The following is a 61175-nucleotide window of genomic DNA, read 5'->3' as shown; positions in this document are numbered from 1 at the left end:
CCACCACCTTGGATAAAGCCAATAACCATCTATCAAAGGTAGTAATAGCTTAGTGGTCCACGTGGTAATTTAAGTCTGAGGCAAACCAAACCGCAGAGGTCCAGGGGCAGAGAAAAAGGATGTGTTTAGTAGTCTCTGGCGAAAACTTGTAAATGGTACAGAGAGGGTCAGTCCTAGCCCAGCGACGGTAGAGGCCCTCCATAGTGGGAAGACAATTATTGGCTGTTATCCAGAAGAAAATTTTAATTTTTGGGATAATCTTCATACCCCATATTAGCTTTCAAAAGACTGGATCCACAGAAATGTAATGGCTAGCACTCGGAGTAGCAAACAAATGGTTGTTCAAAGAGAAAGCATGGCAAAAAGTATAACAGGATTTAATTGAGTAGTCTCCATTAAGAGACCAAGGCCAATTAAGGCGATCCAGATGTGAAAGATCCCCAAGGAAGGTAGCTTCCATAGGAGAAGATTCTGGCTGCGATCAACAGTCGAAATGATATCCCTAGCCTTTTTAGCCACAAAATCTGGTACATGAATAAACGAGTAAAGAATACCATTGGAAGTGGAATAAGCCATTTATCTTGCCAAATACAAACAATTTTTCCATCACTAATTTGCCATTTAGCCCCATTCATAATGAGGGCCTGGCCCTACAAGAGACTACTCCAAGCCCAGGATGCACACCCACCCTTGGAAGCATTAAGAGAGCCTCTCGAAGGGAAGTAGCGGCCACGAAGAACTCTAGCCCAGGAAGCAATTAGTTTAGAAATAAGGCACCAGAATATCTTTGCTAACAAGGCAGTATTATAGTTAATAAGACTCTTGAAGCGAAGCCAAGCCCGCCCACACTTTTAGAAGCATAAACCGCCGGCCAATTTCGCCAGTGAATCTTACGTTTGTTCTCCTTTTGGCCCCAACAAAATCGAGCCTGAAGGCCATCAATGTCATGGCAGAAAGTAGTCGGAAATAAAACAATGGGTAAGTAGGGATAGCTATCGCAACTGCCTTTATTAAGATTTCACACCCTGCTATAGATAAAGAAACGATTTCCAACTTTGCATTTTTTGAGAAATCCGATCTTTCACAAAAGATAGAGCTTCTCTTTTAGAACGACCCCATATCGTAAGAAAACCAAGGTATTTACCTGACCCGGAGGTCTAGGGTACTGAAAATAGTGCAAGCTTTCTGTGATGATATTTTGGGGAGAGTTGGCTGAGAACAAAATAGAAGATTTATGCAGATTGTTAGTTTGGCCAGATGCCACACAATAAATATCCAATAACTTTATGAGGGCCATACAATTATCCCTATCAACCTAAATAAAGAAAAGAGAGTCATCAACAAAGAACAGATGGGAAATCATCGGGCATGATGGAGCCAGAAGAATACCAGAGAGAACATCCACCTCACAATAGTCACTAATCAAAGAAGAGAAGGCCTCCATTATGAAAAGGAACATGAAGAGAGATAGCGAGTCTTCTTGGCAAAGGTCCTTGGAATGGATAAATTTTTCCCCACTTTTACCTTTGAAAGTGATGGAAAAGGAGAATTTTGACACACGTCATAACCATCGAGACCCATGTTGTAAGAAAAACCCAACTAGAGGAGGACAAGTTCGAGAAAATCCCACTCAACATGATCATAAGCCTTGTTTATATCAACCTTAAAACCCAACTCAAAGTTGCGTTTTTATTTTTTGTGCTTCAAGTAATGAAAAGCTTCATGTGCAATGAAAATATTATCTTGGATCTAATGCCCTGGAACAAATGCACTTTGATAGTGGGAAATAAGACCCAGGAGATGAGTTTTCAATCTACTAGCCATCAGTTTCGAAAAGATCTTGTATGCAAAGTTGCATAAACTGATAGAACATAATTGGGCGATAGACTCAGGCGCCCTAATTTTTGTAATGAGAACGATGTTCATAGGGTTCATATCAGGATGGGGGTACCTAAGAGAGGAGAACTCTGAGATAGCCCCAGAAATAATTTTGTTGACAATCTCCCAACAAGAGTGGTAAAAATTCCCATGAAAACCATCAGGCCCCATAGCTTTTAGACCCCTCATTTGGAGCACTGCACACTTGATGTCCTCTAGAGTAAAGGGTTTTAGGAGATCATCATTAATCTGTTCAGATACCACATGTTTCAAACCCGACAAAGCAACCCGAAGATCTCTTGTTTGAGAAGTAAAAAAAAAAAAAAAAGACCTGAAATAGTCATCAATGTTGCTTCGAATTAGACCTTTATCTTCTAACCATACATCATTCTCAATTTTCAACTTTAGAATACGATTTCTTTGTCCCCTAAGAATCGTAGATTGATAGGAAAATGTCGTATTTTTGTTTCCCTCCTGAAGCCAATTAATACGAGATCTTTGAAGCCAATAAAGTTCCTCATTTCTCCAAACCTCAACCAACCTTTAAGAATTAGACAAGTGCACTTCACGCTTAGTAGTAGAATTAGGTTGAGATTCATGTTCTTTGATGATTTTGAGCAGATTGTTGATTATCTTTCTATTGTTAGAGAATTTCTTACTGCAAGATGACAACAAATTAGAACAGTGAAGTAAATTGTTAGACAAAGCATACCATATGAATTATTTATATCATCATTCCAAGCTTTTATGACAACTTTAAGAAACATAGGATCCCTGAGCCAAAAAGCTTCAAATGAAAAAGGCCTGGGGCCAAGAATAATAGGAGGAGAAGAGTGAATAATTAAGTGGCGATGGTTAGAGTCGATCAATGGACTATGAGAGATCATCGTATGAGGCCAGCATTTCGTCCGATGTAAGTGAGCAACAGCTCTATCTAGACATTCCTCAAATTTTCCCCAATTCTCCCAGTCACATTCTCAGGTATAGATTGGGCCGCAGTACCCAAGGTCAATGAGAGCTCTTTGGTGCATAAAGTCCTTTAAGAATCTCGTACGATTATGATCCTAATCTCTTCCTCCCTTCTTTTCATGCGGCCACAAGAGCTTATTAAAGTCACCAACACACAACCACGGGAGGCCGAGGTCATAGAGGTAAGAGGCAACATTCCCCTAAAATGAGCCTTTTTGGTGACAATAGGGAGGACCATAAAACCAAGAGATATGTATGGAAGAGGACCTAGATTGCTCCTGGACACAAGTGTCAATAACAAAACTATTTGCAGATAAAATTTGGATAGAAGTACCATATTTCAACCACAAACATAACCCACTAGACCTGCCAACTGCAGGAATAGAAAATGCATTGCAAAGACCCAGGGAACGGTTGACCTTATGAACTACATCAGTCTTACATTTAGTTCATATAAAAAAAAAAACGAACAAAGGCTTATTTAATCTTACTTGCTCACGAAAAGCATCCACTGTCAAGTCTTGCCCAATCCATTGACAGTTCCAAGCAAGGTAAATTACTTATCCCTCGTGGCTGGATTAGGCTAGCCATGCCCTGGAGAATTATGGGGTTCTCCACACCCTTGATAGTACCACTATCGACCTCATCCGGTGAGTAGGGAGAGGCGGTGCTATCCATGTCATTTGAATCTTCAACAGAGATAATTGGTTTGGTTATCACCATGTAGGAGAAACCTAATTTGTCGTGATAGGAGTAGGACAGGCCACAAGTGCGAGTATAGGTTGTCATGGTCCCACATCAGTTTCACAATTGGGAACTTCCCGCTTCTGAGCACTCCAAATAGGCAGAGAATCCAAGGGAGGTTTCCTCAAGTTTCCCAACAGAAGGTTTTGAGTGATACTAGACATGGTGAGACTGATGTGCATGATTAGTAGCCCCATGTAGTGACTGAGATTGAGGGGTATTGCTGACGGAGAGTCTCATTAAGCTTGAAATGGTGGAAATGGCTCCAAATGAGTATGATGGGAGAGAAAATGATCTCCATCCTGAAAACACGTGATTAGATTAGAGGCGTTAACGGTATAAGGGGAAAAAGCAGTTGACTTCGAAGGTGATAGGAAAGTCAAAGTTGATTGGGAAGATTTCGTAAGCCAGCTGGCAGCAGAAGCGTCTGTAGATGTTGGAATTTTTTTTCTGGAAAAGGTCAAAGGTGGACAAGTTGAGAGATAGGTTGGAGTTGGTTTCCACATAAGTAGCCATACATAACATTGGTAGAGTAGGGGACACTTGTGGCTCCGTAAGAGACAGGCTAAGGGATAAAGATAGTCATCCCTAAAAAACTCTCTGTGCGTTCTAGTAAAGATGATAGTGGCCGAGGCATTTCTCACTGGCGGTTTTGGTAGAGCGGTTCCAAGAACCCAGGGAAGACCTTGAGTATCTGGGGGAAGGAGAGTTCCACCTATTTCCTCATCAACTAGAACTATGGTTAGAATAGGAAGCTGGAGTGATTCGGGGCAGATAGACTTGTTCCCCAATCATGGCAGTAGAGTAAGGATAGTCATTGCACACATTTGACATTTCATGGTCATAGTTTTTGTCAGAGTGACCGAGTCTTGCACATCTAAAACAGAAATTGGAGAGGCATTCATATTTGAACATCACCTTGGATCTTTCTTCATCTAGGTGCTGCAGCCAAAATCCGTTAAATAATGGTTTCTTAGCATCAACGGTAAGACAAACATAGATAAAGTCACAAACATCCTCTGGGCAAGCTAGAGGGTCATCAACATCTATGACTTCACCAAATGGGTTCCCAAACGTACATGCATTTTGAGAAGAAAAGTCTACTAGAGGCACCCCATGCATTTGAACGTAGTAGTAAATCCAATGAGCTAGGATTTTCTCAAAAGTGAGATACAGTGGTCACTTATGAATAGCAAGACAGTCCCCCGCAATGTTCCATGGACCATCATCGAGAACATGATCGGCTGCAGATTCTGTTGGTGCAGTGATAATGGAGTGTCCGTGCGAGCTAAAACTTTGAAGTCGCTGTAGATGTCTCAAAAACTTTGGATTAAACCCATGGTAATACTTGAAGAGGGTGGGCACTCAGCAATCAGGAAACCCGCCAAGAAGGTACCAGTGTTGGTGATGAAGTGTTCAAGTTTTCTATCTAGATTAACTAGAAATTTGTTGGTATGGGTAGTATTTTCCTCCATGTTTGCAACTTGGGGTTGAGAGATTAAGTAGGTATGGGATGTAGGGTTTAAAAAGGAAAGGTTTCGATGGGAACATAATGGGAATGACAGAAAAAAAGAAAGGAGTAAAGGAATATTCCTTAACATAGGTAGCAAGCCACCAACTAGGGCTGCAAATTGGATATTGTAGGGAGCATTGACATGAGAGGGATTAAATTCTCCAAAAGAAGGTCTACGTGTTTGAGATTTGTGGTTTTGGGAACAAGAAGGTCAAACCCCCAAAATGAGATAAATCACCCACGGGAATCTATCTTGATCATACCATCAAGAACTGTGAAATAGAGAACAGATTAAGAAAGTAAAATAGTAGATTTTAGAAGATTTGAACTGGTATAAGGAGGGTGCAACGACAAGAAGGAAATAAAAGCAGTGGGTGGAAGGAATTAATGGTGAGAGGTTTTAATATATGTGATGAGTGAGATATTGAAGGGAAGGCTAAAATATCTTTTACAACCAGTGGTTGGTGGTAAACATGGTGTTGTTAGGATCAAAGGGCAAAGAACAAAGTGAGAACTAGATGGAACTGGTGGGAACCCTAAGTAAACAGGGATGAGCTCTTAGGGATGAGATGGGAAGGATAATATATAGTAATTAGCCATGCTCTCGTCTTAAAATTTGGTCTTAGAATTTGCGTTAATTTGGAAGTGGGCTTTGAATAATTGGTCTTATCTATCATCAATTTTTTTTTTTATTTGCTTTGGTTGGAGTTGGGTCTCGAGGTAGTGAAGAAAAGAGAGAAAGATATAGAAGGTTTAGAGCCGTAATTTTTACCGATGGTGGGAAGATAAAGGTTGCAGACGACGGTGTGAGGTGGCTCTCGGGATTACGTGGTCTCTTGGTTTTTCTTCTTAGCTACTCATATTTTTGCTTCCTATGCTTACATGGGGGTCGAATATAAGATTTAAATTTGATGACATAATAGATGAAAATTGCCACTGTTTGCATTTCCAAGGCATGAATGGTTACTGAACATTTGTGTTTTTCTTGTTTTGTTTAAGATGTAGGGCCCAACTAGAATTCAATGAGGGGTTGAAATGCTATGTGACTAGGGAATTTTGACGGAATGGCTTTTTGGGTGAGTCTCGTTAACACATCCCTAAAAATTACTCAAATGGTTTCAAATGTGAAAAGTCTATATTTTCCCAAAATCCTTACTCTACAAAAGATGAAGAACAACATCAAGGATGTGCAAATGAAATGAAATTTCATGTAATAATTGAAAATCATGTTTATGCACACTGACGCAGGTTTGATCCTATCGATTTTCTTCTTTTTGACAACTAACTATTTAACTATTAATGATATCGCTATACTATACTATATATATATATATATGTATAAATCATCAACAACGTGAACAATGCCTCTATTTGTGTGATTTCTGGATTCCTTTATGCTCGCTCTCTTAGACGTTTCCCTTCTTGTAGCACACATATTATGGCCAAAATTCTCAGTTCTCATTGCACAAAACATATGGCCACATTGAATTCTGCATCGTTATTCAGTGACGCGCTTGCCTGATTATGGCCATTCTATTATGAAAATCCTTCATTTTAAAACCAACTTGATGGTAACCCCCTACTTTATCAACCATATAATCAGATACATGGCATCTTCTAAAACATGCTTTGTGCATTTTCATTGCCTGTGCTAGATTTGCATATGAAATTTTCAATGTGATATTGGATATGCCACATAAGAGGGAATAGCTGACTCATGACTATGGTATGATTTGAACTGCATCACAATATAGCAACCCTTTTTTTGCAGTAGCTTACTACAAAACACCCAAGGCAGTTCTCTCTTGTCCATTTTTGGGTGTATGTTGTCCGTTTTCATGTTTGAACCACTTTTTCTTCCTTACTATCTACTTCAAACATAGCCATTATCTTGTTGACATTTTACCCTTTTTTTCTATGTATGCCTTGTCTATTCTACCACTGAAGTCCATGTTCTTGGCATACTTCTTGTAAAATTCCTTAACATCTTCTATCAAGCCACACTCCTTACTTTCTACATCCTGTTCCCTTAACTCAGGACAACCTTTGCCCTTAAATAAGTAGGGGCTGATAAAACTTCACGTTGTTGTTATGTGTGGAACCATTAGTTCCGGATGTAATTGATTCAATAAGCAACATTGCATATGTTTGAACAATGTTCAGCATAATTTCATCTATTGATTCACCTTCCACGTAATTCATTCATGTATAATGTTTGAATAATACAATCATGTACAGTACGAAATAAAATGCATTTAAACTACACACGTTCAGTTCGTTTGTAGTACAATACAATTGTTTGAAACCCTCATTTTCAGTGACAAATGTCCATTACATTGTACAAGTCATTCTCACTTGAAAATTAACATTTCCAGAAACAAATTTAGATCTTAAAATTTATTCGCTTTACTATACCAAAATTAGTTTACCTCAAGTGTAATAGTTATAGTGTCATAAGATGGTGACACTTGTCATCATCAGTTAGTTAAGTTTGTTAAAAGAGCAAAGTTAGTTAGAAGGTATTGTAGTAATTGTTGATGTAAGAAGAGTCTCGATAAAACTATGCGTGTAATATTCATTTACTACAATGTGAAATATACAAGCTTTACATTTCTAAAATCTTTCTCTCTCTCTTCTTCCCGCCTTTTATCTTTTTCTTCCTTAGTTCATTTGCTCTTTTCAATTGCATAGTTATCATGGTATCCTCGCCAGCCATGCCTTGAGGCAATGTCTGATCCTGTGTCTTCAGTTGAATATAAACGATTGTTTGTGTTTGCTCTTTTAAGTTGAAGTTGTGATTGGTGATTGTTTGGTGATCTTGCAGAAGTTGGTGATGTGAAATTCTTAATGTTGTTGATGTTTCTAGGACTTCATTGATAGTGTTGGTTTCGTATCTTCATGTGATATCGTTTTTCTCGTAGTGTTTTCAATTCTTAAAGAAGTATAAGTTTTTTGATTGGTGAATTCCGTGATTGAGATTACTTTGTGATTGGATCCGGAAATTTGGAGTTTTCTTTTTTTATATTTTGAGCAGATTTTATGTGTCGATCATGAAATCTGTGAGTTCTTGATTTGGGAATAGTTTTTGTCAAGAAAGTTTCATTCTTTCTTGATTCGGAAGAAAATGTCATTCTTTCATCTAAGTTGCTGATATTTCTTGATTGCAATTCTTGATAGTTCTATATTAGTCATGACTACTCTAGTTGTGAAAATTAAGAGTCTTCTAGGTATGCTTACCATTAAGCTATGTGATGATAACTTTGCCAAATGGGCATTTCAATTTAAAGCTGTTTTGAAGGGATATAAATTGTTTGAGCACTTTGATGGTACAAATTTGTGTCCACCAAAGTTTGTAATTCATACTGAAACTAGGGTTACTAAGGAAGTTACTGTTGCTTATGTAGAATGGGAATCTACTGATATGGCTTTGCTAAGTTTGCTTCTAGCAACATTGTCTGATGAAGAAATGGAGTATGTAATTAGTTATAGAACTGCTAGTGAAGTTTGGTCTAATCTTGTTGAGAGATATACTTGATGCGTGATTTATACGCACACAAATTAAACCCTCTTTTTGACAATTGTAGTAATGATATAAGTAGGGATCGTTCTGGACCGGGGATTAGGAGGGATTGTTAATCACTTGGAAACTGACTCAAAAACGTAAAATAAAGTTTAAAACACTAAACTAGACTCAAAGAATGCAAAATTAAAGTTTAAAACACTAAGACAAACCAAAAACTCAAAATGCTTTAAAAACACAAACTAAATTGAATTCTAACTAAAATGAACATTAAAGCAAAAGGGGGATTGAGGTTTTACGAAAATTGATATAACGAAACAAGTTAATAAACTAGACAGAATGTAAATATGAAATTTATGGATGAATGCTAGCTAAGGGTTCTTTCTCTACACATGATATTTATGCATATGAAACAATTTCCAGTTATTCCTTCATTGAATTATGAACGACAATGCCCCAAATTAACCGTGACATCACTAGTTAACCCTCAGATTTTCCTTATATTATTGGATTGGATGGCATCATTCGACAACCCAAAACATTCTCAAAAGTTCCCTACATGTCATCATAATAGAGATACAATCGAAGATCATTAAGAATAATGAAAACCATAAGCATTGACAAAGCATTTGCAACTATGACATCATGTTACTCATGCTAAGAATTAAACTTAACGCGATCGTGACAAGCGACCTTCACTACTTTCAAGTATAAGTTAGTAACGATTATGTGAAACCTTCTTAAACTTTAGCCACATATTCATGCATGCTAATTAAGTGTCGACCCTCAATCAACAAACACAAATAAGTTAATCATCAAATAGTTAAGCCAATTGCATTCACGAATCAAGAGTTCATAACCGGAATTCATCAATTCATATCACATAAATAATCATGGTATTGAAATCACCCCTAGCCAAAAAGGGGTTTAGTTCCTCATAACTTTGAAATCAAAGAAACACCTAAACATTCCAACAACTCAAACTTGAATTGTATGAACGTTTAGGCACTCTTCTCTTCCATTCCTCATACGTACAAAACAAAGAGAATTAAATTTAAACTTTGAAATCAAAGAAACACCTAAACATTCCAACAACTCACACTTGAATTGTATGAACGTTTAGGCCCTCTTATCTTCCTCGTTGTTGTAGCACAAGGTCTAAGGTGAGGTTTGGGGGATTATGGAAATGGATGAGGAGTGGTGTTTGGATTATAAGGGAATGGATGGGAAGCTCACGGCTAGGGAAGGGAGAATGTGTTTGTAATGTGTTGTGTATGAAAATGAGATGTCCATGAATGAATGAATGCAAGGGTATTTATAGGAGTAGTGGAGGGAACATATGGCTATGTCATTTGTAGGTGAAGTAGGTGGATGTTGTAGGTGAAGTAGGTGGATGTTGTAGGTGAAGTGGATGTTGTAGGTGAAGTAGGTGGATGTTGTAGGTGAAGTAGGTGGATGATATGTTAAGTGATAAGTGATAAGTGATATGATATGTGGTTATGATATGATAAGTGGTTAAGTGGTGATGATAAGTGATAAGTGATTAAGTGATATGATATGTGGTGATGATAAGTGATAAGTGCATGTGGGTTAACTAATGAAGGAAATGCATGTGCAATGACAATGTGTTAGAATGGATGTGTGTTATGCATGGCATGATTGGGATTAGGAAAGGTTTAAATGTCCTAAAACTAAAGAGAACAAGGTTCCAACACTTTGGCTCCAATTAGGTCTTCAATTTCGTCCAACACTTTGGCTTCAAGCATAAGCTATCCGTCCTTAGCCCAAAAGTGCTCCAAAAGTCTCCAAAATGCATCTTTTTGCTCCTTTAGCCCTTTGGACCTACAAACACACGAAAATAGCTTAAAGTACTAAAATAACTAAAGAAACATAACGTAAATGTACGAGAACAAGCCATTTAAGTCGCATAAATATGCTCCTATCAAATACCCCCACACTTAGCTTTTGCTAGTCCTCGAGCAAAACAGAAAAACAAAACAAAAAGAACAAAACACAACCTACACCTTCCAACAATCGTATCAGGGACTTCCAATGCACATGACAAGTTAAAAATCATTATTCTCACAGATTTGAGCCATCTTTACACTTAAGTACATTCTTAATCATAGTCACCACATACTAGTTCACAATTAAGCAATTAAAACACATTTCAAATGTAGTAACATGCCTTAGAGAATTCCCTCAATTTCTTACTAGATGTACTCGTTTTTCACACAGATTTTCTGACTACACTCCCTACACTAGTTATATGTGAGAAGATTGATGTAAATATGAATTCTAACACTCACATATGTTATATCAAAGAAAGCATTTTCTGGAATGTATATGAATATGATCTCATGAAAGGAATGCTACTAATTAGATGCGAGAACCAGGGACACCATATGCTTACATCAATTCCAAACTCCACATTATTGAAAACATAATGATCAAGAATGAAGCATAAGGGTTGTAACGGGTTAAGGGTGATTGGCTAACAATGAAAGGTAAGGATAACAAACGTTCTTTAGGCAATAACAAGCAAAGTAATGAAATTTGACACTTAGAATCACTCGTGATTGCAGAAACTCACTTAGACACACAAGGGGAAAATTCACACAACTCTTAGGGCCATATTCAACGTTTTGGACCCTTTCTTCAACTACCACAAACATGTGAGCTTATTTTCACTTATTTCATACTCTTTTTCTTTCTTTTCACAAATTTTTCTTTTCTTTTTCTTTTTCCACGAAATATTTTTTTTCTTTTTATTCTCACTCATGCCTTATTTCTTTTTTTTTTTTTTTTTTTTTTTTTGGCATATCAACACACACACACAAATTCCCCCACACTTGTTGTTTTGCAAAATCGAAAGGATTCCCTCTAAATCATGCTTACTATGCTTCAAGAACAAGGGTATGGGTGGTCCTAATCTAGGCTAGGTAGGGATGATATGGATAAACAAATAACAAAGGCTAACAATGGCTCAATGGGGATTATGACCTACAATATATAGTGCATGGGTTGGCTATTTGGTTGATGGCTTCACTACACACTTCATCTTGATATATATTATGCAATCATGCTTTGAATGGAATGGATGCAAGTTCTAGCATTTGGAACTAAGTGATGAAACGCCTTCTAATTAGCAACCAAGCAAGAATAATGAGATCATGCAACGACTTTAGAAAACAAGAAATCACAGAAAATAACTCTCCAAAGAAGGTAATGGCTCGAGTCTCACAGGGTTGTAGCGTTTGTTTGAGTTCCTTCCTTCAAGCATGTTACAAAAACGAATTTTTCTTTTATGATTGCATGTGAAGTCATATATTATAACCATAACCAAGCATATACCAAGAGTAAATCAAACTTTTCTCTATGTTAATAACTCTTTTTAACAGTCATGCAATTTACAAACCAAATCCTTATCATTGTGTTGGAAGGTACCCTAAGACACAAACACACAAAAACGATTTTTAGGCTTTTCAAAACATATTTTTCAAATTTTTATGTGATTTTCGGAGTTATAAAAACAAAACATACTAAAACAACTTAAAACAACTTAAAAACACCTTAAAACAGCAAAGAACAACATTTGAAGTAATGGGTGATAAAATCCCACGAATTTGCATTAACAACATTAGTTACCCCCCCACACTTAAATCAAACATTGTCCTCAATGTTCTAAGCATAGATTCACACAAAACATAAGTAAACACACAAAAAGAACTTAAACATACTAAACATGGCAGAATGTAATTAACAAAAAGAAGAGTTTAGAGACGCAAATCTGGTTATGGAGTGTAAATTCCATCTTCTCCTTGGTAATTGCATTGAGGCTTTGATCTTTGTGATTCCACAGGCTTACTCTTGAACTGCGCTGCTCCCATCGTTGATTTTCCTTTGTGCTACTCTTGAACTGGGCAGCAGGCTTCTTTTGGTCTCCCCCGAAGGTCTGAGCTTACTCCTTTGGTCTGTTTCTTTGTTCAATCTTTCCAATTCGTATTGAAAAGGGTTGGAGGATAACTCAGCCTACGTTTGTCTCCACATGCTTCAATGTATCATTTTCACTTGCCTTGCTTGCTCCCCTTGCAGAAGTGGTCCCTTCTCCGGAAGTGTGTCAACCGTTGAAGATGACTACTCGAGAGCAACTCTAGGTAAGCAATCAGGAATGGATTCCAGGCAGTCGGTTCCAGAACAGAAGACTGACTCCAAGTGCCTCTGATTGCCTTTGTTTACTTTGCCATGCGAGTAATAACAAAGACAAAGAAAAGGACAGGGAAAGAGCATGATATGAGATACTTTTGCTTTAGACCTTGATGATATGAGATACCTTTGCTTTTGAAGAAACGGCGAATGAAGCAGCACATGTATTTGTTGTGGTTGTCTCCACATGCTTCGATCGACCGTTTCCTTCTGCCTCATTTGTACTCCAGGTTTCTGGTATCTTCTTTGGGGGAGAAAAAATTGAGTATTTCAAGAGGCTTCGCTGGGAGTGCGCCCTCAGAGGTGAGGAAAAGTTGGGCATTTTCTTCAGGTTTGCCCTGCCATAAAATACGAAGGTCGACATATATAGAGATAATAGCAAGTGGTGGTACTTTTTACCTTTGTCGACAAACGTTTTGATCCCGCAACTCCGGCTTTTTGAAATAGTGGCGCCTCTTCGATCTTTGAATACGCCTCTTCGATTTCTGAGCAGGCGCCCCTTCGATTTCTGAGCAGGCGCCCCTTCGATTTCTGAACGACACGTGGGAGTGCAGATGCGGCTCCTTTTGACAAAGCTGCACGCGTCTTCTGAAAAGCAGAGAAAGTGTCGCCGAACTTTGCGCTTGTCGGCTAAAGATGTGTAGTTGCGATGATGGCGTCCACGTGTTTTCAGCTTTGTCAGAAATCTTTTGACAAAGTTGAACGCGTTTTCTGAAAAGCCGAGGGAGCGTCGCCTAACTTACGCCGGAAAATCCGGCTCTTTGAATCGGTGGACGCGTTGCCTTGGCTTCTTATAGAGGTATTGATCACCGCCAACATACACACTCTGAAGATTTCCCATTCTTGAACATCGTCTCCGGCCCTTTGAAATTTTAACTTCATCCTCCCCTTCTCTTTGAACACTTTTGAAAATGGCAAACTCATCGAACCTTAGCTTGGAATTGAGCCTTAGCAGTGATACGGGCGCGCCGCGTCAAGGTAACGTATGGCGCCCTTCTTTTTTATCTTCTAACGGTCCTCTTTCAGGTGAAGACTCTGTGATGCAGGACGCCACAACAGCTACAATAGTAGCTAAAAACCTCCTCACTCCAAAAGATAGTAGGCTGCTGTCAGGACGGTCCGATGAGTTGGCCGTTCAAGAGTCCCTCGCACTTAGTGTTCAGTGTGCGAGTTCTGTGTCCAACATGGGCCAACGCCTGCTTGCTCGGTCCCGCCAAGTGGAATCGTTGATGGCAGAGGTGGAAAGACTTAAGCAAGAGATCCAGCAGCTTAAGTACGAGAATAGAAGTTTGCATGTGCTTGCAAATAACTATTCGTCGGGGATGAAGAGGAAGCTTGATGAGCTGCAAGAATCTGAGGGTCGAATTCACAGTGATCGTCAAAGGCTTGCGTCTTATCTCCAGAGGCACCTTTTTCCTGGGTCATCCAGCGCTTGGCCAAGTATTGAAGCCTGGAATGCTCTAGCTCCGATGCCTCCCGCTCCGATGGCTTCCGCTTCGATGCCTCCCGCTTCTATGCCTTCTGCTTCTATGCCTTCCGCTTCTGCGCCTCGTAGTGGGGCTTCACGTAAACAACCTTTGTGAAGCTCCACCTTTCTCCATGTTTAGTATTTTTTTTTTTTTTTTTTTTTACATAAATAAAATCAAACGGCATGGAATTTATCTTTGAATGGGCGGTGATACTTGAAATGATCCGGTAATAGTTTAAATTCCAGATTGGGTGCCTGAATCATTAACCACATGTTAGTATAAAAGAAAATTGAAATTCGGGGAGGCGGCTTACCTGTGTGCTCCAAAATGAACTCCAGAATAAACATCCCTTCGAAAGTTATGACTTGTCCCGTGTCATAAAATCCAACTTCCTTGGGAATTGTGGTTTCAAATATGTCCTCTTTGATGCCTTCTACATCTTCTCCAGCCACTACCTTCTCTTGAATCATTCTTCTTGGTGTACAAAGTCCTTTGAAGAATTCAACACCATCTAAAACTTGCTGTGTTGCACCAAGAATTTGAATAGCATTTTGCACCTTTGGGAAGGCTTCCACGATGTCCTTTTTACTCTCTTCTTGGTTGGAAATCAAAAACCTGCTAGGAAAAGGGACATTGGGTAGAATAACATCAGAATAACATGGAATTGGGACGTCCTTACTGGTGGTGGGTGGTTTAGAGGGCTTAGGGGGCTGCGGCAAGGGTTGTTCTACCCTTGCCGTGTGCATGTCTTCTTCCTCCTCCTCAATTAACAGCTCTTCATCCACTTCTAGGCTATGTTTGGACATTTTTAGGTCAGCTCCAACCTCCATAGCACTTCCCAAAGTGATAGCATTATGGATTTCAAAATCTTCCTTCGAGTTTTCAATAGTTGAGTTGGAAAGTTCACTTTGCTCTTGAATTTGTTTCATGAACTCCATAATCTGCCCAAATTGCTCGTCCAATTTACCCAACTTCTTGTCTTGATTTTGTTCGTCCTGCGTCAAAGAGGTTAGTAATTGAAAATTTTTATCATTATCCATGGACATACTTGAACTTGATTGGAATTGTTGTGGGGGAGGTTGTGGTGGCTGCATAGGTGTTGTATTGAACTCCTCATATGGTTGCCAATATGCTTCTTGTTGAGCCTCCTTGGCTTGATTTTGTGACCCCTGCGCCAAAGAATTTATTTCATTAAGAATTTGAATATAATCTATTGGCGAACTTGAATTTAATTGAGCATATTGCATATGAAGTTGTGGTGGCTGCATAGGTCTTGAATAGAACTCCTCATATGGTTGCCAATATGCTTCACGTTGAACTTGTTGATCTTCCCACCATATAGAGTTTGAATGATCCCTCCAATCTCTTTGTGGACATTGATTGGCTTGAAATCCTTGCCTATATGAAGCACCAAATGTAGGGACACTATGCATTGTGGTCCTTTCGGCATACGGCGACAATTTAGAAGTAAGATTTGCCAATTGAGCTTGAATGCTAGCAAAATCCATATCTTACTTCTCTAGTACCTAAAATCAAAGAAAGAGAACTAAATCAAATATCAAAAGTAACAACAAACAAAGAAAACAACACTAAGCTAGAAACTAAAACGAAAACAACTAAACCAAAAAAAAGAAAAGAACCAAGGGATTAGCAAAGTTGCTAATCCCCGGCAACGGCGCCAAAATTTGATGCGTGATTTATATGCACACAAATTAAACCCTCTTTTTGACAATTGTAGTAATGATATAAGTAGGGATCGTTCTGGACCGGGGATTAGGAGGGATTGTTAATCACTTGGAAACTGACTCAAAAACGTAAAATAAAGTTTAAAACACTAAACTAGACTCAAAGAATGCAAAATTAAAGTTTAAAACACTAAGACAAACCAAAAACTCAAAATGCTTTAAAAACACAAACTAAATTGAATTCTAACTAAAATGAACATTAAAGCAAAAGGGGGATTGAGGTTTTACGAAAATTGATATAACGAAACAAGTTAATAAACTAGACAGAATGTAAATATGAAATTTATGGATGAATGCTAGCTAAGGGTTCTTTCTCTACACATGATATTTATGCATATGAAACAATTTCCAGTTATTCCTTCATTGAATTATGAACGACAATGCCCCAAATTAACCGTGACATCACTAGTTAACCCTCAGATTTTCCTTATATTATTGGATTGGATGGCATCATTCGACAACCCAAAACATTCTCAAAAGTTCCCTACATGTCATCATAATAGAGATACAATCGAAGATCATTAAGAATAATGAAAACCATAAGCATTGACAAAGCATTTGCAACTATGACATCATGTTACTCATGCTAAGAATTAAACTTAACGCGATCGTGACAAGCGACCTTCACTACTTTCAAGTATAAGTTAGTAACGATTATGTGAAACCTTCTTAAACTTTAGCCACATATTCATGCATGCTAATTAAGTGTCGACCCTCAATCAACAAACACAAATAAGTTAATCATCAAATAGTTAAGCCAATTGCATTCACGAATCAAGAGTTCATAACCGGAATTCATCAATTCATATCACATAAATAATCATGGTATTGAAATCACCCCTAGCCAAAAAGGGGTTTAGTTCCTCATAACTTTGAAATCAAAGAAACACCTAAACATTCCAACAACTCAAACTTGAATTGTATGAACGTTTAGGCACTCTTCTCTTCCATTCCTCATACGTACAAAACAAAGAGAATTAAATTTAAACTTTGAAATCAAAGAAACACCTAAACATTCCAACAACTCACACTTGAATTGTATGAACGTTTAGGCCCTCTTATCTTCCTCGTTGTTGTAGCACAAGGTCTAAGGTGAGGTTTGGGGGATTATGGAAATGGATGAGGAGTGGTGTTTGGATTATAAGGGAATGGATGGGAAGCTCACGGCTAGGGAAGGGAGAATGTGTTTGTAATGTGTTGTGTATGAAAATGAGATGTCCATGAATGAATGAATGCAAGGGTATTTATAGGAGTAGTGGAGGGAACATATGGCTATGTCATTTGTAGGTGAAGTAGGTGGATGTTGTAGGTGAAGTAGGTGGATGTTGTAGGTGAAGTGGATGTTGTAGGTGAAGTAGGTGGATGTTGTAGGTGAAGTAGGTGGATGATATGTTAAGTGATAAGTGATAAGTGATATGATATGTGGTTATGATATGATAAGTGGTTAAGTGGTGATGATAAGTGATAAGTGATTAAGTGATATGATATGTGGTGATGATAAGTGATAAGTGCATGTGGGTTAACTAATGAAGGAAATGCATGTGCAATGACAATGTGTTAGAATGGATGTGTGTTATGCATGGCATGATTGGGATTAGGAAAGGTTTAAATGTCCTAAAACTAAAGAGAACAAGGTTCCAACACTTTGGCTCCAATTAGGTCTTCAATTTCGTCCAACACTTTGGCTTCAAGCATAAGCTATCCGTCCTTAGCCCAAAAGTGCTCCAAAAGTCTCCAAAATGCATCTTTTTGCTCCTTTAGCCCTTTGGACCTACAAACACACGAAAATAGCTTAAAGTACTAAAATAACTAAAGAAACATAACGTAAATGTACGAGAACAAGCCATTTAAGTCGCATAAATATGCTCCTATCAATACTCCTGTCTCTAAGTTTGGGTCAATCACCTTAAGATAGAACTTCACACCATTCATAAAGGGTATGATAATATTGATAAGTATTTGTTGAGGCTCAAGAACATAAGGGAACAACTTAGTGCTACATGAGAATTTGTTTCAAATAATGATGTAATGATTGTTGGTCTTGCTGGATTGCCAAAAAAGTATGCCATAATTAGAACAGTAATTCTAGCTAGAGAATCTTCAATTACATTAAAAGAATTTCAAGCACAATTACTTGGTGCTGAGAAAGAGATTGAAGGGGATATTACAATGTTAACTCAGAACATGTCTGCACTATATAGTTAGGGTTCTAGTTCTAACAATGGTTTTAGTCAAAGTTCTGGTTCTACCCCAAACCCTCAAGGCCATAGTCATATTCTAGCCACAATTGGTGGTGTAATTACTCATGGACCATATAACTTGCCCTTAATTTATTATCCTATTGATCCATATATTCCACCTCCTGGATATCCACTAATTCCTCTACCTGTATATTTTCCTACATTGCCTTTTGGCTTTGGTTTTGTAGGCAATGCAAATAATGGGTCAAGGTCTGGTTACAAGGGAAATAACAACTTCAAGTCTAATGGTGGTTACAAAGGCAAGAACTTTAATTCTGGAGCATCAAGACAGAACAATAATGGTAGCTAGTTTGCTAATACTCAAAGCAGGACAAATGTTGTTATAGAATGTCAAATTTGTAACAAGAGGGGTCACATTGTTGGATACTGCTTTTAGAGGAATAAAAATGCTCATTCTTATGGGTTTATGGTTGAATGTCAAATCTGTGGTGAGAGAGGCCATGTAGCTTTGGAATACGTTCATAGGGGAAATTATGCTTATCAAGGTCAACCTTCACCACCATCTTTGAATGTTATGACAACCTAACAAACAAATCAATTCAGTCTTAATGCCTTACTTGAACTGTCTTCACTGCAATTATTGGATTATGTTGATGATTCAAATGTTATATCCAACTGTGAAGGTTTTTTACTTTTAGCTAATGCTCATGATATTGAGGAACCTAAACATTTTAAGGCAGCTTCTTCAAATATCCAACGGCAAATGGTAATGCAAGAGGAATTTGACTCTCTTAAAGCTTAGGGAACTTGGCTTTTGGTTCCATCACCATTTGATAGGGTTATCATTGGCAATAAGTAGGTTTACAAAGTGAAAAAGAACCCTGATGACACTATATCCAGATACAAAACAAGATTTGTAGCTCAAGGTTTCATTCAAAAACATGGATTGGATTTCTCAGAAACCTTCAATCCAGTAGTGAGACATACTGCTATGAGATACTTGCTTTGGTAGCACAATATGGTTGGTGTTTTAAACAATTCGATGTGATAAATGCATTTTCGCATGGTGATCTTGAAGAAGAGGTATATATGAAGCAGCCACAAGGTTTCTTAGATTCTGAGCATTCAGATTATATTTGCAAACTTGTGAAATCATTGTATAGACTGAAACAAGCTCATAGAGCTTTGAATTTGAAGTTTACAAGTTTTTTACCAGCTCTTGGGTTCACAACTTCATTGTTCAACGCAAGTTTATTTGTTAAGGTTGAAGATAGAGATGTTATCCTTCTTTTATTGTATGTTGAGACGTCATACTTACTTATTCTAATCCAACTAAAGTGCAATTAGTTATTTCAAGCCTGGTATAAGTATTTGATCTCAAGGACATGGGAAAACTCACATATTTTTTGGGATTACAAATGCAGTACTTAGAGGATGGCTCATTGTTCATTAATCAATCTAAATATACTAATGAGTTACTAAATAAAGCTGGAATGGAGATATGTAAACCAACCTCTACACCATCAAAACCACACTCAATTGCTTATGACTAAAGAAACACCATTTTCAAACCCTGCACATTACAGAAACATTGTGGGTGCTCTTCAATACCTTGCCTTTACAAGACCTGATATTGCATATTATGTTAACATGGTTTGTCAGTTTATGATAAATCCTATAAACTCTCATTTTCATTTGGTAAAGAGAATTTTAAAGTATTTGCAAGGAACTGTTACCAGTGGACTAAGATATACAAGATCTTCTGATTTTCATATTTCTACATACTCAGATTCTGACTGGGCAGCAGATATCAATACTAGAAGGTCTATTACAGGCTATATGGTGTACTTAGGGTCAAATCCAGTTTCTTGGCAATCAAAGAAGCAATCTATTGTTTCTAGAAGTTCAACTGATGCTGAATAAAAAGCCTTAGCATATTGTGCTGCAGATGTCTGTTAGATTCGAACTTTACAAAATGATATTCATCAAGTTATACCTACGCCTGCTTACTTGCATTGTGATAATCTCTCTACCTTAGCACTTACCTTGAATCCTATTTTTCACTCTCGAATAAAACATTTAGACACTGTCTGTCATTTTGTTAGAGAAAAGGTTCAAAAAGGTGATCTGGTGGTTTAATACATTCCCACATATGAACAATTACAGATGTTTTTACCAAAGGCTTACATAGTCCCTTTTTTTTTCCGACACTGTCACAAATTGAACTTGGGATCTCCTAGTTTAAGTTTTTTTTTTTTTTTTTTTTTTTTTTTGGTGCGGGGGGCCAAGGGGGGGCGAGTAATAACTATAGTGCCATAAGATTGTGACATTTGTCAATCATCAGTTAGTTAAGTTTGTTAAAAGAGCAAAGTTAGTTAGGGGGTATTGTAGCAATTGTTGGTATAAGAAGAGTCTCTATATAACCATGTGTGTAATATTCATTTACTACAATGTAAAATATACAAGCTTTACATTTCTAAAATCTCTCTCTCTTCTTCCCGCCTTTCATCTTCTTCTTCCTTGGTTCATTTGTTCTTTCCAATTGCATAGTTATCAAAGTGAATGTGAAATCTTTCCTCCGCGAATGCGCCTCAAAAGATCATGTCTGTTATTGTGTTATTGTAGTTCAAACCTCGCGTACTTCAAACACAAGCTGTCGCATCTTGATGCCACTTTAAATAGTTGCGATGTCCTTCGCAACCTACCCACCTTTGCCAGATTCAATAAATTTGATGACAAATTTCCAAAGTGTTTCGAATTCGCAACATAATCTCGTATCTTTCTTCACTATATCATATTTGATATGTTGCAATTGTCCAAATCTCGTTCAAAGTTGCTTAATTTTTGGATTTCCCAATTGTGAAGAGTGAAATGGCGTCCTATTTTCATATCTCCTTTGTCCTAGATCTTCATCCCTAACGACATGGTGCGTGTTTCACTTCTCTCTCTGCCTTATGTGGAAAATTAATGTTCAAAGCTTATGGAATTACTCCAATTACTACTAACGTTATCTAAGGCTACGTCACATCACTCCGGTTTTTCCACCATCATAAGTGCCAATTTACATGTAGCCGTTGGATGAGATTTTAAAGCCTATCAGCTGTCCATTGCCCGTATCATCCAGTGATACGTAACGTTTAAGAAATTTCACATATAATAGGGAGATATCATCTCATCTCCTAAGGCTCACGATATCAAATACAAGAAGATATCATCTCCCAAGCTTAATTCTTTGGTTATATCATTTTATTTTGTTAATCCAAATTGTTGACTTAACAAAACACCGCTTGCAATTTTCTTTTGGGTGGTGAATTTTCAAAGATATTTCACATATAATAGGGAGATATCATCTCATCTCCTAAGGCTCACGATATCAAATACAAGAAGATATCATCTCCCAAGCTTAATTCTTTGGTTATATCATTTTATTTTGTTAATCCAAATTGTTGACTTAACAAAACACCGCTTGCAATTTTCTTTTGGGTGGTGAATTTTCATGCACTCCATTGTACCATCCACACACATTTTTTATTTTTTAATATTCATTTTCTTTTCTTCAAACCCTAAGATAAAGATAAAAGGATGGAAGATCAAACAAATATTAAAAAATCAAAAGATGTGTGAAAATCAACAATATTTCCTTTTGAGATGCTTTGGGGCACTGTTCTAAAAATCTCCACCTAGCGCCGCCTAGACCCCGCCTAGGCGTTAGGCGGCTGACCACCGCCTCGATTAATGCCTAGGCGTTTGAAAATTAAGAAATGACACATAGACCTGTTGAGGTGCCCGTCTAGACCGCCTAGGCACCCGCCTAGACCGCCTAGGCACTCGCCCAGACCTGCCTAGGTTGCGACTCACTTAAGTAAAAAATAGATAACTTTCATTTTCATTTTATTTTTTCAATGAATCGTAAGAGACTTGTTAAATACTTAAATGAGCACACATTATATGCTTGTTCCCCATGTTTTTATTATGTTCCATGCACAAAAGAAATTCCCTGATACTGATAGTACTCTTGGTTAGTAATATATAGCTTTTTGGGGTGTCATAATGTATGTTCATCAACAGTTTTAAAAACAATTTAAACTATTCAGGGTGTCACAATAGATCTTATTTCGAAACCAAACTTTAAATATTTGTTGTTTATACGAGCCTTAAGAGGAACACTGACAACAGCCATTTAAGTATATTAGTATTAAACAATTGATACACGTGTTATAACATAACGGTAAGACAACATGCTTTTCTGAAAAATTTCTCACAAGCAGGATACATGCATGAACTCTAATTTATACAGTAAAATTCATGAACTGTGCGCTTGTAACCATGTAACTAATTGAAGAACTTTAGTTTAATTCATATACGTATTGCACATTAATTTACATATATACTGTTGATGGTTAAGTTTTTTTTCCTCATTCCTTATTTACAGAAACACTGAAGCTTTCTTTGTTCTCCTTCAATCCAAAATACAAACTAGAAATTGATAACTAAAATATAAACTTCAACATGTACATGGTGTGCAGAAGCATGCAGTTAAGAACACATGATGACATAGATGGTAAGACGCATGCATGGTAGATGAGTAAGACATGCAGCATATATGTCAACCAGAAATTAGGGCTGTGGGAGGCTTAAAGCCAATAGGGATACAAGAGATGACATAAATAGCAAGCTTGTTTTTAAACCTCCTCAACACCAGCACCTTCCCTCCACCCCAGTGAAACACTGACAGGATTATCTTTCGGATCATCGGCTTCTCCGATCTGCCGCTGCTGCAGTCGTCCTTACCGGTCCTCATGGATCTCATCTTATCTGTTGAACCACCACCACCAGCGGCGGCAGCTCCTTTATGATTTTTATCATCTCCACCTAATTCCCAGTCAAGAGGATAGCTCCGCAGAAACACTCTCCTGTTGGTATAGTCCTCATCACGAAAGCTTCTTGTTCTCATTCCATTATTTCCTTGAAATCCTTTGGCTTTGGAATCCATAACTAAAAAAACAAGTAGCTAATTAAGCTTTTATAAATATATACAGAATAGGCTACAAAGTGACATAGCAAAAGATCACCGGGGGAAAAGACAATATTGTTTAGATTATTAAAAAATGATTGGTTAGTTTGTTTTTTCTGGCTTTTCCAATGTTCCAAATGATCATTGTACCTCTTCAATCTTATATAATTAGGATATTATTATATTTTCATGAATCCCCCAGCGTACTCTATGCGTTGTTATACGTGTTATTGGGGGGCTGATATTCCGATGATGTTTATATAAATTATCAATACACACTTGTTTTTCCTCTTTTTTAATAAAAGTGTGTACTGAGAATATATACATGAGTAATGCTAGAGGGATAAAATTTAGAGACAAAATTTGCAAACTAAATAATGTGCCACCAATTGGAATAAGCAAGTTTATCAACGTTTAAGTAATAAACTAATTATCAACTTCCATGGCCTTTAGTTTCTAAGATTTTGTCTACAAATTTAGTCTTCCTAGCATTATCCTTTATACACCTTTCTTTTATGGCATTCCATATGTTTAAATTTTATTGGTTGTTATCTAATTATGTTTTTTCCTTCTGTGAATTAGATTGGTATCTGTCTAAATTGTTTTGTTTATGTTTTCTTCCCTAAATAATTATTTTTTCTTTTTGTCAAAAAATAATTATGTAGTTAACTTTGTTGAATATGCTTTTTAATTCTCACACAGAGCTAAGTACATAGCATCAAACTCACGTAAATGTCACAACAAAATACATATCATTTTCTCTTTATCTTAAAATATAAGCGGATACTAATATGAGTCACCTAATAGAAACTTTCATTAATTATTTACTTTTTCATTTATTTTCTTCCTTATTTTTGTTTCATGAAGATTCTGCCACTTCCCATTTAGATTGAGCTAAATTAAGTTCTAGTAGTTCACTTTGGAGCGAGGTTACAATCTTTTAATATCACAAACAATATGATTAGGATACTAAATTCATCTAAATACGGAGATAAATTGACCATTCGCATGGTCTCCCTTAAGACTGACCTCTTTTCCAAATGAACTGAACCTCGATACCACATTCATCAAAGAGATATGGCCATCTCTCTAGGTTGCGCACCCCCTTCACGATCGTTCTATTCGTGCTTGAAAAACAACCCCATCGGCTCGCTCCTTTTAATGGACATTCTTAGCGGCCATAAATCAGATCGTGAAGTCTTTCGGACCCTTAGTTTCACTTGGTTAAGGCAAAGTTTCAACCTGCCTCCACCGAATATAAAAAAAAAATCTTACAGCTGCCTAACCTGTTGACATCCCAGAAAAGAGAGTCATTATTTGTCACATCTTCAAATTTGAGAGAAAGCTTTCCTCTTATGTCTCAAATTATAGGCATTGAAGCGATCAAGCAAGAGAAAGAAAGAAAACTATTGCACACGCCCCTCATTCGCCCTAATCGAAGGTAAGGCCCAAATTAGTGAAGCACACTGCTCTAACTAATTTGACTAAATTCATGCTCACATGTAGTACAATTTCTATTATGAAATTAAATTCATGAACATATAATAGAAATAAATAAATTTATGTCCTCAAGTTTGTATACTTTCCTCAGTTGTAAAGTTATTGAAATAGAGAAACTACGTGTGGAAGACAAAAAGAAGTGTTGTGCCGTTGAGGATGAATCCTACTTTCTGCACTCGCTTAATACAAAATTAAAACTTACAAGCCACAAGGGAAAGGGCACGTAAAAACGGAGTGGGTGGAATTGGTGCAGTCATTCGCAATGACAAAAAGAAAGTTACGGTGGCAACTGCCCTTCCTCTTACAGCAACTCTACCCGTTCCTCCTAGGCGAGGAGGTGGAAGGCCTAGGCGGTCACTATTACTGGATGAATAGTAATTGCTCTAGTGCCATTTGCCTGGGCAATCACTATTCATAAAACATATAGGGCGGGATGAAGAGGAAGGTTCCGGCTCTGGGCGCGTTATCTCCTTTATTGTTCTTTATGGAAGAGTAATGCTAGGTAAACCAAATATTTTAAATCAAATTTGCAAACTAAATGATTTGGTTGTAGATGATTGGATTATTAATTAAGTGTCGATTAACGTGTTTGGTTCTTATTGGTGACACATTATTTAGTTTAAAAAATTTGGCCTCCCTAGCATTATTACTCTTTATAGAATACTCTTAGGTTTTACATAAAACTTAGATATATATATATATATATATATATATATATATATATATGTCCAATTTTGTGTGCAATTGTTAGGTATTGCCAACACATGGATGAATTTGTCTTTGAAAGCTGGCTTCTCTTCTATTTGATTGGAATGAGATGCACAAACAGTCATTCAGCAGCTTCAAAAAGATGAAGAGGATCATCTATATGATGAAGTCAAGGAGTGATTCAGAAGTTTAGAGAAATTTCTCCGTCCTATATACCAAGGGAGTTGTAATAATGTTGTACATAATTTAGCTAAATATTCATAACTAAGATGCCATGATGACGTAATTTGGATAGAAGATGTTTCTCCTTGGTAGGAGTCATCTCTTCAGGTTGATGTGTTTATTGCTCCCTTGATTTGTTAATTTCTTTAAGCTAGGAGGATACAAACATATCATCATCACCGAAATCCCCAAACTATTTCCCCCAACCCCACAAGTTTTTCAAAAATTTACTCCATCCTCCCCATCAATCCAATGTCCCAACCAAAAGCCTCTTCCCCAACTGCCCTGTACCCAAAACTGAAAGTTCTAGGATGGTACTAGTTTAACCCAGAGGGGGGTGAATAGGTTCCAATTTAAAAATCCAATTCAATTTTCAGTTCTCAAATTAAATCCACATTCACATCACATATCAAACTATCATACTCAAATAATGTGTACACAGGATGTATGATTTAATGAGGCAAATCACACCACTAGGAAAATCCTCGGGCTCCCAAGCCAGGACAAACACTAAGAAAAATGAGTACAAAAAGACTTACAAAACTCATCAACTAGACATGCATACTAGTAGGCAGTTTTGCCTCCGTGTTTTGCAACTCGATCTCTCTTCAGCCTTCAAGTGAAAGTGGCATGACACTAATGCTTTTCCTCGAACTTTGTAGGATAATCATGCAAAATGAATAAAATGAAATGATTTTGAAAATCACAAGGCACATTTTCATAATTGCTTTCTAATTAAAGCAAAAACAAAACAACATGCTAATTGATTTTGAAAATCACAAGGCACATCTTAAAAATACATGCTAACTGATGAACCTGTAAATATGTGTCTGTTAGATTAAAGATATCAATCAGGTGGCCAAAGAAACGGAAAGATCAGACTCGTCAACCTAATTGATTAAAACAACTAATCAAATAGAGTTTGAAGTGATCACTAAGTGAAGAGATAAAAACTAAAAGGGAAATTTTATTTGAACCCTGATTTTGTATCTCTACACCCAACTTAAAAATTTATCTATGGAATATCCAATTTTAGCCTCAAATAAATTAATTAAAATCAATAATTTTAGAACCCTAAACCCACTCTAAAAGAAACACTTTTTTTTTTCTTTTTTCTTTTTTTTTTTAAATTTTATCTCTACACCCATTTGTATTTTCAGGTAATCCAAAGCGTTGGGACATTCCTGACGACTTCAATGACCACCATTCCATCTTCTCTTTACCTCTTGAATGAATAGGAACCACCACAACACTCTGCTTGTGCCACCATCAAAACTGCCGCCGCTCTATTCTCTTCCATCAATTACCCTCCTCGCTGGTGTCTCTCTCTTTACCAATCGATTGGAGCCTGTAATTCTTTTATCTTTCTATCATCATCAGCATTGGCGGCGAAGCCGACGGAGCATTGTTCCCAATCCATCAACGTCAACCATTTGTAATTTGCATAACATAACTGTATTCTATTTGGTTTCTACGCAGAGGATAAAAGATCCAATAGTAAACTTTCATATTATGAATTAGGATGAACATAATCATAAAAATAATATGGAGTACATTAAGTGTTAGTGGTAATTCTTCCCAATGGATTCAATTCATTTGGATCATACTATGGATGAGATTTTTGAGTATTTTTCTCATTACCCTAATTTGTGGAGGCCATTGTCTACGACAACAACGACACATTGGGTTCATTGAAAAAAAAAAGTGAGGGGTGTAGAGATAGAATAGTGTTGTTGCTCTTCAGGTGAGTTTTGAGTTCTAATATTATTAATTTTCATTTATTTATTTAAGGGTAAATTTGGGTGTATGATGGACATATTTTATAAGTTGGGTGTAGAGATACAAAATCAAGGTTCAAATAAAATTTCTCAAACTAAAACCATTTGAATTTATCCTCATTTTAAATGCATAACATCCGACTCCAAATAGATCTTATATTAATATGTGGGCCTTTAATTAAGGTAAACGAACTCGTAGCAAATTAATTAACATGTAAAGCCCATATCTCAGTTGTTAAACTTAAAAGCGCCCATTGAACATAAACCAATATCATGTGAATGCATATGCATGCCGAACTTACTTGAGTGGATGTCTCTGAAATGATTGCTAGTTTAGTGATCGAGAGTACGAGGGACAAATTTAAACTAAAATAATTATAACGGAAAACATGTACTAGTTTAAGACATTACAGACTCAGGCATTTTGTTTAGGAATAGCCAATTTTACTCTAACAAAAACCCTTCAAGAGTTGTACAGAATTATGCATTTTCAACTCAATCCTCCAAGTTTCCAGAGTATGACATGCCCTCCGTTACTTGAGGCGTCGCCCAAGGTCGAAAAGTGAAGCTTGTCTCTCGGGTCATCATTGTTTGAAGAACTTAGACATTGTTCCTGATGGATTGGAAAACTTAGAGCTGCCTTCTACTGATGAAGTCATGAGGGAGAGAGTAGAGTTCCTTCAGAAACTGGGATAGTCCGTTGACGACATTAATGAGTACCCGTTAATGCTTGGATATGGCGTGAGAAAATATATGATACCTGTGTTGGCTTACTTGGAGAAAATTGGGATTCCAAGGTCGAAACTTGGTGAATACGTTAAGAATTAGCCACAATTATTGCATGCTAGTGTGGTTGTTGAGCTTGAGTCAGTTGTTATGCATTGCACAAGTTGATATTTACACACTTTTTAGTATTTTTATTTACTTCTAACCATTGAATTGAACAAAGTAAAGAAAACAATGAACATAAATAAACAAAAATGTGTTTAAAAAGAAAAATGGCATGTGATTCTCATTTCTCAGCCATTTAAGAATTGAAAAAAATGAAATTAAATTTAAAATTGTATGAACGATGGCTATATGCTGGAGAAGCTTTTGCTCATATGCACATTTTATTCACATGTGAATGTAACCACAATTGATTAGTTAAATTTCAACAATTCACCCGTGAATAAAAAAAAGCGGGAGAGAATACAGTGTAATCGAATGGTTTGGCCCACAAAGATGAAAGAAGTCCAATCCGGTGTTATTGTAGTCCAGCAAAACAAAAGGCCCTCAAGGCCCAGCGTTGTGGACTCAGTCACTCACCCAATAGAGGAGGTATCAACTGCTCAACTGCAACTGCAACTGCTGTCGCCGCGCCTCCTCGTCTTTTGCCTTCGTCTTCTCTCAAACTGCTACTGAAACTCACAAATGGCGACGGACAACAAATCCACCAAGTCCAAGAAGGGGAAGCAGCGCTATCTCCCTTACAACGTCATTTTTCTTTCTCTCTCTCTCAATTTCTCTGAGATAATTAGACAGAGTTGAATTGTTAGTTAAGTGAGAAGTTAATTGTTGTTAAATTGTAATGATGTACAGAAAGCGGTGAAGAAGAAAGGCGCGTACCCATTACACCCAGGAGTAGAAGGATTCTTCATCACTTGCGATGGCGGAAGGGAACGCCAAGCCTCGCAGGAGGCCATTAATGTTATTGACTCTGTAAGCTCTCTCTTCTTTTCTCTTTTCTTCAAATCCCATATTTATTTCCTAATTTTCTATCTGGGTTTTTACTTGTTCTACCTTTTTCATACTCTACTTGCTGATATGGGAGGTGCTATTTTTCCAAATTTCTGCTTTTTTTGCTACTAATCTGTGTGGGGTTTCTTTTTTGTTGCTACTTTTCTGCTTTTGGGTTGGATTTCTCGTCTAACTTAATTGTGTTTGTACATGGATTGGCCCGACTTTGGCGTAACCGTCTTTTTAAGCTGCTTCTTAGAGACCTACTACTATCTGTGTTTCGTTTCAATGGCCAAAAGGTGAATAATAATATCAATACCATGTAATGTACCGTTCATCCACTAGCCATAAGATTTGCGGTGGTTCCTAGAGTAGTCCTTCCACATCCACCCATGGACTATCCCAGTTTATCCCTTTGGGAGAAGTAACAGTTCATACTGAATATGGGCAACTGATAGTGACAGGGCCAAGAGAAGAGGGTATCATTTAAAATCCGTTGGTTCCCCCTTATTAACTTTGTTTTCATCCTTAAATGTGCGACACCAAGTTTGAATTATTAATAGTTAAGGGCCATAAGAAAACTCTTTGCATACGTATTGGTACAGGTAAATAAATAAGAGCACAATTTGTATACGTATTGGTTTATGTGTATATGTATCTTCTTTTAAGAGAATTCATAACATATTGAGAGAGTGTATCTTAGTTTCTACTTTTAGTTCTTCCTTCCCATAAATCAAAATGCCGAGTGCTCTTAAACTTAGAAGATGGTGTCCTAGACTTTTTTTTTCTTTCTCTTGGCTGTCTTAGGTGAGAAACTAATCTATTTGGTTGTTTTGGTTTGTTTTGCAGTTTTATGAAGAGCTAGTCAGTGGAAAGGATTCGGGTTTAAACCTTTCTGAGGCACCCTCTAAACCTTCAAATAAGAAAATAGTGTTCTCGTATTCTGATTCTTCCAGTAGTGAGGGTGATGATGATGATGCTGAAAAGAAACAAGAAGGAGGAGATGAAAAGAAACAAGAAGGAGATGAAAAGAAACAAGAAGGAGAGGACAAGAAACAAGGAGGAGAGGACAAGGAAGCAGATGAAGAGGGTGAAGTGGGTGAAGAGAGTAAAAGTGATTCTCGTAGTGATGGTGCCAGTCATAATAATGCAACAAGTGAGAAATCAGAACACCAGAAGAAAAATGACACATGTGAAGAAAATAAAACTGGGGAAAACACTGATGACAAGAAAGAGGATAATTTAAGTAAGGAAATTTGTGCAAATGAAGCTGAGGAGCCACCAGCAAAGAAACAATGTCTAGGAACAGATTCATCAGAATGTACAATCCCATACAAAGTGGAAGACAAGTCCATTGATAAGCTAATTGAAGCTGAGCTTCAAGAACTGGGAGATAAGAACAAGGTGAGCTTCTATAATGTGCTAATATGTTAGTTTTTTTTTTTGACATTTTTGTACTTGCCTGAGTTTCATCTTGTGATGCTGATTTCTCTCTTTTTTGGTACTAGCATTACCGTTCTGAATTTTAACGGTTCACTAGCTTAGTTAGTATGACCATCTCCTCTTTCATTTCCTAGGATTTCTCCTACTTCAGGTTAGTTCTTTTGAAGGGCATGCACAGTTGAACACCTTAATTTATTGAATTTAGTGTCTAAGGAGTAGTTTTCTGTTCTAGCCTGTCTTACAGATCCAGTTTTCATCCCATGTCCCTCGTATTTTTCAGTACTAGCTCTAGCATACTGAATTCTAATAGTTCATTACCCTTGCTTAGCTTGATCATCTTTTTCCTTGATTTCCCAGTGGTTTTGAATGCGAAATAGGTTTTTTTCTGGGTGGTTTTAAGTTAGTTGCATATCTCTTCAGATATCTTGGTGTGTGTGCTACATGATTAATCCTTCTAACTTTCCTTGTAATCAATTTAAGGGAATGGTTTCTTATGCTGATGTTGGATTATTTTATAGAGACGCTTTTTCACCCTTGAATCGGGTTGCAACGGTGTTGTCTTTGTTCAAATGCGGAAGAGAGAGGGAGATCCTAGCCCTAACGCAATTGTGCAGCATATGATGACATCTGCTGCTGCAACGAAGAAACACATGTCAAGGTTTATTATTTTGCTTGTTATGTTATTTTTACAAAGAATATGTATGGAAGAGAGATCTCAATTCTCACACTGGCTGTTATTACTTGCATATTATAGGTTTATCCTAAGAGTATTACCCGTTGAAGTAGCATGCTATTCTTCAGAAGAGGAAATTTCAAGAGCAATCAAACCACTTCTTGAACAGCACTTTCCAGTGGAAACTCAGAATCCTCAGAAGGTAAGATATGTCATTAATCCTCGTCTGCCTTTTGTTATTAACAAAAAAGATATCCACATCTCTCTTATCATTACAAACCGATTTTAATTTGTTTTGACTGCCTTAAGAGATCGTTTCACCATAAGACACAAAAGTCTGTGATGGAAAAGCTGCCTCTACTTGCTGAATGTAGCCAGTGGGAGATTTATTAATGAACTGGAAATAAATCTGATGAGCTTTTTCTGACATTTTTTTTACTTTTTGTGATTTGTTTTTAACACTCATAGTTCGGAGTTATTTGAGTATAAACAAAATTTTAATCTACTAGATACTTGAGATGGTTTCTGATTTTATTATATCTTCCATTCAGTTTGCAGTCCTGTATGAAGCCCGTGCAAACACCGGTATTGACAGGATGAAAATCATAAATGCAGTGGCAAAATCTGTGCCTGCCCCGCACAAAGTTGACCTCAGCAATCCTGATAAGACCATTGTTGTAGAAATTTGCAGGGTAAGAAAGTTTCTTTTCCTTGTGCGCCTATTTCTTTTTTGTCACGCCACCATTCGAAAGAAGAATTATGGTAAAAAGATACTCGTGTTTGAACTGTTGATTTCTTTTTAGCTTAAGATCCCATTTTGTTTTGATTGACAGACTATTTGCTTGATCGGTGTTGTTGACAAGTACAAGCAGTTGGCCAAGTACAATTTGCGGCAGCTCACATCATCAAAGCCATAGGATTTTTGTACCTTCAGTCAAGCTTGTAATCTGGGTTGAACTCAAAGAAGTAATTTGGGTTTACGAATGAGAACAGGCGGTGACGGTGAAAATATTGCGCGACAGTGTAGAAGCTTAGACGCCTGTTGTTGATTTTACGTAGTATTTGAGATTTAGATCCCTGTTAATCGTAATGATTGCATATGGTTTTATAAGTTTGGTTTATTCCTACACTGCGATTGAGAGTTTTGTTCGCCATGGTATTGTTCGAATTGATCATAAATCTAGTTCTGCTGCTTCTTAAATCACCACAAGATTTCTGCCCTACAGCAAAACCCCAATTGTTGGTTGAAGTTGCCATTTGTTTCCTGATGTCAAGATCATCTTTAGAAATATTCATTCGATTCGAAGATTGTTTGGTCATCATCTATACGAATCAAACAAATTGACGATTTATTGTAAGAATGTTGCTTGTTAACATAACAATTGACTTGTCCAACACCTAAATCTGAACAAACAGAGACAACAGCCAAGAAGAGAGGGAGCGAAACACAGGACAATTTTTAACTCAGAATTTTGATGAACATTGTCTAAATATCTCATCTGGAAAACAAGAGAGCGAAACACAAGAACAATAACAAATCAAGGAATTACTAAAAAAACCTCCTAACAATCCAATCTAATCCAATCCATGCTCTCTAATCCAAGTTAGAGAGGCTTGGATTCTATAGTAATCACTCAACTCTCTCTAATCTAACACAACTTCTTTGCCATCGTCTCGATTATTAAGCCTTCGGAGCTTTGTACAACTTCTCCACCATCTTCCTATATTCTGCAAAACACACGCACAGAAAGCATTACTCAGTCAGACACTTCTCATGGTAACAAAGCTTTTTTGTTTCTTCCGAAAATTAGTAAAAGGAAATTCAATTCAAACGCGTTGTTACCTTCTTGGTTGCTCCACAGTTGTGCTGCTTGAGCGTTCAAAGGAGAGCTGATGTTCGGTTCTGCAATACACATAAACAAAGATTGAAATTCGGTACGCACTCAACCTTCGTTTCGATTCAGATTTTATCCAATTCGATAAGCAAACGTGTTAGAGAAAATTGATTACCTCCTAGAAGACTCTGGATGGATAAGAGTATGGTTCTCACATCATAAGCAGATGACCATTTATCCTGCAACCAATTGATTTAGATACATAGGACAAACGATATTATAATTGAGAGTGTGAATTGGACTAGTACAAGTTTGAGGAAGTTACCTGAAGGATATCCAGGCAAATGTTGCCGACGAGATCGACATTGGGATGAAAGAGGAGAGTCTCAAACTTGACCTTCGGAGGCTTGAAGGGATAGTCATTGGGGAAGGTGAGGGAGAGTCTGTATTCCGTTCCTTCGAACACGGTCTCTTTGCTTCCAATGATTGTCCCTTTCCAGCAGAATATGTTGTCTTCCTCGGGGAAAGCAGATATCCCAGAATCCCCACTCATCTACAATATCCAATCCAATCCAATCCGATCCAATGTTATCTAACAAGCATCAAAATTACTATCTCGAAACATATTCAATCAAATTCTAATAAGGATCCAAACGGAAGATAAGGAGAAAAGATCGAGTCTTGGGGGAGGTCTTACCATTAAGGCCATCAACTCAGATTGCAGCCTGTTCGATTAAACACAACAATAAAGGGTTAGATTATTTATAAACCTCGAAAACCTCCAATTATCAAAACAAATTTAGTGAATTTAAACTCTAATCCATTATTCAAATAGCTCATCTGACAAAGAGAATCCCCCAAAAAACCCAGAAATCCCATTAATCATTCTTCACCAGTAAAGTAGGATTATGATGGTACCTTTTGAGAACGGACTGCGAATCAACGGTCTTCGGGCGAGGCTGAGATTGCTTTGAGTTCGAGGGGGCAGTGGCTCCGGCCACTACTAGACTGTTATCTTGGTTCACGGCAGCCATAATCCCTCTTTCTTTCTCTTCGTTTTCCTAAAACAGAAATCGAAAACGGAAATCAACCAGAGACTCGGCTTTTCAAACGCACAGAGAGAGAAGGCCCTTCTTTCCTTCCTTCTTTCCCTTTTCTGAGTGACGAGTTAGAGAGAGAGAGAGAGAGAGAGAGATGTGGAAGAAGATGGGTTTGCAGAGTTTGGTTTAAAACGCTGATGGGGTGGGACTTAAACGACGTCGGACAGAGGGGCGTAAAGGTATTCAAAATTTTCCGAACGTTGCAAATGCAGCTGGTGTCTTATTGTAATATTTTCTTTCCTTTCTTTATCTTCAACGGCTACTTATTTGGTTTCCATTTTTCACTTTCCTTTTTTTCCGGGCCAATTTTTATTGTGATCCGTAAAACGTAGGGATACCCATTTTTACATGTGAGTTCGTGATAACTTTAAATACTTCAAAAAGTAAGAGATTTGGGCTAAATATAATAAATTGATATCGAATTAATTATTAACTAAAATCGAATAGTTTTAAAAAAAATTTGTATGAAAGTCAAATATTATGGTTTTACAATTGATAAATATGCATAAAAACAAATTAAGAAATTTAATTTCTAAAATGGGTCTCAATCTCAAGTGAGAGTAGGAATCACACACATTTTATTTTTCATCTACACTAAGAGGGTGAAGGTTGGGTCAAGCCTGACAATAGGTCGGCCATATAATGTGGTTCAAATCCCCTTTTAAAGAAAATCGAACTTAAGACCCCTCACTTATAAGATTTATTGAATAATACTTAAAATGAGACATTAATTTGGGAGCCATAGGGCTTAAATAGACTTAACTCGATCCTTGTGAAGTTTAGGGGTGTCTTAAGGATGTAAAAGAAGTAAATTAAAACGAAAAGTCTGATTTTAATTACAAACTTTAAAACGATGTTTTGGAAATCAAAACCATCGTTTTTGGCCTTAAACTCTACGGGTTCATGGTATACTATGAGTCTTGTTTTGATAGTGATGTGCTTTAAAATAACATATTATATGCTCAATTATGACACCAGAATATTTCTTGCTACATTTTCTATCACCACGTCGACTAACTCCAATATTTCTCAACTTTAATTCATCATTTCCATAATTTGAAATATTTTATTTGCTTTATCTTTTTTCGTCAGAATTTACTCTTACCTTGTTTACATCAGGCTCCACTTGAAGGGAACTTGACCTCGAGTTTGTCTTAAAATTGACTGACACTAGGAATTACGAAGCTAGAAAAGCACATATAACCTCTGACATGAGGAGCCAAAACTTCTTCAAACCTAGATGGTATAACTATGTGGTCGATTCCATAAATAAGATTTGAATATGTAGTTGACTCATCTTGTTGTCCAGGTTCACATGCTAGGCAGTTCATGTTCGCGTTTGAAAATGGCTTATCTCCTACAGCCATATCGACCACAATAGTTTGAGTTTCACCAATATCTTGTTCGTCATGGATGCCAACTTGATCATTGTCTTCTTCTTTTTATGGCTTCCCCTTCAATCACAACATCATTTTGAATTGGCGATTCAACTTCCATGTCAGAATTCGTCGTCGACTCCTCAAATACGATCTCATCATTCGGCTCTCCAATCACCTTCATTCGAGACTCTTCCCCCTTCTTTGCTTCGACAATTGGCTGAGCTTGTTTGCGATTTGGATATTCCCTTTTGGAAGCTATCTTCACGATCTTCTCGTTTGGAATCTTCATAATTTCAAAGAACAACTTGACATCTTCAATCCATAGGTGAAATCTTTCAATACATTCACAATCTTTGAAATAATGAATATCCTTCATGAAAATTTGATGAGGTTGGCTATAGGCGAATCCCATAACGTGTTCCTACTCAATATTCGGTACTTCCCTTACGAACAACGTCGCTTAGAGTTTTGCTTTTCCCACGATCGATTGTCATTAGAACAGGGAGTCTTAGGGAATGTAAAAGAAGTAAAATCGAACGTAAAACGATAAGTTCGTTTTTGATCTGGAAATCAAAACCATCTTATTTTGCCTTAAACACGACAAACTCATGGTGAATCATGAGTCTTATTCTGCTCACGATTTTCTATAAAACAACATGTTAGAAGTCCAATTACGACTCGCGAATATTTCTTACTGCCTTTTCAGTCGCCATATCATTTGAATCCAATATCTCGCAACTTTAATTCATCTTTCTCAAAATTTGAAACATTTTATTTTCTTTGTCTTGCTTCGTCTGAATTGAATCATATCTTGTCCTACATCAATTTCCTATTCTCCCAAGGAATCCTAAAGATTCCCGATTGCTTAAAGGCCATGGTCGGGCTTGTGATGGATGAATATATAAAGGGATTTTCTATCAGTTAACATCAAGAAACTATCTAAACTCTAAGCTCTCATTAAGATTCAAGATCAAACAAATACGATGAGTACTCCTAGATTTGAAGCTGCTGATTCTCAAGTCATCATTAGTCCAAACTTGACACAGTTGGTCTAATCGCGGATCCGGGTGAAAACGAAGATGTTAAGAAAGGAATCTTAGATTGATTTGTCAAATATTGTAGATAGATATTTACTTACCTATTAGGTTATCAGTTAGCATTATTTGTAGGGAATAGAATAGGAAACAAGTCATGTTAGCCTTTATATAAAGCTGTAAATCCCGTTGATGTTAATATACAGAAATTCATTCCTATATTTTATGCTTCTTATGATGGTACCAGAGTGAACGATATCTGGGAAAATAAAAGGCAAAACAACAAACATAAACCCTACCAGCCATCGCTATGGGCGATACATCAGAAAAGCCAACCTTGTCAGGCATGGCTTCGCATCGAAAGTGGGAACACCCCAATCACCCACTTTTCCTTCATCATTCAGACCAACCTGGTGCAATACTTGTGCCGCAGTCTCTCGTGGAGGATAACTATGGCACATGGGTTCAATCCATGACCATGGCTTTGACAGTAAAGAACAAATTAGGGTTTGTTGATGGAACGGTCAAGAAACCTCATGAAGAACAACTCGAAGAATTACAACAATGGAATCGATGCAACAACTTGGTAAAAATGTGGTTGCTCGGTTCCATGTCCAAAGAAATTTCTGGGAGCGTCATACACTGCAAGGATGCACGGCATATGTGGCTTGACCTGCAAGAAAGGTTTTCCCATGTGAATATTGTCCAACTGTTTCACATCGAAAACGAGATTCACGACTGCGTACAAGGTACTATGACCGTGAGCACATACTTCACCAAACTAAAAAGCCTTTGGGACGAACGAGATGCGTTGTGTTCTATCCCAACATGTGGCTGTGACACAAAGAAGGAGATCACCTCCTACATTGAAACCCAGAAGACGATGAAGTTTCTCATGGGTTTGAACGAGTCTTATTCTACTGTTCGCAGCAACACTCTCCTTCTCGAGCCTTTGCCCACTGTTAACAAGGCTTACTCACTTGTTCTTCGTCATGAAAGGCAAGTCGAAGTTTCAAGTGGACGAAGTACTGCCCAACCAGAAGCTGCTGTATTCGCTGTCAAAGGTGGAAGCCGAGAATCTAAACCTGAGGATGGTGGTTTGCGATGTGACAAGTGCAATAAGACGAATCACACTACAAAGAACTGTCGGGCACACATCAAATGTACTTTCTGTGGTTGGAAGGGCCATTCGTACGAGTATTGCCGCAAAAGAAAAGCAGTCCTAGACAGTGACCCAAGCCGTTCTGCAAAAGGAAATCACGTTGCCGTGACCAACAAAGAAATCTCCAACTTCCCGTTCTCTCCAGAAGATTGCAAGCAGATCCTTAAAATGTTGCATCAAAACAAATCTTCTTTTGCTAATCATGTTGGTAATTCTTCCAGCCACGATGATCTCTCAGGTAAGGCCTTTTCATTCATGCGTCATGGCAAGCACAATGTTTGGATCTTGGATAGTGGTGCCACAGATCACATAGTCTGCAGCCCCGAGTCCCTTACATCCTCTAGGCCTGTTCAAAATCACACTGTTGCATTACCCAATGGATCCCTTGCCACGGTCACTCATGTTGGCCAAGTCATTTTTTCTCCTAATTTTATTCTTGACAATGTTCTTTGTGTCCCAATCTTTACGTTAAATTTAATATCCATTAGTCAATTGGCTTATGATTCATTTGCTATTACCCTTTTCTTAAACCATTTTTGTGTCATCCAGGACCTACGATCGGGGAAGATGATTGGGACGGGAATTGAACGGGAGGGACTCTACTACCTTGACTCACCAAAGAAAGGAACATGCAATACCATCCAAACCATCTCTCCCACCCTTTGGCACCAACGCCTCGGCCATCCATCACCTAAAGTTACTATGTTGTTTCCCTTTGTCTCCAATAAAACATGTGATCTCACTCAATGTTTAATTTGCCCTTTGGCTAAACAAACAAGGTTACCTTTCCCTTTAAGTTCCATGTCTACTACTTCTTGTTTTGAATTAATTCATGTTGACATTTGGGGTGGTTATCAAGTACCTTCTCTTTCTGGTGCAAAGTACTTTCTTACCATTGTTGATGATCATACTAGGTGCACATGGATCTATTTGATGAAACATAAATCTGATACAAAGGATCTTCTCACTCGCTTCATTCATATGGTTGCCACACAATTTAACACTCACGTTAAAATGATTCGCAGTGATAATGGCCCCGAGTTTAAACTTGATACCTTTTATGCATCCCAAGGAATTATTCATCAAACTAGTTGTGTTCACACACCCCAGCAAAATGGTGTTGCTGAACGCAAGCACCGTCATTTGCTTAATGTTGCTCGTGCACTGCTTTTTCAAGCTCATTTACCTAAAAGATTTTGGGGGGATGCTATCCTTACTTCTGCTTATCTCATTAATCGCACACCCACTCCCATTCTTCATGGACAAACTCCCTATGAAAAGCTGTTTCACAAACCACCCACTTACACTCACCTCAAAGTCTTTGGATGTCTTTGTTTTGCATCCACTCATGCACACAAACCCTCCAAATTTGATCCCCGTGCACGTCGTTGCATTTTTCTCGGGTATCCTTATGGTACAAAAGGCTATAAACTTTTTGATCTTCAACTTCAAAAGGTCTTTATCTCCCGAGATGTGCTTTTCTTTGAAGATAACTTTCCTTATTCTCATTTAGACTCACCTGCCCCTACAACCTCCCCTCCAACACCACCTTCCGCACCCTTGCTTTCTTTTGACATGGAACCTCCCTTTCACCCTTCTCACCCCCATACTGATATTGCTTCTTATGCTCATTCTACACCAACACCATCCCCACCTTTCGCTGATGTCACGGCTCCATCCACCCTTACCACCTCCCCTCCCTCCTCACCTGCTCCCCCGACCACAACCACCCCACTCCCACCCCCACTCCGCCGAAGTACCCGACCCACCAAACCTTCTTCCTTTTTGCAGGACTTTCATGTCGAGGCGTCTCTCCCTTCCCGGCCGGCTCCCACATCTTCCACGAACGTGGTTCGGTCATCGTCAGGTACACCCCATCCCCTTTCTTCTCACTTATCTTATAATTATCTCTCACCCTCCTATCAAGCTTTTGTCGCTCATCTCACTCTTCATAAGGAACCCACTAGCTATTCCCAGGCTGTCCAGGATCCCCATTGGCGTGCTGCCATGCAAACTGAACTTGCGGCACTTCATGCCAATCATACGTGGACGCTCGTGCCACTTCCTCCTTGCAAACGTCCTATTGGCTGCAAATGGGTCTACAAAGTGAAGCTCAAACCTGATGGCACTATCGAACGGTACAAGGCCCGTCTTGTTGCCAAAGGATACAATCAGGTTGAAGGAATTGATTACCGTGACACGTTTGCTCCCGTAGCTAAGCTGACTACTGTTCGAGTCCTCTTAAGTGTTGCCGCCTTGCAAGGCTGGCACCTTCACCAGCTCGACGTGAACAATGCCTTTTTACATGGTGACTTGGAAGAGGACGTCTACATGTCTTTGCCTCCTGGTTTTGGACGCAAGGGGGAGACTCGAGTATGCAAATTGCATAAGTCCCTCTACGGTTTAAAACAAGCTTCGAGGCAATGGTTCATAAAATTATCCAATGCTCTCAAGGCTGATGGGTTTCAACAATCTTTGTCCGATTACTCTCTGTTCACCAGAAGTCATCGAGGTACATTCATTGCTTTATTGGTTTATGTTGACGATGTTATACTGGCAGGGAATGACTTATGTGAGATTAACAAAACCAAACAACTTCTCTCTCACCGTTTTCAACTAAAAGACTTGGGGATACTCAAGTATTTTTTGGGGATAGAAGTTGCAAGATCGAAGCATGGAATCACTCTATGTCAACGCAAATATGCCCTGGAGATATTGGATGATGTTGGTTTTCTCGGAGTGAAACCTTCCAGGTTTCCTTTAGACCAAAACTTGGCTCTCACGCAACTGGAAGGCAAACTGGTGGATGATCCCCCTTCATATAGAAGACTTGTGGGTAGATTGATATATTTAACCATCACCAGACCCGACTTGGCTTATGCGGTACATGTGTTAAGTCAATTCATGGAGAAGCCTCGGCAACCACACCTTGATGCTGCACACAAGGTCCTTAAATACATTAAACAAGCGCCTGGGCAAGGCATTTTCTTTCCTTCCACAGGTTCATTGCAGCTGAAAGCATTTTGTGATGCTGATTGGGCTAGATGCCGAGACACTAGGCGATCGATAACTGGTTACTGCGTATTACTTGGCCAAGCACCAATCTCATGGAAGACTAAGAAGCAAACTACAGTCTCTCGTTCTAGCGCCGAAGCCGAGTATCGGTCTATGGCTACTACATGCTGTGAGATAACATGGCTGCGGAATATTCTCAACGATTTGCAAGTGAATCATCATCAACCAGTCTCCTTGTTTTGTGATAATCAGGCAGCTATACATATTGCCTCAAATCCCGTCTTTCATGAACGAACAAAGCACATAGAGATTGATTGTCATCTAGTGCGCGAGAAGATTCAAAAAGGAATGATACGCACGTCATACGTACGGACGGGTGATCAGTTAGCTGATATATTCACCAAACCATTGAGCTCGACACAATTTGAAATCTTACTCAACAAGTTGGGTGTCATTAACATACACTCCAACTTGAGGGGGAGTGTTAAGAAAGGAATCTTAGATTGATTTGTCAAATATTGTAGATAGATATTTACTTACCTATTAGGTTATCAGTTAGCATTATTTGTAGGGAATAGAATAGGAAACAAGTCATGTTAGCCTTTATATAAAGCTGTAAATCCCGTTGATGTTAATATACAGAAATTCATTCCTATATTTTATGCTTCTTATGAGAAGAAGTTGCTGATATTACTATGCAGTCTGCTGTGGAAAAGAAGAAGAGAGAAGGAGAAGGAGAAAAGGCATCAGCGGCAGCAGGTGACGGTAAAAGCGGCCGCGGACAAGAAAGTGCCGAAGCATGTCAGATAGAAGCAAGAGGCCCTGCTCGACGGAAAAAAGAGGAAGAGAGGAGGAAAAAGGAGGAAGAACAGAGACTAAGGAAATAAAAAAGAGAGGCTCAGGGAGGAGCAACTCGAGAGGGAAAAGGAGGAGGTCCGACATCACAAAAGGAAAGGGAAAAGGAGAAGTTACTACAGCGACACAACAAGGCAAGATTTTTAGTGCAAAGGAAAAAGAAGCAGCTTGCTGGTGGGCAGCAACGAGAAACCAGATACTTGCCAATGTATCGTCCTGGGGTTGCCTATCCCTACTACCACCGATGAGAACCCGGCTAAAAGACCCTTGCATGATTGCATCAGATAAGGAAGTCAAAACGAGCAGCGGCCCATCTAAATGTCGTACTGGAGATGGATAATGTGGAATGTGACAAGGCTGTAGATTTAGAGGTGGAATATTCAATGCGTGTAGAGGAAAGATCTTGCAAAGTGACAATGACGATGCTGAATGGGATGCAAAGAGCTGGGATGATGCTCTTAAACATGGATCTTCTTATGAGCCTGAACCTCGTGCAGAAAAAGATGTAAAGAATGCAGACACCAAGACAGCAGTTACCACTCGTTCTCAATCAATAAAAAGACGTACTAGTTAACCGTATGCTTCCCAAAGGTGATCAAATTGTTGTTTGCGACATGCATGACCTATCCTTACTTCAATTCAAGCTTTGATGACACCAAAATCGATGAATGAACTTCGTGTGAAGGGAACAGATTATCAAGATCATAGTGAAATCGAGGCTGCACAGTTCATCAAGATTGTAGATGTGGAGGGTCTTGAACATGCTATTGCCGGCACTTCTCGGTCTGTGGTAGGGCCTCATGACGACACGGAAGCAGTCAAGAACTTAGCCGTTATGGAGTTAGATTTCAGCATGTTTGACAAAAGCACTAGTCAGGGAGTTTGGGTACAAGCATCTACCGTCGGCTCCTTGGAAGCATTGTTAGAGTTTCTCAAGGCCCCAGAAGTTAATATACCGGTTAGTGGTACTAGCTTAGGCCTCGTACACGTAAAGGATGTCAAAAGGCCAGTAAAATGATCGAAAAGAAGAAAGAATTTGCAGCCATTTTGGCATTCGATGTCAAAGTGACGCAGGGCGCCAAGAAATTTGCCAGTAACTTGGGCATCAAGATATTTATCGACGATGTCATCTATCGCTTATCTGCTCATTTTAAGGCCTATATCAACAAAATCGAGGAAAAGAAGAAAGAATTTGCTGACGAAGCGGTCTATCCTTGCGTGCTCAATATTTTACCTAATTATGTTTTCAACAAGAAGGATCTGATTGCGGTGGGGGTTAAGGTTCTTAATAGCACTGCCAAGGTTGGAACTCCATCGTGTATTCCTGAGAGGAATTTTGTTAGCACCCGACGCATTGAATCCATACGGGAAACTAACAAAGAATCTGTTGCTAAAGCAAGCGAGGGGGGCACAGGTATCCATTCCATGTGAGCAGTTTTTGCTCATATTTTTTCAACAAATAACGTGACAAATTTACAGCAGAACTATACATCCAGTTAGGTCCGTTGACGATGTAGTTCAACTTGAACATGTAGTGTACATACTAATATAGGCAATAGCTGTCATATCGTGGCTCATGCGGTCATGTGGTCGACCATTTCTCAAATAAATGCTCTTAATTTCTTTTCAAATGCAAAGGATCACGTGAGATTTAGTCAAATTTCAACCCTTCAATTGTAAGAAAAATGTGCAATTCAGACTTTCCAATATATATATAACCTACAACGATCCCTAGACAACAAGAGGAACAGAGAGAGAGGAAAGGGGGGGGGGGGGGGGGGGGGGGGGGTGGGGTGTGGGGTGGGGGTGGGTGGGGTGGTGGACTACTAGGAGTGCAGCTTGACAACACGAGATAACCTTTCAAAGAAGATAGGGCACATGTTTGGGCTTAACACTATGTCATCCTTCATCCATTCTGGTGCTACCCTCTCAAGCGTTCCCAAGGATGAGGTGCGGTACAGAAGCTCTATTTTACCTGCAGCTCTGTTCATCCATGTAAGATTGAAGGCGTACCCTGTTACAACCATAGATAATCATCAAATGTTGATACCAACAACTAATTCATGAGACGCCATGATATCCATATCAGTGTAGGAACATGCAAGCATAAAACTTCAATTCCAGTGCTTCGGGCAAGAAAATAATTACAGAGAGGATATGGTTTACATTACACTAGCAGGTAGTCAGACTACAGCCTAACATCGACTTGTTTGTTCAGTTCGGTAATTTGGCCAAATCTATTAGCTAGCTCAGCATGTCAGAAATGGATTGCCATTCTAGCACTTCGCTTGAATGTTAGGTTTCAGTTTTTTCCAACATGTTTTGCATGATTTCGTAGGAGCTTAGGAGGCTAAGCCAAAACTTTGAACATACTCATGGACTTATCTATAAGCCTGCCTCTGATACTCAATTGTAATCTTGTCAAATGACAAAATTTTCCACTTAAATGAGAAATTAAACCTACAATGTGACACATTGATGTTCATAAGGTATTAGGCTCAATTGGCATTGTCAGAAAATCAGAATTGTTAAAGCCCAAAGCTTGAGTAGTCTGAAAGTGGCTTGGTTCCCTAGCAGCTCTTACTCAATTCCAATATCCGTCTATGTTGCCTCTGAGAAGTGCTCACTAACCCAGGCAGTTACCAATTCATAGGATTCTTTTTTAAACTAAAATAACAAATATTGGGCTTATTATACGGAATTAGAGAATATATACCAAACGATGAAAAAATAGAATGCTAGCACTTATCAGACTAGAGGAGAAAAACAGTGACAAATTTGAGGGAAAAATTCAAGCTGGAATGTAGAGACTGTTCAAACTCTAAGAATTACCACTTGATTGATGCACAGCTGAGATGCATATTTCTTCGGCTTGACTAACAGTCGAGAACTTTAAATCCACCATATACTCAACAAGCACTTGAAACACGCAGTTCACTTGGCCAATTGGTTTTACACAACCTGGAAACAACATACAACGCCTAAAATAACCCAATACCATGTGAAAAAAATACCATACCAAAAACCTCAGTTTCAGAGATGGAGACACATACCTTGTCTTTCAATCGTTCTACGCCATTGTGGCTGAAAGATTACATTAGTCAGTGAAAAAAGAGGAGCCAATAAGTTTCTGCTCAAATATATTTTTTATAGGATTATCAGAAATACCTCTGGAACAGTTATAACAGCCCCACAAGAAGGCATAACTATATCCTCTGTCTCAGAGTGGGAATTCTTCCTACGTTTACTTGTCCTTCTTCTCTTTGAGAGATTTCCTGCTGCTCCGGATACTTGACCACTAGCAGGTGTACACAGTCCACCATTGTCTGTGTTGCTATCATTCAATAGATTTCCCACCTGTTGCAGCTTTCGGAGCCTCTCTACTTCTTCAGAAAGTTCTTTATCTGCCAAAAATATGAGTCATCAATAAACAGAAAGAGGTATTAGATGACCACCACAGGTTGAGCAAAAGAAAACTAAAGAAGCTTATAAATGCTTTCCAAATTTAAGGAATCCTATACACAGGCGAAAATGATTTTCCATTTTGTTTCTCTTTTTGGTGATTTGTCTTTCTTCCACATTTGATGTCCATCTAACACCCTCTTCGTTTTTTTGGGCTTTTTAAAGAGCATCGTGATTGTATTCATTCGCATTAAAATAGGGACAGGTGAACTCTCGTAACATCACTAGAGTTCTTTAAATCCAGGTGATGGCAGCAGACCTGAACTAATTTGTAAGTTGCAACCAGAACAAGAATTTAAGAACAAGATTTACATGTTTAATGATAACTATTAACAACAATCTTTATTCTATACATGAGTGACATTTTAGCTTCTAACAATATATGCAAAATCAGTCATTCAATTTCCAAAAACCTATAAAATAATGACATTTTAATTCCTATCAGAAAATAAATACGGGGTTCACCGAGATCACACTCCATAGTATACGTGAATAGAAAATTCCTATAAGCTCAGTTAGAATAAAGAAAGAAACTCAGGATCCAGATGCTTTCACATGGATTATAGTAGTTACAGCGTTGTCTTACTTGTCCTGTTCTCTTCCATCAAAAGATTCTGGAACTCGGTACATTGTTCATCTTTGGTGGACCTGCATTCCACGTGATACATTTTTCATAGCCTGTTAGGTTGTTATAGTAAAATTTGACTAATCGGAATTCTAATGGATCCAACAGAACTTAGAATCTCATGCCTAATAGAAGCCACTTCACTTCTCAGCTCATCAACTTCCAAGCGCAACCTCTCATTTTGATTTCGCAAATGTTGTATATACTCCTCTGCAACTGCAAGATAGTAAATAAACAACAAAGTTGGGCCAAAGAGAGGCAGTAGAGTTTGAGCCATAGTCACAATTATGGAAAATAATCATGCTTTTAAAAGACGTGAGAAAGGAGATCAAGCATGATAATTCTAACAAATCCTAAGACGGAAAAATAAATACCAGATACATAATGCTTGAACTTTCCTTCTTGTTCTCTACCAATTTCATCCAACTCCGACCATTTCTTCGTCTGCCATGGCATAACAACCACCGTGGATTAGGAAAAAAGGGCGACACAACAGATTAGATTAAATAGATATATCCAATTCAGAGTATAGGCAGCACGTAGGTCCTTACAAATACGTTTACAATATACCCAAAATTCAGAAGCACAAAAAGACAATTACTTTCTATTTCCCCAACCTCAAATTTCTCCTGAGCAAATTTAACATACAATTAACTGATTAAGCAAAAAAATGAATGAGAAAAACAAATGGTAAAAAAATGGGAAAGAACACAGAACACCTTGATTTTTGTGTACTTTTCGTAGAGTTTGGAGTAGAGAGCTTCCGTCTGCGAACGAACAAAATCCCAGAAAAATGAAATATAGAAAAACAGTAGAAGTAATTTAGGAATGTAAAAATGGAGGGGAATCCTACCGTCGACATTTCTCAGAAACCCTAACCAATTCTTCCTTTCGATGATGAGTACGATCGCTGTTCCCTGAGGCCTCTCCCAGGTAAAAACCCTAACCCTAACCCTAATCGCCCTGCGACTTGCAAACCGAGGAGGATGACGACTGACTGTGATAGAGAGCAGGAAGACCAGAAGGAAAATCGAACGAGAGCAGGCGGGAAAATTGGGGATTTCAAAAAGGAGAGGGAGGGGAAGAGGCTTTGTCAGTCTCCGATCGAGACAGAGAGAGAGGAGCGGGAGAGAGAAAAAACAGGATAAAGCGGGTCAACAAGTAATGCGACGTCGTACGTGGAGGGTTAAATGACTTTACAGGAAGGGTTAGTTTCACTTGCACTCCTAAGATTTTTTGTATTTAAGGAATACCCTTCTTAGGTTTTTTAAATTACACAAAAATCCCCTGATGTTATTCAATTCAAATTGTATCACAAAATCCCTTCGGTTACTCCTGTCATAGTATTACCCCTTTTAACCCTTTCTCCCCCTCTAAATCCTAGATTCTGATTGGCTGATTGCTATACAGTGTTCTTGTCCCCTTTAGAAATATCATACCCAGTTTCCAGTCAAATCAATTATCTTTTCCATTATATCAAGCAAGCCTTCATAATTTCTCTCTCTTTCGGCTTATGGAGCTTAATTTTCGAAACCCAATTTTTCCATTCTTTTATTCTCTCTTCGATTTACTCCCTACCAAACTTGAAGTCCCTTTATCTCACTTTCTCCCTTCCCGGTGTTCTTCTATAGCCTTTTTGTCCTTTATCCATAAGTTCCCAAGATCCAAAATATCTTCCCCTCTTCAACCGGTCCTGAGTTTCATTTACTTATCGCCAGCAGTTCAATTATGGTTCCCTTTTTTAATTCTCATCAGTTCAATGTCCCCCCTCCCCCAATGAAGTCTCAGTGTTTATCTCACTAAGTTAAGTATCACATACACCACTACGTGTCCCAATATCACTTTTTCTGTGGGAAAATCATCTAGACTTCCCAAAAAAAAGCTCAACCTCTCACTATAAGAGCCCAGCAACCCTAGAGCCATTAACCGTCCAAATCTCAACCTTCACTCTTATCCTCCACCACAAAGTGCTAATTACAAAAACCCATTTTCACAATCACCTGAGACACACCAAGATGGAAGAGAACCAACGAGATACTAACAATCTCCTATTTCAACTGGAAAGAAATCTGGATCTCTCAAGCACAAGAGGAGGGACATGCATGGTTGCTTTCTTAATAACAGAATTTCCGGCCTCGTGGGGGCAACACCATTGGTTTGATAAAAAGGCTTGGCTTTTGTACAGGCACTTCAAAATTGTGGCTCGCCGACTCCATGTTCACAATCACAGCCCTTCTGAGAACGTTGCGAGCCAAGTTAATGAAGATGATCATTGGAATGTGGTGGAGGATTGCTTAGTGGTTCAATGTTGGCCGCCTCATTTATCCTTTGATGAGATCCCCTTCCACTAGGTCTCTTAGTGGGTTCAGATGCATGGCCTTCCTTTGGAAGATTTCTTTGTTGAAAATGCCCGAGACTTTGGTCAACTTTTTGGAAAAATGCTGGTGATGGAATACCTGTTCGATGGCCCATAAAGAATCAGAGACTGCCTTCGGGTCCGTCTACAACTGAATGCTAGGAACCCTTTCCACAATGATTTTTGGCTAGAATGACGTGATGAGGGAAGGACCAAAGTGGTCTTCAAATTTGAATGCCTCTCCAACTTCTGCTTTAGGTGTGGCAAGTTAGGTCATCTGGATAAGTACTATGCTTTTGAGGTAAGGAATCGCAATACTGAGTTTTCTTGCAAAACTAACATGGTCGGCCAACAAGTTAGGGTGCAAAAGTTTCAATCAACCAACCTCCAAGCTGGTAGCAGCAGTGATAGAAACTTTCGACGGTGGAATGGACCAACACCAGGTGTGGCTCAACAGATGCCATGGATGCAGAATCAATCAAGGTTCTAAACTCTCTATGCAGATGTGTTGTCCATGCGTCAGCCATGCAAACTGATGGGCCAGCATTGGAACTCTAATTGTCTACCACCAGGGCCACTCCCACTGTCAAGTTAACCCAGCAACCTCAAAGCCACTTGTCCAACAACATGCCACAAAATATCTGATTTTGACTTTTTCTAGAGAAACTTTCCGATCCATAATTCTAGGACTTATTCCTTTTGTCCTAATAGACCCATCCCCAATCAACCATTGCAAAAGTCATTTCCATACCCAATCTTGTCAACCATTAACCATCACTCATCAAATATCCTCCCTCACCACATCACCTCTTTCACCAAACTTCCTTTATCCTCTAACCCAAAAAGTGGAACTAAACCTACTGTCTTAACTACTTACTTTTCCAATGAGGCTCTTGCAACCATCACTGACATTATGGGCATGCCAAAAATGAATCCCCCTATCCAAGTTAACTGACCCACTATCACACAAATTCCCCAACTAGCATTATGTCTCATCCCCCTCCAGTACCTACAGTGACAACTTCTGCCCCAAACCTTCATTACAATACGGTAGGGATTCTGGTGGGCTATTTCTCATCAAAAATCATTCTAAAAAGGCCATTGGAAAAGTTGGTCATTTTGGAGTCTACTGAGACTGATGCTGTAACGACAATTCACTCGAATGAAGCTTCTCATCAGGGTGGAGGCCTGGTTCGTAAACTGTATGCTAGCCGTCGTATCGGCCTCTTGCCGTTGGTGACAATGTGGGATTCCCAGCAGAAGGATAAGGTGGTGGACTCGAGTAGTTATGTATCTTCTAGTTCCCTGCGAAACAAGATAAAGGTAAAGCTCTGATGGTGGTGGAAGACCAAGAAAACCTCTAGCGTTGTGGTGGCTGACCCAATGCAACCACAGGGCCTGAATGATCTACGTCACTTAGAACTGTTAAGGATTGAGCAGGACTTGACAGATGATGCCCTTAGAGAGCAAGTAAGATTAAATAAGCCCTTGGTTATGTCTTTATTTGAAACTAAGTGTAGAGATGCAGGTATAGCTCGTATTGCCCGCTCCTTGGGTTTCAACATCTATTTTGTGCTAGCTTCTGGAAGATCTGGTGGCATGTGCCTTTGGTGGAAAGACCATATTATTGTTCAAGTTATGACTGCTGTTAACTTCATTTGGATACCATTGTGTAAGATTCTGCTGCTGATTCCATCACCCATGTCTCTTGGTTTTACGGTCCCTTTCATAGCCATCAAGAAAGGCATTTTTGGGAGACTTACAACTTGTCTCTTTCTGTGGGGGGTTGACCTTGGATTTGCATGAGGGATTTTAATGAACTTTTAGGGCCGCATGAAAAATCCAGTGGCAGAGAGTGGGAGCCTAATACACATCGTTACCTCAGGGAGTTTATTCAAGCTAAAGCCCTGGTGGATATCAATTTTTTGGGTCCAAAGTTCACTTAGGAGAGGGACTGGGATGATTTGGGTAGGATTGAAGAAAGGCTGGACAGAGTGCTTATAAACGACTCATAGCTAGAGAACTGGCATGCCGTAGCCTTTATGCACGACCCTTTTGTAGCGTACAATCATCACCCTATAATTCTACATTTTTTCTTGCTTTATGTACTGGCCCTGGCCTTTTTGTTTGGAATTATCATGGGTCGAGGATCCTGAATTCCCATCCTGAATTTTCATCATGGTTTTCAAATATTGACAATTGCAAGGACAAAATTATGGCCTGAAGTAAAAAATTCTTTAACAATCGACGGACAATAAATAAGCTGTTGTTCGAGCTCAAGTCGAATGAGCACCAGGTTATTTCGTCTGTGAGAAAGGAAATGGCCAATACCACCACAAACCTGTTGGCCGAGGCATGAAGGAGGGAAGAATTATACTGGCTTTAACGTTCGCGAATTTCCTGGTTTAGGGATGGGGACAAAAATATTTCTTTCTTTCACAAAACTACAATTCAAAGACGGTAACATAATAGGATTATGAGCCTCGAGTTTGGGAGAACTCGTGGATTGTCGATTAAATTAAGATATGTGAGCATATTGACGACTTCTTCAAGAATCTGTTTAAGTTTGAGGGTCTTCGTCCTCTTGAATGTGCTTTGGTAGGTCTCTATCCAGTGGTCTCGCAGGCCGTTAATCGTGAAATGCTACAACCATTCACTTTGGAAGATATTAAAGTGGCGGTTCATGAGTTGGGGGGTCTAAAAACAGCTTTTCCATGGCATGATCTATCAGCGTTGTTGAGATACTATTAATGGTGCTTTGGCAGGTATGGTTTATAAATTCTTCAATCAAGGTAGCCTCTCCCTATGTTGAATTTTAGTAATCTGGTGTTGGTCCCAAAGGTTCCCAATCTGGAACAAATCTCTCAATTCTGTTTGATCAGTTTGTACAATTTCTCTTGCAAAGTTCTCTCCAAGTTCCTTTCGGACAGATTAAACATCCACCTTCTAAGTCTCATTTCTCAACATCAAAGTGCTTTCGTACCTGGTCATCAAATTCTAGATAACATCTTTGTGGTGCATGAAGCCTTTCACTACCTTAAAAAATAAGAAAACTAAGCATGGGTTTGAATTGGGCATGATAATTGATATGAATAAAGCCTCTGACTGGGTTGAATGGGATTTTCTTGAAGCAGTGCTCTCCCGTCGAGCCTGCCATAATTGTTGGATCTCATTGGTTATGATTTGTGTCAAGACAGTGTCATTTTCCATTTCTTTTAATGGAAAATTTGGTGATTCTTTTAATCCCTCCCGTGGGTTACAACAAAGGGACCCTCTGTCACCATATCTATTTCTATTTGTCACGGAAGCTCTTTCTACTTTAATTACCAATCATTGTCTGGATGGGTCGTTATCAAGTATTCTTCTGGGCCACACGACTTTCTGGGTTATTGGCCAAACAATTTTAGAGGATCATCACTCATCCCATGACCTTCTGGGCTCGTATCCTTTGTGGGTGTTATTTTCCTAATGGGGATGCATTCAACGCTTCCAAGGGTTTGCATGCTTCGTGGGCTTGGAGCAGCTTGCTTCATGGTAGGGATTTAATTGTCCAGAGAGCCCGATGGCAAGTTGGTAATGGGCATGTAGTAAATATATGGAATGATAAATGGCTGACTTCCCTTGGAGATGGGCTCCTTTTTCTAACACAATCGGTTTATCCCCTACCCTATGTTTGGTTTAGGAGCTTATCAACATCAATAGTGGAGCTTGGAATCTAGATCCGATAAGATCCCTCATTTCAGCTGAGGAAAGTGTGACTATTGAGTGCACCCTTTGGGAGACCTATCTTCTTGTGATCACCTCATTTGGCCTTGGACAGAGAATAAGGAGTACTCGTTCAAATTAGGATATGCCTTGGGGCACTCCATACGAGAGGATTTTCTTTCCTTTAAGGGTAAGGTTCATCAATCACATTATACCCACCCTATTTTTTGGAAGACTGTTTGGGGCCTCAATGTCTTACCAAAGATCAAGTTCTTCTTATAGAAAATTACAAGCAATTGTTTTCCAACAATGTGGGGCTTTTCCAACGCTGAGCTCGAGATAGTCCAATGTGCCATTTTTGCTTGGATTTCCTGAAAACTGCTAAGCATTGTATCCTCCTTTGTCCTTGGATTGCGGCGATTTGGTTTGTTTCCCCTCTTAGCTATAAAATCAATGTTCAAGCTATCTCCTCATTTGACTGTTGGTTCCTGGCATTGTCTTCTTTCTTTAATGGCGTTTATAATAATCGTGACCGTTTCTACTTTTGTTTGCTTTCTTATGTTGGGAAATTTGGAAGACAAGATGTTAGACTAGCTTTAATGGCTCACTCCCATCTCCCGCTCTTACTATTGAAAAGGCCGTATCGGCGGTGGAGGATTTTTGGTCTGCTAACCATATTTTGGTGCCCTCAGTCCTCCAGGTTTGTCTTTGCCCTCTTCTACCAGGATTCCTCTTTTTGGCCTCATGCTAAAAAATAATTGTGATGCCTCATGGTTGAAAGAATCGGGCTCTGCGGGTTTTGGGGTTATGATCGAGACACCTCTAGCTCTGTAGTGGTTAGGAATTATAGGAATGGTTTATCCTCATATGCGCTTCAGGCAGAGGCCAAGGCTGTGGTTTTAGTTATGCAAACTGTCATCCAAAATAACATAATGAATGTTATCTTTGAATTTGACTCAACCTTTATGGTGAGTAGTATTAATGGTGACAAACGGAAGGCCAACTAGTTTATTTTTTCTCTCCTCTGTCAAATCTGAAACCTCCGGCACCGTTTTACTACTTTTAAGTGGTGCTGGGTTCCTATACCTCTATCTGCTCTGGTTCATATCCTTTCCATTGACTGCCTACCATGTCCCCACTTACGCATATTGGGGTTTTCAGTCATTTAGGTGGTTACTCGAGCTTTGCTTTTAGTCTTCTTTATCCATCCTTGGGTCCTCATTCCCCTTTTTAAGGAGTATTAACTTCTTGTTGGGTTTCACAAGTCTTCTTTGGGACCCTTTCCTTATTATAGCTACTACTTTTATTAATCGAATGGCTTTTGTTCAAAAAAAAAAAAAAAAAAAAAAAAAGATGATTGTCATTTACTTAAGTCTAAAGTTAGGAATTTAATGACACTATTCATCTAGGATTTGATTTTGAATTATTCACAATTTTCCATTTTGTTTATGGGTTTGACCTTTCTTCACAGAAAAAAGTGTTTCAGCTAGTGCATTTTGGGCCCGGAGTGGGCTGTCTAGTGGGTAAGTAAAATCACCTAAAGGTCCTCGTTCCCCTTTTTGGGGGGTCTCAACTTCTTGTTGGGTTTTTCAAGTCTTCATTAGGACCTTTTCCTTATTGTAGCTATTGCTTTTATTAATCAAATGGCTCCGATTCAAAAGAAAAAAGAAAAAAAAAAGAAAAAAAAAAAAGATGACTATCAATTACTTAAGTCTAAAGTTGTGAATTTAATGACACTATTCATCTAGGATTAGATTTTGAATTATTCACAATTTTGCCATTGTGTTTATGGATTTGGCCTTTCTTCACAGAAAAAAGTGTTTGGGTTGGTGCGTTTTGGGCCTGGAGTGGGCTGTCCAGTGGGTAGGCAAAATTATATTTTTATTTGCTTCAATCTAAATCCAACGGACATAATTTTGGGGCAGTTTGGTGATATTACATTTAGGGTGGGTTTGGGGGTGTCTGGCGTTAATGGGGTGTGTGTGCCATTTAGGGGAGAGAAGGAGAGGGTGTTGATTGCAGCGAGAGGGTAGGGTTGAGGGCTTCACCGGGTAATGCTAGGTAGACCAAAATTTTAAAATAAATTTGCAGACCAAATGATGTGTCACTAATAGGAAATAAGCACGTTAATCAACACTTAAGTGAAAATCCAATCATCAACTGCCACATCATTTGGTTTAAAAATTTGGTCTCTTTAGCATTACTTGGGCTTCATGGGGTGTGTGCACGATTAGGCGGAGAGAAAAAAAATGATTTGGGTGCACGATTTAAGGGTAGAGTTGAGGGAATGGGTTCTGAGGGAATCAACGTGTTGGTTGCAGAGAGAGGGTAGGGTTTGGGGGTTCATGGGGTAGGTGAAGAGGGAATAAGGTTTTGAGGGAATGGCTTCTTGTTCCTGAGATTGCTAATCCATAGCTCTGCATCTCTCCCTCACTCTTTCTAGCATCTTCTTTTGCTTTTGATCTTAGGTAAGATCTCTCCCTCTCACTCTTATCCTTTCATTCCCATACTTTTTCATTCTGATCATATTTTCAATTCGATTCCTTCTTACTTGTATTCCCTTCTGTTTTGATTCTAAGTATCATGTCATGAATACATACATTTTGCAGTAATCATCATTATCATCATTGTGAAGGTCACCATCTCCAAAAAGAAAAAATATAGAAAGGAAAATGTGAACTCCATATGTTTTATTTATTTCAAAAAGCTCAGAACCATAACCCATTGCATCATAACTATATCCACTATTATGATTTTAAAATTAGATAGAGATGAAATTGAATCTTGATATATAATCAAAACTGATTTCGCTCTTCTGTATGTTGGAGCAAAATTTCCTACACGAAGAAATGCCTCCAGAAATTTGTTTATCGTAATCCACACGTTCGTCGAATCCCTCGTCAAAGGCATCCTCGACTGGTCTTTCTCCGAAGCTTCGTTTAGGTAGGGGTACTTGCAAAAGGTACTCTGAAGATCAAGTCAGTCAATTGATTTCAGGTTATCTAGTCAAGGGTTTCAATTGTGTACCTTGTTCTTTGACTCTTCTCCCTATTTATAAGATTCTGATGCTTGGAGAACAAATACAACAACATGTCCTTCGCTCCATTTTCCTTAGTGGTTCTACGTAGTGGAGGTAGTTATCGGCCTTCTTTTACCTTTTCTCTAGCCCTTCGTGCAAACATATTTTCCTTCCCATGCGCAAGTGAGGAGTCAACATGTTTCTTGTGGGCTATTCCCTTTAGTCTACTTGTCATAACTTGTCTTATGCAACATCATCTCTTTGGATGATTGGTATTGGCCCATGAGTCAAAACCGGATTTTATCCCCCACAATGCCCCATTTTCCCCTTTTTTATTGGTGAGTAAAATAGGGGAGAACTACATTTTTGATCGCATGAGGCCCATGAAATAATATTCTCTAAGCCAAGCTAAAACTTAAGGGTACTCTTGCTAAAGCCAAATTTGCTAAGGCCAAATTTGCGAAGGCCACTTTTTCTGAGGCCAAATTTACTAAAGCTAAATTTACCAAAGCCACCCTTTCGTTTGCCTAACTTACGAATGCTCTACTAGGTCTCTTTGTAATTTATGAAAGCCCAACACCTTTTTCCTAACTCAACGACAGCCATTGACACTCTTCACATAACTTACAAAATCCAACTGACACGCATAGCTTATGAAAGACGACACTCTTTGCATAACTTACAAAAGCCAACTGACAGTCTTTGCACTATTTACAAAAGCCAACTGACACTCTTTGCATAACTTTCGAAAGCCAACTTAAGCCATTGATACTCTTTGCCTAACTTGCGAAAGCCAACTGACACTCCTCGCATAACTTACGAATAACACTCTTTGCATAACTTATGAATGACACGCTTTGCATAACTTACGAAAAACAACTGACACTCTTCGCATAACGTACGAAAGCTCACACTCTTTGCATAGCCAACTCAAGTCACTGACATTATTTGCTTAACTTATGAAAGCCAAGGAAAACTTTTCGCATAACTTACGAAAGCCATCTGTCACGCTTCGCATAACTTACGAAAGCGGACACCCTTAACTTACGAAAGCTAACTTAAGCTGCTGACACTGTTTGCCTAAGTTACAAAAGTCAAAGACACTCTTTGCATAACTTACGAAAGCAATCTGACACTCTTTGCGTAACTTACGGATGACACTTTTCGCATAAATTACGAAAACCAAAGGACACATCCTTTCTTTTTGAAAAAAAAAAAAAAAAAAAAAAACATTTTCCAAAGAAGAAGTTGTTTACCCTACATCACTTTGCTAAACCAAAGCATTTCCTATTTCCCGATCACTTTTTCAATTCCCTAAGCTTGCTTCCAGTATCAACATATATAGATATGTGTGCCGTATTTCTACACATATCCTTATGCACACACTTATACATATGTATTATATAAGTCTGCAGGCACCTCATCCATACATTTATATATCTGCACTCATTATATATATTCATATGTTATATATCTCTGCATATCTCTACACACACACATCTATCACATATACATACATATATATATATATATATATATGTGTGTGTGTATATATAGACACACACACACATACACACACACACACATATACATTATACATATTACATAGACATATATAGCCCTTTATCTCCAGACCATTTAGGAGCCATTAGTTTCCTGCACCTCATGATACATCTCATCATATTCTTCACAAACACTCATCCTATGTAGCTGAACCCAAACTCTTACTTGGTTATGTCGACCTTCCTGGCCTTGGGTTTGAAGCTGGGCACATCCTTATGTTTTAGAGATTTTCTTTATCTCTTTGACTTGATCACCATTAAGAGAGGAACTAGTTTCTTTAATTTTAAACCTAGATACCGTAAGAAATTCTTGTCATTGGATCCCTTGAGAGGTAGTGATTGGAAGAATAGTCCTTTTTTATTTTAGGGAATTAGAAGGCTCCCAAGTTGTCTCAACTATCTACCCTTTATGCTTTTAGTCCTAAACCTGGTATATAAATTTACTTTCCCTATGAGTGTTTCCATAAATATGTAAACATAATTGACCATGAGCTTTTTTCACGGCTTTATCGGATGGCCCATAACAAATTATCCCAAAAAGCCTAAAATGTTAACTAAAGATGTTCGTGACGAGGAAGGTATGGAGCTCTAGAGAAGTTGCTGATACTCTTACTCAGATCACCTCTCTTTGTTACTCAATCATCTAGTTTCCGTACTGTTTGGTTGACAAATCGTTATCCCTTGATGCCCTACTTAAGTCTCTTTTCGTTCTTGATATTAAGCTTTGGTTCAACGCAAAATTTTCCATTCTTGGGACAGACTCTCGAACAGAGGGCTCAAAAGAAGAAGACGAAAGAGAGATAGACGAGAAGACAGAGCAAATAGAAACAGACTCTGACTTGGATTGTTCCCCCGCTATGGCTTCGCCGTCTCCTAACCTTCCCACGTCCAACCTTGCTATATCACCTCATCGTGACTTGTCAATGCCCAAATTTGTAGGCAAGTCAGATAAACGACCTTTAGTGGATAGACCCAAAAAAATCTAGCCGTGATTCACCAAATATCTTCTTATGAACCCTACGCCTATGTAATGGTAGTTGGCCCCTCCCACTTTTGGCTCAGCCAGTGGTAATAGTTCCAAAGATTCCTCTCAAGCTTGGAAGTTTGAATCACAAAAGGAGACAGGAGTTTCAATACTCTTGGTGATGATCTATGGGACAATGCAAGTGCTACTACGTTGTAGCGAGGGGTTTGACTCATCCTGATGACACTGGTTGCTTTGAGGCTACACTTGACGACAACCTCGATTCCTATCAGTCTTATTGTCTTCTGAAAGTATTTTCTCATTCTCGGTATATCTCACCATTCCCGTAAGCTTTAACCTTAACGTTGTTTTTCAGATAGGTGCACTCTAGAAGGAAAAATCAGATAGACTACCTGCCAACTTATAGTCCATCAACTTTAATCAGTAGCAGGTCAGGGAATGCAAAGCTAAACTTTTCAGGTATAAGGAAAAGATCTCGGATTTAAGAGCAACTCCATTGTTGGAGTTTGCTCGGGGGATAGGCCAGGAAAAAGGCCTCGAGAGCCCGGCTTCAATGCTCCAGCGTAGGGAGCCTGATGGACAGGCCAGGCCCGAGCTCAGGCTTGAGCTCCGGGCCCGTGAAGAATTGCCAGCTCAAGAGACTGAGTGAGCGTGACGCAAGGGTTGACGTCATCCTGGCGTCAGCCCAATTTTTAATTTTTTTCTATCAGGCGCGTGCACCTCACCCACGCGTGGGGGTGTGTCACCTGACACGGTTTCAGCGCTTGGGGCCCACGGCGCAGTTTCGAAAAGTTATCGTTGGGAATGCACGTAGCTTCCCATGGTCTGTTGAATCTCAACAGCTATATAATGTGGACCTTCCGATTTGCAATGGTCATAAAAAAAAAACTTATTTAATATCAACCGTTGGATCTGAGATCAACGGTTGATATTATTCTGCATTATAAATAAGTAAATAAAAGAAAAAATAGTTTTAAAATTAAGAAAAGTTACCGTTGTGACACGTGGCACAATCTGGAGTGTTGGAATTCAATTTTTTTAAAATAGAACAACAAAGATTAATTAGCTCAAGAAAAATTTTAAAAAAATTGTAAAAAATCTTAAAAAAAAAATCTGAAATTTTTTTAAAAAAATTGTTTTTACTTTTCTATAAATACCTTCTTATTATCATCTACCGTACACCACAATTTCATATTTTCTCAACTACTTTCAATCAAATTCCTATCTTTCTCTCAAAAGTTTCGATCCAATTTTTTTTTTAACAAAATGACTACTGATGCATGTACGAATTGGACGCTTCTTGAAGATATTGCGTTGTGTACTAGCTTATGGGTAATGATATGCAGTTGCGAGAAATGTGGAGTCTTATTCATACCAATTATCTTGAGAAAATGGGTGGGAAAAGAACCAAAGAATCGATGTCCAGTTGTTGGAAATTACTTAGTCGATCGTTTAGTACGTGGAGAGACGCCTTGGCACAAGCCAGTAATAATATTTGAAGTGGGGAAAATTACGTGGATCATGTAACAGTATACTATTTATTTGTTTGTATGATTTATTTCTTACCTACGTTCATTATAATTATTTTTTTGTATTATTTATTTGTTAATTACTTTCATTATAATTATTTGTTTGTATTATTTGTTTGTTGCCTACTTTCATTATAATTATTTATTATCCTGCATTGTGTAGCAACTTCAAGCACAAGCTTGGTATTGTCAAAGATTGTCCTAAATTCAAAGTTGTGTATGTTGGTCTAGAAGTTTTCATGAACAACACCCCTCTACACTCTACACCTGATAATGGCTCGCATGTTCATCAAGATGAAGCAGAAGAAGTGCCCGCAACACCCCCTGAACAAGCGTCGGGATCGACCCGTTATCCAATTAGGCCTGAAGGTAAGAAGGCTTCAAAGAGAAAAGGGAGTGCTTTGAAGAATGATTATGCAAAGTATATGGAACAACTTGCTCGCCAAGGTGAATTGACTTTGGCATGGGAAATGGCGAAATTTGAGGCTGATAAGGCTACAGATGAGGCAAATGTTGCATCTGTTGAGAGAGCATTTCAAGCTAATGAGGGAGAAAAGAGTTACTTAGGCAAGAAAGGGAACATGTTCAAGAAGAAAGAATGGCTCAACGAGATCGTGACATTATGAACACACCTTTAGAAGGGAAGTTTCCAAATTCTAAATATTTTTGGAAGTCGGAGAAAACAGATGTGGTGCGAAGGAGGCATGCAAGACAAGCGAGAGCAAGAGGAGATGGTCCTAGCACGACAAGAGAAGATCATCATAGCACCACAAATTGGTTAAGTGATGATGAATAGAGTACTTTTTGTAATCAGAGCCCATAATTTTCCAATCACTTCGGGTTGTAATTTCTTATTTATTGAATAGAGTACTTTATGTTGTTTCCAATTTATTGAATTTAGTACTTTATTTAATTTGGTAATTTATTTATACTAAGAGAATCTTTATTCAAAAGACATTTAAACACACCAAATAAAATTACATAAACATACCAAATAACAAAAAACTCACTAAATAAACTAAAAGAAACACACCAAATAAAATTAAATAAACACACCAAAAAAAAAAAAAAACAAACACACTAAATGAACTTAAGTATCTTGAGCTTGTTTCAATTCCCATTAGTGCTATATCCAATCAATTTGTCGGGCATTGTGCATATATGGCCTTTGAAGTGTAGTATATCGTTGAATGATCAATTCATTGTAACGTCCATCCCTTTCTAATGGCTCATGTTGCACGGGTTCTTCGGTGGCGTCATGTGCACAATATATACATGTTCTTGAATTGTTCATCGTATCTGGCTCATATTCATCAACGACATCATAATCGTACTCATCTTCCACAATCATGTTGTGAAGAATGATGCACGTCATCATGATGGATTAAAGCAACTCTACATCAAACAATCTGGAAGCACCCCTGACGATCGCCCAGCGAGCTTGGAGGATACCAAAACAACGCTCCACATCCTTCCTGCACCCCTCTTGATAGCTTGCAAAGTGTTTTTCCTTTGCAGTTCGCAGATGTGGCACAGTTTTGACAAATGTTGACCATTTTGGGTAAATGTCGTCTACTAGGTAGTATGGCCCGTCGTACATGCGTCCGTTGATGGAGTATGTGACTTTTGGCCCCTTTCCTTGTAGGACATTGTTGAACACTGGGGATTAGGCAAAGACGCTGAGGTTATTTTGAGTTCCTGGAACCCTGAAAAAGGCGTGCCAAATCTATGTATCAAAAGATTCCACTGCCTCCAAAATGATACTTTTTGCTCATTTTCTGTCCTTATAAGCACCTTGCCATGCACTTGGACAATTTTTCCACGTCCAATGCATACAATCGATGCTTCCAATCATCCCAGGAAAACCTCGTACCCCACCCTTCTTCAGAAGCCTTTGCAAGTTCATGTCAGTAGGTGTCTGGAGGTACTCTGCGGTGTAGATAGATTCGATTGCTCCACAAAACCTCATCAGGGACTCAAGAATGGTTGATTTCCCTATCCTTGTTAATACATCCACTTGGTCTGCAGATGCCCCATATGCAAGCATCCACAAGACAGCGGTAATTTTTTGATCTGGAAGGAGACCCATAACACCAAAAGCATCTTTCTTTTGCACATAGTAAGAATCATGGTTGCAAAATAGCAATCATGATTTTGTTGAACAAATGTCGTTCCATTCTAAAACGACGTCTAAAGTACGTATCTGGGAATGCACTATCACGGACAAAATAATCGTCCAAGAGTTCCGTA

The 61175-nt window shown here is 38.6% G+C and overlaps 4 protein-coding genes across 4 annotated transcripts; 2 read left to right on the top strand and 2 right to left on the bottom strand.

Moving 5' to 3' along the window:
• The first annotated feature begins 28813 nt into the window (after nt 1–28813).
• LOC137715157 (DEK domain-containing chromatin-associated protein 3) lies at nt 28814–32558 on the top strand. The gene is made up of 7 exons (XM_068454393.1): nt 28814–28943; nt 29049–29168; nt 30036–30590; nt 31148–31287; nt 31384–31504; nt 31854–31994; nt 32136–32558. The coding sequence occupies exons 1-7, from the start codon at nt 28881–28883 to the stop codon at nt 32217–32219; spliced, it is 1224 nt and encodes a 407-aa protein (XP_068310494.1). The 5' UTR covers nt 28814–28880; the 3' UTR covers nt 32220–32558.
• Nucleotides 32559–32758: 200 nt separating this feature from the next.
• Nucleotides 32759–34332, bottom strand: LOC137715158 (ubiquitin-conjugating enzyme E2 20-like). Its single transcript, XM_068454394.1, has 6 exons — nt 34056–34332; nt 33835–33862; nt 33463–33690; nt 33313–33376; nt 33146–33205; nt 32759–33030 (listed from the first exon to the last, which is right to left on the bottom strand). The coding sequence occupies exons 1-6, from the start codon at nt 34169–34171 to the stop codon at nt 32984–32986; spliced, it is 543 nt and encodes a 180-aa protein (XP_068310495.1). The 5' UTR covers nt 34172–34332; the 3' UTR covers nt 32759–32983.
• Nucleotides 34333–42346: 8014 nt separating this feature from the next.
• LOC137714405 (uncharacterized) lies at nt 42347–43113 on the top strand. The gene is made up of 2 exons (XM_068453630.1): nt 42347–42640; nt 42757–43113. The coding sequence occupies exons 1-2, from the start codon at nt 42347–42349 to the stop codon at nt 43111–43113; spliced, it is 651 nt and encodes a 216-aa protein (XP_068309731.1).
• Nucleotides 43114–43474: 361 nt separating this feature from the next.
• On the bottom strand, nt 43475–46913 carry LOC137716519 (uncharacterized). The gene is made up of 8 exons (XM_068455977.1): nt 46623–46913; nt 46489–46536; nt 46144–46213; nt 45895–45985; nt 45731–45792; nt 44736–45086; nt 44515–44643; nt 43475–43696 (listed from the first exon to the last, which is right to left on the bottom strand). Exons 1-6 carry the CDS (start codon nt 46629–46631, stop codon nt 44830–44832), a joined length of 537 nt encoding a protein of 178 aa, XP_068312078.1. The 5' UTR covers nt 46632–46913; the 3' UTR covers nt 43475–43696; nt 44515–44643; nt 44736–44829.
• Between the last annotated feature and the right edge of the window lie 14262 nt (nt 46914–61175).

This window comes from Pyrus communis, chromosome 14 (assembly GCF_963583255.1).
Source record: "Pyrus communis chromosome 14, drPyrComm1.1, whole genome shotgun sequence".
Lineage (NCBI taxonomy): Eukaryota > Viridiplantae > Streptophyta > Magnoliopsida > Rosales > Rosaceae > Pyrus > Pyrus communis.
Note: the sequence above shows the minus strand (reverse complement) of the source record. Positions and strands in the feature narration are given on the sequence as shown.

Bases quoted from the DNA above. Each gene is read 5' to 3' on its own strand.
- LOC137715157 (XM_068454393.1), top strand. From the start codon at position 28,881: ATGGCGACGGACAACAAATCCACCAAGTCCAAGAAGGGGAAGCAGCGC. The intron at 28,944-29,048 runs GTCATTTTTCTT...AATGATGTACAG, and splicing joins AGCGCTATCTCCCTTACAAC to AAAGCGGTGAAGAAGAAAGG. The intron at 31,505-31,853 runs GTAAGATATGTC...TCTTCCATTCAG, and splicing joins AAACTCAGAATCCTCAGAAG to TTTGCAGTCCTGTATGAAGC.
- LOC137715158 (XM_068454394.1), bottom strand. From the start codon at position 34,171: ATGGCTGCCGTGAACCAAGATAACAGTCTAGTAGTGGCCGGAGCCACT. The intron at 33,863-34,055 runs GTACCATCATAA...TTAATCGAACAG, and splicing joins TCGCAGTCCGTTCTCAAAAG to GCTGCAATCTGAGTTGATGG. The intron at 33,691-33,834 runs GTAAGACCTCCC...TGGATATTGTAG, and splicing joins CTGAGTTGATGGCCTTAATG to ATGAGTGGGGATTCTGGGAT.
- LOC137714405 (XM_068453630.1), top strand. From the start codon at position 42,347: ATGAATGAACTTCGTGTGAAGGGAACAGATTATCAAGATCATAGTGAA. The intron at 42,641-42,756 runs GTTAGTGGTACT...AAAGTGACGCAG, and splicing joins CCCCAGAAGTTAATATACCG to GGCGCCAAGAAATTTGCCAG.
- LOC137716519 (XM_068455977.1), bottom strand. The intron at 45,986-46,143 runs GTATTTATTTTT...ACTATCTTGCAG, and splicing joins GTTCAAGCATTATGTATCTG to TTGCAGAGGAGTATATACAA. The intron at 45,087-45,730 runs GTAAGACAACGC...TATTTTTGGCAG, and splicing joins GATGGAAGAGAACAGGACAA to ATAAAGAACTTTCTGAAGAA.